Source organism: Scomber japonicus, chromosome 2 (genome assembly GCF_027409825.1).
Source record: "Scomber japonicus isolate fScoJap1 chromosome 2, fScoJap1.pri, whole genome shotgun sequence".
Lineage (NCBI taxonomy): Eukaryota > Metazoa > Chordata > Actinopteri > Scombriformes > Scombridae > Scomber > Scomber japonicus.
Genome location: NC_070579.1, coordinates 35,373,836 through 35,426,029, shown reverse-complemented (window position 1 = coordinate 35,426,029; position 52,194 = coordinate 35,373,836). Strand labels below are relative to the sequence as shown.

The window sequence follows — 52,194 nt, the reverse complement described above, 5'->3', positions numbered from 1 at the left end:
AATGTTTATGTGCTCATTTTAAGGACAATACAGAGATTGTGCAGAACAGAGTGCCTAAGTAAAGTAAAAGAAAAGAACAGTTGCATGACTTTTTAATGAGTCTCAGGAGGACATGATGCTTGGTCTCAGCCTCTCAGCATTTACAGAGTGTATTTCAATAAGACGTTTCATTTTGAAAAAGTTATAGATAAAAACAAACTATTAAATAATAGCAGAAAAAACAGGTTTAAAAAAGGATGAGCAAAGATGTGAGCTTGTGTGTTTAGTTTGCATATAGATAAATATCAAAGCTGTAGATCAATACGATAGCAATCTCATACGTTGGGTTAAATATGGAGTTGGTCTAGTTTAGCATTAAACCTGACTTAAAAGTTCAAAAATAGACCTAATAACACCTGTGAAGGTAATTATATAACATTTCATGGTGACGACAAAACTCACTCTCAGAAGGAGAACAAATAAGCATTTTGCCCAAAATGAGGAACTATTCCTTTAATTGGTGCCACTTTCTATCAAGACAGCCTTTTTAACAGGTTTATGAGTTGAAACTAATGGTTAATAAAACATTTACTGAGGCTGGATCAGTTATAAGCCATTAACGAGCAATAATTAAATAATTATTCCAAGTATTATTTTTTTACATTAACATCAAACATAAGAATGTTATAATAATGAATAGAGATGAGGTGCCACTAAAACCGCTCACTCCTGTGTTTATAAATGTGCATCCTCCACACCCACAGGACACTGAAGCCATTCATCAGCACTTGCTCACATCCAGCATGACACCCACTGAGAGAAAATGAGGGTTCTACAAATGAAAACAAAAAATACCACACAGCCTTAATGAAGTCCTGCTGTGTATGTGTGTGTGTGTGTGTGTGTGTGTGTGTGTGTGTGTGTGTGTGTGTGTGTGTGTGTTTTTTAATTTATTGTCATGCAAAACACAATGGAGTCTGTGTATGTGTGTGTGTGTGTGGGGGGGGGGGGGGGTCACTTCCTCTCACTGTCTGTTTCTCTTTATGCAATGGAGAGTTTAATAATGTTTGATTGCACGTTTAACTGTGTCTGTATATATCTTTTATATGGTTGTTTATGTCATGGTAATTTATCAATATACACATGTGTGTGTGTTTACCTCAGTAACTGTGTGTCTCTGTGCAGCAGTGCCAAGGGGGCTTGTCTGTGGTTCTACGAGGGGGGGGCGGGGCGGCACTCAGATGTGTCTTTGTTTACTTGCAGCTGAGACTATTACACACACACATATAAATACACACAAACACACACACACACACACAGCAGTCTATGTGTATGTTACATTAGGGTACATTTTGATGTTTTGGTAGAGTTCATGACATTCCCACAGATGGTTTTGCCAAGTCAAGCTGTAAATAGGAGTTGCTCTGGTGGTAGGTCCTCTCCTTTCCTACAATACCCAGCATGCTCTCTGATACATCTGAAGCTTGGAGATGTAAGCATGTGGAAACTTTATTTATCTTACTGTACGAGTTTTCATTGGCACCCTCTCTGATATCTTTCACAGAGAATCATCACTAACTGCATTGCAGGAAATTCCTTCAGAGGGATTTACTTCATAAAGATCATTGTTTCTTTTTCTCCTAACGCTCACTGACCCGCTGTGTTTTGTTTCTCCCACTCTCTTCTCTTTGTGGAAATGAAACCATTGTGTCCAGACCATCAGTTCTACTTTGAGACAGTCAGGAAACGAGTACAGTCTCCAGATATATGTTTATGTTGCTGAGCCAGCTGAACTGACGTTGCAGTTTGTTAGGGCTGTGATGGCTGAGTCATCCTTCATCATTTTTTCAATTGAATGATTGGTTAGAAATGTTGGAAAACAAAAATCCCCTATTCTCCTTGTTTTATAATTGCTTTTTTGTCGGGCCAGCAGTGCAAAACTACCATATTCAAATTATAATGATATAAAACAGATAAAAAGCCTTTCTTCAGATATGATAAGTTGGAACCAGAGAATGTTTGGGATGAATGCCTATTAAGAAATGATTTGAACATAAGTTTATTATTTAGAGGCTGCAACAGAGAGCCTAGAAAACAGTTATAAACAAAGTCTCCTTCTACTCAAAAATTCCTTCTTGTTCCTTCAGTTGGATGTTTGAGCTTCACTGTGCAGAATGATCAGAATGATGTATGTGCAGAGTTTGTTTTCACATTCAACTGCTGAAGGTAGAAAATGTCTCGGAGCTCATTGAAACTCTCATTTTAAAGGTCAGATCTACAAACAGGGTTTGTGACATCACAAATAGTTTGGAAGCTAATCCTGGTCCAATATTCAATTTGTTCAATTTGTTGAAGTGTCCACTGCACAAACGCTGAGAATGGACATTTTGTGTCCAGCAACTTCTGAAATGAAAAAAATATTTGCATTTGAATTATAGGAATTCATTTTAAAATCTTTTAAATTGATTTTAAGAATTTAACATGGCAATTTTTACTTTTTTTCTGGAATATCATATCAGGCACATATTAATGTTCCAAGCATTGTTGTATGTCTTAATACATGTCTGAGTCTTTAAACATCGAGCAGACAGAAATTAGCATTGATTTGGAGTCACATTTCTGTCCACCTAACATATGAAAGTATTATATCATTCTCCTTTTAGCTCTGTTTTGGTCTCCGCCAACTCTTGAGGTGAACATCTGGCTTTTTAACAGTTAAACGTCCCACTGCCTGTGTGTTGTTTGGTGCTAGGTAGATAGTGTACAGTGTGTTTTTAGAGCTCCCTTGCTGCCTGCTAATGATTAGAATGATTGATGAGTGAACAGTAAGGATGACTCAAAACAGTAAAGATTGAAGAGCCAATAATATCGTTTATCACGATAATTTCTGAGACAATATATCGTCCAACAAAAGTAGTTATTGTGACAGGCATACTAGACACTTGACTTGCGATCTTTTTGTTGTCTCAGGAGACAAAAATGGCAGGTAATGGGTTCCAGTTCACAGCTGATGTTATATGTCTCAATAGTACAACTTTTACGCAATGTCAACAGCGACAGTGCAGCCATAGCAGACATGACTCAGTTCTGTCCTTGCTGTGCCTTGTTAAACAGACCACGCTGAGCAGTTGGGAGTTTTACTGATGTTTCCATTTTGCTGAATGTTGGCAAACCAGATCATCTCTTACCCTGAGAGAGGGTCAGTTTCACATTCGATTATCTGAAAGTTTGCTACCCTGACCTTTTGTGAGCATTCTATTTCTAAGATGGTGGGGGATGATGGCTTCTTTCCCCCTGCGAGATGAAAGTGTGTGTGTGGACGAGCGGACAGAGCATCTCCCCCGATTCACGGGGACTGTGAACCTCTGCCAGGAAGGGAAGGGCTGGCCTAATAGTTTCAGCCTGGCTGGAGAGAAAGAGGGAAGAGAATGAGGCAAAGAGAAGGGGGAAGGGAGGAAGATAAAGCATACGCAGATAGATAAACAGAAAGGGAGATAAAGATCGTAGAAAAGAAGCAGATGGGGGAAATAAACAATAATGAAATGGACAAGATTAGAAGAAAAAAATGTCAGATTGTTTTAGTCAATTATACCACCAGAGTTTTACTAAATGAAGAGATGGTGATGAAGGGTCGATTTAGAAGTTTCTTTACCAAGGCTTAACACTGATGGGTGGGAAAGAAAGGCAGCTGTGCTGGAAACAAGGCTCTTCAAAATGGAAAATTAATTATGTATGAGGACATGGGAACAAAATATAGGAAAGAAGGAAAGTGAAAATGTGAGACAGGGAGAAAAACAGGAGAGTCAGGTAATGAAAGGACAGAGGAGAAGGGAAAAAAAAGCTGAGGATTGGAACGAGATGAAAAGGGATTGAGGCAATTATCTAAGATGAAGGGGGCGAGGGAAAGGGGAAACGAAGACAGAGGAAGCAGGAAAGTGACACCAGAGAGAAGGAGAGAGAAAGAGAGGTGAATGATCAGAGGGAGAGAGGGAGACACTGAAAGAAAGAGAGAGACAGACATTCAAAATGAAAGCATTCCAGCAGACCAGCACCTCCATAATACTGGCTGTGGCCAAAGCAGGAATTTCCTCTGGTTGCACCACAGCTGAAGTGTCTGGACTGATGTGTGTGTGTGTGTGTGTGTGTGTGTGGGTGTGTGTGTGTGTGTGTGTGTGTGTGTGTGTGTGTTTTTGACTCACAGAGCTCTGGCCTATGCATACGTCTTCCCAGACATAGACACACACCCAGACGTAAGAGGGATCCAGTCCTGTCAACAGGAAGACGACATGGCCTCCAGCAGGCCACCAGGGAATCCCCCGATTGGCCCCATGGACAGGAGTGGTAGCTTCTTCAAGGTAAGGACTGATGGATGGCTGAATGGATGGATGGATGAGTAACTGACTTTCCAGAGAACATTTAGAAATCAGAAAACACTTCACAAGCAATAACAGCAACTCAACAGATGACTCAACTCTTGCTGTTTAGAGCAGGAAATAAACAAAAATGTAGTTTGAGTCACTGCACTGTCCTACAAAAGCAAAACCAAGTAACCAAACTGCTGAGTTAAGACCAGAATGTGACTTTCTCACATACATGTCACCATATCTAAAGTTATTAGGCAATAGAAATGTAAATTCTGTAAAAACATATCTTGGCCAAAGCACATCATTATCCTTTCATAGTTGCTTTCTAGAAAGTAAGAAATTGAGATTTGAATTAAGCAGTATATGGCTGATTTAGTTTGTCATCCCTTATAAAAGAGGCAATAGCCAGATCCAGTCATCATGGGGGAAAATAAGCCCTGATAAACAAACCCTGCTAACAGCTAACTAGCATAGTTTAGCAGACTAGCAGTAACTGTATCTCATTTTATAACTCAGCTGGTATGGTGTTAAAATAGCTGAATCACATACCTGTATGTAAGTGGATTCAATTGTAGATCCTTATGTCATTATTAATATGAGTTACTATAAAGTAAACAACTATTTATTTTATTAGTTTGAGTCGTTACCTTGATCCCCCCCACTATTCTTTTTCTGGTTATTATCATATAAAATGCTTTGTGTTATTTTTAAACAGAAAATTATGATACATATTAGAAGATAAGGCAGCTAACTAAGGCTATCTTTAGTAGCTAACATAAGCAGGTCAAACTCACTAGTTGTATGGCATTATGGTAACGTTAGAGACTTGACCTTAAAATGATATTCTCATGTATGATTTCATTTTGTATTATTAATCATTCCTTTATTTTGAATTGACATTGACAGCTGTATATTGTTTACTGAGTTATTATTGGCTATAATCCTTGGCTATGGTAGAAGGAAATTTACCCAGTCATCGCTGAAGACAGTCAGTGTGTAACAACAGATTACATAACTGTATCGCAGTCCAGCTTGAAAATCTCTTTTTCTCTCCCTTCAGTGTTTATGTAGCTGCTCTGCCTTTGCCAAACTTTGGTTTTTATCAGTTTGTCACTAACAAAACAAATACTTATTCACATAGAAAGATATTTCTGATTTATATAGTGCCTTTAAATGACTAGGGATGCATTCTTATTAAAGGTACAGTATAGCCAATATAGTTTGTTGGCTCAATATTGAACTGATACTGGCTTTGTTGCTCTAAGTGTGTCGACAGATGTGACCAATTCTTCTTACCTTGAGAGGCAGCTGGATTTGCAAGATCACAATATTACGCAAGAATCCTGTAAATCTTTTCAGATTTCAAGTTATGTTATTGTGGTCTGGTTCAGACCAATCAGCATCCTATAAGGATTCTTGCATTATCTTGTGATTTTGTGAATCCAGCTGCCTTGCAAGGGCCAGTGATAAACGGTGATGGATAGATAGTTCATCCAATCACCTGCCAAGATCTATTGTGTAGGACTAGATGTTATTATCCCATAGTTGCAGACTTGAGGCATGCTGGACTTTGTGGGATGGTCAAGTGAGTGATGGCATCCTCTGGGTAGTCAAGTGGGCGCCCTCCTTCCTCTGTGTTTCACTGATAGACAGTGAATCCTGCCGTCGTGGGCTCACTCCTTAGATGTCATCTACTCACTTGACAGCCCAAGTGGAGTCCTTTCTCTTAATCTACTTCATCCCCATTTCAGTGGTCACAAGTGGTCTGCCAGTGGACCTTCCCTCGCACTTCCATCTCTGTGATGGACAGATGGTTCATCCAATCAGTTGCCAAGTATTTTTTTGAAAGTTTATTCCCTTTTCCAAACAGTCTCCAAGGATGATTTTGCAGATGGTTCTTTGTAACAAAGGCACCTCAAGTTATCTTTATCTATGTTGTTATAAAAAGTGTTTCTGCTGTCAGTCACTCAGTCACAGTATACCAAAAACTCATTTTTTAGCATCACAGCAACCCCTGGCTCAATGTCAACTTACATAAAAATGATCCTGATGAGTTGCATGCAGTATGCTATGAAGATTTCAAATTTGGGGAAGACATCACTAGTACTGGATCAGTACAGTATTTGCTCTGTGTCCCTCATGAACATTTTCTCATGCATTTAAACAATAATTTATGAGTTTTTGGCCTCAGGAAGTATTTTATTCTTTGGAGTTTAAATACTGGCCTCAAATTCTCATATTGTTAGTTCTGACTGAGCATTTTTCTTCATATTTTCAGGAAATGTAATAGAGTATTGATTGATGAAACATAAAAGTGGAGCTGTCTCATGACAGTTTTCCTTCTCTGTTTGCCATATAGTGAAGGAGGGCTGGAAGAGAAGAATGCCAGCTGCACTTGATGGCAGCCTGACAAACACACTCGCAGCAGTAATAAAACTCACTCTCTTTCTCTGCCTCTCACTTTGTCGTCATGTCTCTCTGACACCCCTCCACACCCTTTTCATCTGTCTCTTTTTGTCTTTCCTCTTTTTTCTTTGTCTTCCACCATCGCTTGCAATTCATATACACCCCTATTGCTCAACATCCCTCCCTCAGAAATAAAAATAACACCAGCATTTTTTTTCACACATTCTTAGATGTCATATTCTTGTTTTATTAAAGCACTCTAAATTTCAGGTGCTGAATCTGTTTCTTCTCCGCTGTTGCTGCCTCAATCACATTCTCTTCATCATTCATCTACTACCAGTCAAATAAGCACACATACCATACATAACTGTGAGAGTGCGATTAGGTCGACTGCTCTTCACCGGTGCAACCCAGTTTCAGGCCTCTCTGTTGGGTCCACGGCTGAAGTATTATTGAGAAACTTCATGCAAGCTTCTTGGAAACGTCTCCGTAGCTGACCCTTGAACTTTGACTTCCCTGTGAAAAGCATGAGAATATCAACTGGTCAAGACTGTGTTCCTTTTTTAAAGTTTTGGTTTCATTTCTTCTATTTTGAGGCTCTAGTAGATTAACAGAAACCACAGCAGGTTGTAAAAACAATGCCATTAGTGTGACATAAGATAATGATTTTTCTATAATTGCCATAAATGTTCATTAAAAGGCTAAACCAATCAAAGTCTTTGCCATAGGTGAGGTAGAAGCAACTATAGATGTTCTATAGTTTGTTCTTCCTGTTGAATGGCATGTGTTTTAACAAATGTTCTTAACATCACTGTAATTCCATGAATAGTTGCATTTACTGCATTTGACTGCACACCAAGAAAACTGACTAAATATAGTTCAGTCAAGACAGTTTTAGGTCTTGCTCCACAAATCAATTTTAAGGAACAGATGCAACAGGAAATTTTCGAAAGCTGCTGTTTAACCTCCCTTTTTCTTGCACAACTCATGTTGTTTTCACACCTTTAAAATCCTTAGTTCAAAGTTCAAATCTTCTCCTCCTCATATGTCCTTAATAGGTATAATGTATTTGTTATATTCCGAGGTGCTGTGCATATAAATAACAGGACATAGACAAAGAATCTACAGCCGTGTTCATTGGACATGGTTTTTTGTTTGACAGTGTAAGGTTCTTGCTGTTCTGTAAAATGGGACCTAAAACTCACGATGCACTACGTGCCTCAATAAAAGGTTACAACTTTCACCTGGCAGCATCTGGCTGTTTGACAAACTCATTATTTGGCACAGATGAATACATTAAAACCACTTTATAGCTGAAAAGGCAGATGTAGAGATGGGCTATGAAACAAATACTAAATGTTGTCTGGCTTTTAATTTCCATTGCAGCTTTTTCCGTCCTCGCTTACTCTGTGAAAGCGCTCTGTGTATGTGTCTGTGTCAAAACCAAACACATAGTTTCCCATTGACTCCATCCATGGCTATAACAGCAGCCCATGCAGAGAATCACTTACCTCTACACAGCAGAACCTTTACAGGAGCTGAATAAATAAACCCTCTTGTGTGTATGTCTGTGCATGAGATGTCCCTCTGCTTCAGTCTCTGTAACTCTGCATTCATGTTTTGTTAAGGGTGACTGAAATCAATCAAGGGTGGAAACAGTGGAGGTTCATAAAAGTCAGAATGTGGAACACAGAAGAAGACAGGAGAACTTTTGTTGTTGGATATTAGTTGTTTTTCCTACAAAAGCCATAAGAGTGAAATAAGGCCTGTATGGGCGCCATCACCGAGCTCCATGAGGCATTCTGCCCAGATCCACTCACTCAGCACCTCTCGTGTTCACTGCCCTTCATTTTCTAGCTCAGGAATTTCCCATGTCTCCTCCTCTGGCACTACTCCATTGTTTTTATTCAGATTATTCAATGCCTGCCTCGTTACAGTATGTTATGACTATCTTTCTTCTTCTTCTATCCATGGTCACAGACCACAGGGCACAAATTCCCCCCTGTCTGTGTGCATTTTGTATAATGGAATACTACCTAGCTAGCTGTGTGCTGCATGCTAATTTGATTGCTTACAAGGTTTAAGGAAGTCACTGTGCCAAGCTAAGAACCAACCAAACACATAATCACCAGTAAAACCAGGATTTGTCACTTTTAGAGTTCAGATTTTTCACAAGCAAGACATAATGTGTTAATCAGCAATCTTTTGCTGCTTTCCATTTTCCTCAAAAGTTGAAAGTCAAAGCTAGGAATGATGTCACACCAGAGTTTGAATGGTTCCAGCTTAGAAGTCAGAAAACCGGTTCTTGCCAGGTTAGCAATACCAGTTGATTAAAATGCATTTCACTGTATTTTGCGCATACAAACAGCAAAGCAGCAAATCCGCAGATAGAAACTGGACAGTGCTGTGTATACAAATAAACACAATTAAGACATAACTGCTAATAAACAGGATATTAATACAACTTTGACACTGCTGATGCTGGGGGTACCATCTTGGATTTTGAAGTTGGGGCTGGTGAGGTTCTTCTAACCTTCTGAGTCGGAAATATGACTTAAGGGGGAATTCCAGTTGAAATATCCGACTGGGAACTCGGAATTTCCTACTTCGGAGTACAAATGGTACCATTTATGCTAAGATAACCGGCTGCTCGTTGTAGTTTCATATTTATTTGTACAGCCATGACGTGGTTTTGATCTTCTTATCAAACGTTGGACAAGAAAATGAGTAGATTAATTATAAAGTCAGTTAATTGTATGTGTTAGTGGTTATTTCTTAACAAATCAATTTGCCACAAATAAGCTGACCAAGTGAAGTGGCAGCCCAGTTGGGAATGACTTGCTTCAGATTCTGTGGTGTCATATATCTGCTTGAGCTGAATTTCATCTTCATTCACATGAACACTTCTTCACATAATCAATTCATCTGCACTTAGATTATTTTCTCCATGAACTGTTTTGTCACCTAGAAATGACTCTCTTGAGGACTATACGTGATTTCAGAGGTCTGAAAGAAAAGAAATAGTGGTTTTCCAAATGTTTCCCTCCTTAGGGTGTAACCATAGTACCAAGAGTACTAATTCAAGGGTCACGCGGTTTAAAGTGCCTCTTTTTGTAGCTGAGGTTCTCACAGCTCTCACAGAAATTAAAAAATGCCGTTTCCCCAGTTCTGCTCAGTTGTAACTTAATAGTTATTTCTCTCTTCACTTGGGTTCAAATTGGGCATCCCCAGTCTGTGTTTGAGTTTTCCGTGCTCTGGCAATTCTGGAGCTATCTCGTCCACTCGTGTTGTATAATACAAGTTTTGACCTGACAGAAAGCTTGGGAGTCTGAGGCTTTAGAGAGCTGGCTCCACTTAGTCCTAGGGGGGGGGGGGGGGGGGGGGGTTATATGGGCCTGTGTTGACTGTGGTTTGGCCTAGAGCCCAGATATTGGAGGAAAGATTGGGAAAAGGCTGCCTCCTACTGGCTGATATGTGTAATGGAAGTGTTGGTTCAGGTACAGAAAGCCTTCATTAAAAAAGAAAACTGGATTCAAGAGTTTGTTTGAAAATGGTATTTCATGGGTGGAGTTGAAGAGATTTTCCAGGTATGGTTCATATTCACATACTTTCCTTTATTTGCCTAGATTTTCTGGTCTTCATAATATCGTGCTCTGTGGCCAAATACAACAATAAGAAATCTAAATTGGCCTTAAGAATCTGTCTTGTTTGCGTCAGTGTAACGCATCCAAATTTTAACATCTGCTCAGATATGTTTGAGTATCCCAGCGAGCACTCTAAAATGTGGAATGAGGAAATGTGGAAAACACAGAAAAAAACAAGGAAGCATGAAAACAATTAGTTGCCATCTTTATGCAACTGAGCTGTTTTTTTAAAGAGGAGTAGCTGCTTATACTGTACACGCCCTTTCTCCTTTTATTCTAAATACAGAAACAACATGCCAAATCAGTTGGGCAGCCAACCATAAAAGATTTATTTTTGTATTTGTGAGTTTGGTGTTTTGGATTATAAAAGACATTCCACTTCCACATTAGTGTCATCACTATTTCCAAAGATAGTTGTGGGCTTTAACTAAATACAGTACAAATGCATTATCAGATGTACTGTTATTACCACCCTTCACTCTCTTGACAAATTAGGCCTAGAAATAGACTTAAATGATAGTGGAGACAACTTTTATCTCTCTGAGCTTGAAAAATAGTCCTGCATGACAGAGTTCTTCCTGTCCTGAATTATCCAGATGTTTACATGTCCTGTCAGGCAGCTGTGCCATTTATTGTAGAAACTGACTTTTCGACACACTTTGGATGATGATGGGGGTCCTTTTGTGACAATGTTTTGTTTCCACGTTTCCTGCCTATAGGAAATGAGATACACACACACAGGAAAAATGACTAACTGTTTCCGTGCCCTTTGTTCCAGAAGTGACCAGCGCAATCTGTCCATCCCCCTTTAGTCTCCTTTCCTTGATTTCTAATATGTTTGAGCAATGCCATCAGTTTCGTTTACTGCTGCTCTCTCGCCTCTTCTCTTTTTTATATTCCCTCATCAGTCAAAGCCTCTCATTCGGTTTTCTTGCAGCTGATTGACACATTTGCTTCGGAGATCGGGGAGTTGAAGAAAGAGATGGTCCAGACTTCTCCAGCAGTGAACAAGGAGCCCATGGATATACAAGGGTGAGGTTGATTTCCACACGTCTTTCCATCTTCTAGTCAACACCTGTATCAACCTATTTATTCCTCATAATATGTGGGAATATTACCATAGTGAGTCAGGAGATTTATTGTCGTCAGCCAGCTTGTTCTGCCATGTTGATATTGCTTTATATTCAGTAAAATCTGATTTCCTACAACAATATTTTAAAAAGTGACTTGGTTACGTTGATGCTTGTGTTTCACCAGTAGATGGGGAAAGTGTTTCACTCTTTCTCCCTGTCTCTACCAGGCTGGAAAGTGAGGTGTGTGGCGTTTACCTACAGTCCCCCCTCTGTGGTGGGGTGGGGGGTGAAAGGGACTCCGGGTATGACTCCTTGCGGAGGAGGATGAGTGTGTTGGACAGACTGACTCAAACCCACCCGGTGTGGCTGCTGCTGTCAGTCAGTGAAGAAGAGGCCGGACGCATTCTTCTCAAACAGCCACCAGGGGTGAGGAAACATGTACCCTCATGACTCATATGGATAGAAATGTTAATGTTAATCCTTTAAATAGTATCTTAACATAGCATTCATGACTTTTGATTCTATGACTTTGTGGTGCAGGTGTTCCTGGTCAGGAAGTCAGTCGCTCTTCAGAGAAAGGTCCTCTCTGTGCGTCTGAAAGAGGATCAGTCTGAAACTCCTATCAGCCACTTCCCTGTCAGAGAGAGCCAGTACAGTAAGAATAATGCTTGTTTTATTCTGCTTCACCTGGAATACTGGAAGCATATAATCCTTTAGACACCTTCCATCACTGAGAACTATTTCAGATTGACCCTCAGAAGTTGGTCTTAACGACAAATTATACCAGACAATCTGATACTCCATGAGAAAAAGGAAGCATGAAAAAGTTATTTGTAATGTTTGACATATATGTATAACACACTCATCAAACAGACGGGTCACAATGTACAGTATTGTCACGGGTTCGTTTTCAGCAAGGTGGTAAGGATGGCTCAGACGACGAGACTTCAGTGCAAGGATTGTTTTTTTATTCACACCAAGTCCCACAACCGGCAGTGATGAGGGGTGAACAATATTTACAATGGCAGCAAACAAAACAAAAAAAAAGAAGAAAATACAAAAATAAAGTAACGAAACTATTTACACAGAGATCTCCAACAACGGGCAGCTCAGCTGGTCTCCTTCCATACAGCTCAATGCTTCAACAGCCAACCACAACCCCGCAAACAGCTCACTCCTATATACCCCCCTAGCCCCGCCCCTGGGCATACCAATTAACAAATTATTAATATATATAAAAGTGGCACTACTTTCTCTCCATAGAGATGACCATACAAAACAACAGGGCATAAATATCTATATATTAATGGTTGAGTCCATGATCACATGATCTTCTGAAGCGCCAATCATTACTATTAATGAGGTGACCTGGAAGTTCCTCGGTTTGGCCCGGTTCTGCAGTAATCTGAGGCGGCAGCAGCAGGTGGTAAATGTGTTTTGTGTGTATGTGTGTTGCTGATGTTGTTGATTCAATAGGTTTAGTAGCTTCCATTTATCGTGAAGCTCAATTTATGGCCTTTCAGTTTCTTTTTGGTCCTCTGATTACGTCTTCTTCCACAACCTCCTCTGCAGTCACACCGTACTCGAGGTCACAGACTCAAAGATTAAATATTGGTTCCTGTTCGCCTCCACATGCTGAGTACAAAGATAAAGTCATACTTAAATGAGAAATGAGAGTGTGACTGGAAGTACATTAGTTTGGCCTGTGATTGCGTGAGCCATGTTGAAACACAGTGGGCTCGAAAGCATGTTGACTCCTTAAAGAAGAGAGATTAGCATCTCTGTAAATGCAACCGTCTCATTAAGTCACTGGTTTAATGTGATAAAGTGAAATAATGATCTGCTGCAAAAGATTGAGAATGCACATACCTTCAGTAAGTGACTATAGTTGACCGTGACTTACAGCATTTGTTCAGGGTCACATGTTTCTTTGCGTTGCCATTAGCGTGACATTGACTATGTATGTTGACACTCACATAAGGTGCAGTAAAACAACTTTATTGTGCCGATAAGAACTGATCTGATGATAGAAACACAATTTAATTCATAAACATGTTTATAATCTTACAATAATTCATGCTACATTGAAGTGCTGCACTTCAGTATTTGGAAACAGTCATGGAGCTGTGAGGGTGCCAAAGTGTGATGACATACCAGCTGTGGATTTTCCCGGCTGAAATGACAGCTCACATGGGAGGGGGAGGAGTGCCCTTGGCCGGGTATGACCTTTAGATGTGGGTCAGCTGTTCCCCAGTTGGCCTCTCATGCTGCACAGACTGCTGAATCAAGTTGGACTTGTGCATGAATAGTTTGAATTGAACTTTTTCAGGGTTTTTTTGTTTGTCACCAGTTCTTTTAAAGTTACAGTGCTCATTATCATGCACTTTCTTTCTCAAAACTATGTTTAACCATTGAATTAAGAGGGATAAATGCTGTATTTGAATGTGGCTGTATGTAGAAACTTAAAGTTGATGTTGCAAAGGAAGGGCAGGCTTTCTGAAACAAGAAGCATGCTGGGTGAAGAGGGGTTTCTACACTGCAAATAATGTCTGCAGTGAATCTTATATTTGTTCCTACCATAAACCAAAAAGTCAGACTGCTTGTGGCATTAGATAAAAAGTCATGGGATTAATGTAGTCATCAGAATGTACAAGTATCTTCAAGGAACTCTGAGTATTTGTACCACATATGTACCACAATAGTCATCAATGCATTTTACACAAACCCAAAAATGTCAACCTTGTGGTGGCACTAAAGGTATAGTCAGGAGAACATCAAAGTCATTAGGATTTATCTCATAGGGATCATGAACTTCTGTACAGATTGTTATGGCTCCAGTATTTATGGAGATATTTTTAGTCTGGACCAAAGAAAACTATCATTGCTATTCTTAGAGCTACTGTCATGGCTAAAAATCATGACATCATCCACTCTTGTATTCTCATAGACATACAGTAAAATACACTAAATTAAAATTAAAAATAAAGAAATAATTAATAATTGGATATCACAAAAAGCACTGTATTAAAACACCATTAATTGGAACACTGGTTGGTCTTGGCGCAGCAGCTGTGTATAGTGTAGAGGAGCTGAAGGATTGGGGTTTGAAGCACATCTTGCTGCTAATGCTAGTCAAGGTAGCAAAGTTAGGTAGTAAAAAAGGTTAGGTTTGGCAAGAAGTGCAGTAAGCCGGTGCAGTGATACAGTCTTACTCACCCAGATGATGGTGATCCTGCTCCTCTGTGATTGTAACAACCACAAATCAGTGCAATATTAAAGCTCCAGTCCTGCCCCCAGTGGTGATAGGTGGTACATCTCTAACAGTGCTACCCTAGTGGCTGTTCCAACCAAATCTATTTTTTGGCAGCAGGTCCCAGCCTAAATGGGATGTGAGCTTGCCCTATGTTGTGGTAGTGACTGTAGCAGGTCACAGCTCTGATGTGATATGGCCCCATCTAGCTGTCAGTGTTAGACCCCCTGTAGTGCTACTTGCTACCCTGTTTGTCGTGTAATGGGGCCAATTGCTGTCCTAGCCACACCACCACAATAATAATCCGACAAAATAAATATTAGATAACTAGAGGGAATCAGCTTTACTATGCCCTGTCACTGTATCTAGCTAGCTGTGCTTGAATGGCTAGGGTTAGGTTTAGGTTTAGGTTTAGGGTTGGGTTTAGAAAAAAGTAGTATATGGTGTACAAAGGGTTAGAAAGTTACTGATAGCAGCTCTAAATATTGACTCATTGTATTCAACAAGTGTTTTTATTATTTTAATTTTGTATTGTAATCAAGTTGAATTGTATATATATGTATGGGAACCATGAATGTCTGCACCATGTTTCATGACAAAGCATTGGATATTTACAACAGTAAACAGGACTAAAAACACTACTGTAAAATGCTGATGAGGAGAGCCATTATTGAGGAAACAAAGGTTGCAATGCAAATGCAGTGCAAGCTTTATCTGAGCCCCTGTGTTTGAGTTATAATTCAATCTGTCAATCTTTCATTTGTTTGTAGCCTTTTCTCTTGATGGTTCTGGGATCAGCTTTGCAGATCTGTTTCGCCTGGTGGCTTTCTACTGTATTAGCAGGTAAATAACCAACATTTCTCTCTTTCTCCATCTCTCTGTCCATCTTTCACATCACCTATACAGTAACTTCTCCCTGGGTGTTTTTCCCCTCAAACTGCTGTTTCTCTGTGACAAGTTGGTGATTCAGGGATGGAAACGGCATGGTTGAAAATAATGTTTGTTGAGTAAGCAGTCAGCTTTTAGTGCCTGAGGGCTCTCACTTCTTGTTTTAGCTTGTGGAAGCTCAGGAGACACAGACAGACACAGTAATTTAACAACAGACACAGGAAATGGAAGGAGCTGATGCCACTAGTGATATCCACCACAAACAATGCATTCGAATAAAGACCCAGACCTCAAAGCAAACAGACCCTCTAAATTTCTCATATGCACATTTCTTCAGCAGCATGTTAATTTTACATTGACAACACCAACACATATGTGTGGTACATCTCAAGAGCTTTGATGGAAGCAAAAGGTGTGTCAGCATGTTTATATGTACGGTTTATGAAATTATTTTCACTTCTCTATATGCCAGTGTTCAGGTTTTGTTTTGCCAACCAAATTAATAGCATCATCACTTTTGTAAAGGGTTATTACTGTCAAATGAGGACAATGAGCATGATAACCTTGACTGTAAAATGCTGCACAGTGAACAGCATTGATGAGACACAATTACTGCTTTGTTATTGTCAGATGTACACAGATATATCAGCATTTTAAGGTCAAGTTTTATAACCCTCTACACGTGCAGTTCTATTTGATTGCTACTTCAGCTTCATTTCTCATATTGTATTTCTCACATTCTGTTATACAGTATTATTCTGTTACACTGATTGCCTGTTCATCTTTCATTTAGGGATGTCCTGCCTTTCACACTCAAACTCCCAGAGGCCATTGCATCTGCCAAAACTCAGAAAGACCTGGAGGAGGTGGCTCAGCTTGGAGCAGGTAGTCTAATATATAACTCTACATGATAACACATCTAAAAGGACCATACAAGTGGTTTTGCAAGTTTTAACTACAAATCATCTAAATGTAAAGGGGCCCTGTGGCGTTTTCTTGTAAACAAACAAAACTCATGATTACATTCAGTGTTACTCACAAAAATACTTTGTGTATATCGTTGAGGTTAAACAAATGTGTTGAATGGATTTTCTTCTTAAAACATCTGTAAATATTTTGGAACCTGCATAGTTTACATTCATGTTTATATCAGTTATCAGTGTTCTTCGCTGCCTTTGTTAGTGAATTGCTAAGGTTTAGTGTGAAACCATTGGTTGGTAGGTTCAATTAGCAATGTGCAAACATGTATGTACAACAAATCAGGGCTCCACTCATAAAAACCTTGCTCTATAGCACTACTAGTGGTCAAAAACTCAACGGGGTTCCCTTAATACTTACTTTACACCATTTTTTCAAAGTACTACTACAGTATACAGTAAGTCCTTACAATTATTGCATTTAGGTGGCCATTAGTTTACATTCATTTCACACTGGTGGAAATAATTTGCAGATTTTCATGTGTCATGTCACCTGACCAGTGTTAATGCCTATAGCACACATTCAACGTGTTGTACCAACTGAAGAAAAAGTTATGGTGTGCCGATCATGTGAGCGAATGTAATAAAACTGAAGCTTTTCTGAAGCGTTGATGCATGTCGGTGCTGGAAAAAAATAGGATTATGGTGCATCCTGACAAGTTGACGCACCAACCTGTGATGATGCAAATCAAGACGCTATCAGTGTACCGGCTTACTTTGAAAACAAACACATTAAATGCTACCAGGGTGTGTTTGGGTTAGGGTTATGGTTATCTTGAGACAGGTAATTCGTCACAGTGAACTTTTAGTCTGTGTTCTTTTCTTATTAATCCTCTGGGTTTGATTTCCCAACAATATAATGTAGGTCAACAACGATTAAGATGATTAAGCCAACAAACCCCAAACTCTCTAGTGTCAGTGCCACGAAGGAAAAATAGTCTAGTTACCATAAACTGTATCTAATGACGTTACTACACAACCATGAAAGAACTTACATATGTAGTCAAAGCATAATGCTCACTGTGTTGAGAATGTGTAGAATGTATACATGCGATATGAGTACACAAGATTGGAGCTCTTCAAGTAAAACCACTTGTTTTGGCCTTTGATATACCCTATTATCTTCAACACAGTGTGCTAGGATGTCTACCTGTGTGTGCTACACCTACCATAACATGCAAACAGTCAGCCAACTAAGCAAGCAAAGACACACAGGTTTTTATTTATTTTTCTGTGTCAATTCATGCTGACTATTCGGGTCTGCCTTCACAACAGATTTAGTCACTTCATCGCTGTCACGTTATTCTAGGCATAGCTACTGTGAAACTGCAGTGAGTCAGCTTCCTACAGTGGAAGCCTACCGCATAGCTCATTGCTTAGTGTGTGGGAGAAAGGAGTGGCAAGTGGAAAGCTGCAGTAGGCCGTGCGCTGTCTTAACACACACACACATACATACCATCACACCAAATTCAGACATGTATTAAAACAATAAACACTTCACAAGTATGAGCACTTATGTAAAAAGCTCAGTAACCTGTGTCATAGCTTAAAAACTCGAAGAGCTGTTATTGTATTTGCATGTCTGCATTCCTGTGAATGGAGGAGGGTGTTAGCCTGCAAGGGACTGACTTATGCATTGCTGCTCTTAGGGGGAAGAGACTGAAAATTCCTCACAGACTCATATAGGGGAACTCCCCTTCTCCACTGGACAGCTTCTATTTAAAAAAAAACAACAAAAAACAAATTGCCTCAATCTTTGTTGTGGTATTCGGTCACACGCATGTGAAGCATAAACACATGGTACAGGCATCTTCTGTGATATTTGAATATTGTAATTAAATGAGCACTTATTTGGCTTCCAGCAGAGCATGGAGAATACTGTCGTGCTAGAAAAGCAAGTTTTGCTTCAATTCAACTTATTAAAACAGCTGTTTTTGATGGAAGAGATGACATCATGAAGATTTTGTGAGTTGTGTATATCTCTCATGAGGATAGTATTCATCTTGTATTTTTATTTTCACTGGCAACATGATTGTCTCGGTCAGAATTTTTTCAGTGTACATCCAAGAGCCTGCAAATTCCTCAAATTCAGAAAGAAACTTTATATATTAATTCCAATTTGCTGTTGCTTAAATGCAAAGTCAAATCTTAATGTATATCAGGTGCTTTGATGAATTCAGTAATTTACATCTATATAACTAACTCCATCAGTACAACAACATAACAATTTCAAGCTCACCAGTCAGTGAAACTGAGTATTTCCTGAACAGATGCTCCAGATTAAAAGCTTTCCAGTGTTTCAAAGGGCATAACCTACCCCCTGACCTCTGCACCACTCCTGGTAGACTTTTCATTTTGAAACATTTGCAGGAAGTGAATAGATTTATAGTCAATAACTGAACCACGCTAAAAACACAAAACAAATCGTAATGATTGCAATTACTTAGTAAACAAAGTATTTTCGTTGAAAAGATCAACTCAAGTGTTGGGTGTGACGTGACTAATACATGACATGTTGTACAGATGACACTACGACTACCAGATGTTCAAACTGACGCCTATTCAAAATGTGTTCTTGTTAAAAATACGAAGTGAACAATTTTCACAGACCAATACCTCATTCTACTCTCAAACACTAAATTCAGGCTGTCTTATAAGTGTGCTGCTGGTCATTTCGGAAATTGCTCTGTTAATAAGATTTGAAGAAGTAGCGTTGATGTCAGCCATGTTTGAGTGTCGGCACTGCCTGTGAGTTCCTGCTCGCCCCATCATAGACTTAACATTGGAATGTCAATACAGTTTTTTTCATAAAAAAAACCCTTTTCTAGGTGTGAGGAAAGTTTTCAAATATAAAACATTCATACATTCATTCATTGATAAAAAATAAAATTCACAATACAAAAACTAATATGTATTTTGTATCTCTGGTTGTCCTGTCAACAGTTTAACAGATGTCTCTTTTATAATGGTGGTCTATAGAAAAAATACTTTTTTGGTTTGTAAGCCCCCCCCCACCACCTCCACCACTGCAATACTGTAACACTGTGACTGGCCACTAGGAAAAATTGGCAGTAAGGCTGAGCAATCAGTTTTCTTAATACATCCATGGTTTACACCTCAGTCCTCCTCAGTGTTTTACCCAGCCTTTAGAAACAACCAGCTTTATTATTTATTCATGCTGACCAATAGGAGATTACATTTTCAATCATATATCACAACTACAATAAACATAAATCAAAGACAACAGCACTCATATTTGTACCCTATAGTGGGTCGCCTGCCTCAGCCTTGCTCCACAGTCATTGCCACAGTGTCAGGTGCTCATTGGTCACATGCACCAGTAAGAATACCAAAGGCAGATTTCAGTCTCCAGACACTGAGGTGTTATAAGACATATGAAACCAGCTGGACCTGGCTTCTTTATTGCCCCAGGAATGCAATAGTTAACATTTCCATTTTTAGTCTGCAACACCAGTCATCACTGGGCTTATGTAGGTAATCACTGTGCATGAGCATGATTTATGACCTGTTTTTTTCATTTCGGTTTAAAAAATGTGTTGTATCTCAGTATTTAAGTTGCAATACAGTAGAATCTTTCTTTTCAAGGGGTCATTAAAGCTGTGCATGTTAGCATGAGGCCTGTCTTGCCAAATAGCTGAAAACAATGGAATGATTCAGTGGAAATGCAGACAAAAGCATCAAAACAGGAGCAAATGTCCTACACTGTTATGGGACATTGTACAGTCAGTATAAATGGTCATTCAGCAACAGAAAAAAGACTCAGAAAATTCAGTCATTTGATTGAAGAGCTACAGGGAAATACATCTCAGGGTAAAAGTATGAGAGAGGAAAATAAAGCAGGAAGAAGGACTGGGGGAACTGGAACTGTGTGCTGTATGGTGTGTTTAGTGCCCTCCCACTCTGTGATTAGCATGGGCTACTCCCTCTCCATGACTCCGGGTGTGTGTTGACACTCTGTGAATCAGAGCCAAGAGACACAGGGCTGAACTCGGCTCACTTCTGCCACCAGAGCAAGAAGAAAGACCGACAAGAAAACTTTTAGGAAACATCTTAATTGTTGGTGAGAAATTGTTGAGAATAGTGTCTGTGTTCTTTTACATTCTTTCAGTGTTGTGTCAGTGATTTGTGTAGATTCCTGTGTGTTTGCCGTTGGAGTGGTTGCTGACAACTTAGGATTGTTCTAGAGGAAGTATGTGTCGGTCTTAAAGTTGGTTAATGTTTACCTCTGAGTATTTCTGTGTCTATATGTTGTAGGCTTCTGGGACTCTGCGCTGTGCAGTCAACGTCGCACCTCCCCCCGTCCCTGTCGCCCTCTGAGCCGTACCCTCAGCCCCCAGCGTACTAACAGGAACAGGGAGGACGAGGGGTCAAAGCAGAGTCACACCGGGGCTCACTGCGACAGTGCGCCTCCTACGCTACGTTCTCACGCTCATCCACCTTCCTTCTGTCTTGAGAGAAGACACTCCAGTGGTCCTCTCTGCTTTGTCAATCCCCTGTTTCTCCAGACTCATCACCACCACCACTGTGGGGAAAATTCACCTTCACATGCTGTCAAACCTGATGACAACCCAGAAGATGCAGAGAAAGCACCCATGAAGTTGACAGGCAACAGCCAAGAGAGCGACAAGCACACGGACAAGACCAAAGTGGACAGAAAATCGTGCTCCCCTCCTCCTCGTCCTCCTCCTCCCCGTTCAATGCCACACCGGCGCCCTGCCCCACCTCCACCTGGACCTCCAGCTCCTAGCACCAGACCCAAGAGCATGCCAGAGACCGTTGCTGTGGCTACAAGGAAACAACAGTCCAGCAAGCGTCCAGCACCTGCTCGACCGCCCATGGGTGCCAAGCAAAGCAGCCCATCCAAGACTGCCAGCTCACCAATCCCTGTGCCTTCAAACCCACCACCTCCAAGGCCTAAGAAGCCTGATCTGGAATCCCACCGCTGCCACATTGCCCTGGATGATGAGACTATCGCCCAAGCCTTGTCTCGTGCCAAGCTCCCACCCTGCCAGCCTCCCCCTTCTGTTCCTGCTGATGGATTATTGGAAAATAATGCTGGGAGTCTGTCCATCCCAAATGAGAGGGGACGCCAGCGGCTCAGTGACATGAGCATGTCTACTTCTTCCTCTGACTCACTGGAATATTCACAGTCTCCTGGATTCTCCCTGGGTTTGGCCCCCAGCCCGCCCCGGCATCTTAATCATCAAGACACAGTGGAGGACAGCAGTGAGGATGATGAAGATGGAGAGGAAGAAGAGGAGGAGGACTATGGGGTCGGCCTGGAGACGGACTTAGAAATGCGCCTCCGTACATCCTTCAAAGCAAGGAGGCGAAAGGTTGGCGTGAGTCTGAGTGGAGGATCCTTTATTCTCCCCAGGGCCTTGAAAGGACGCTTCCGCAAGGTGAGCGGTATGCTCAGCTCCCTCATGACCCCTGAGAGACGGGCGGTGAAAAGGATCGCTGAGCTATCTAGGGACAAAAGCTCATATTTTGGCTCCTTGGTCCAGGACTACATCAGCTTTGTTCAGGAGAACCGGGGCTGTCACACATCAGGGATGGATTTTCTGCAGACTCTCAGGCAGTTTATGACACAGATGAAGGCTTACCTGCGCCAGAGCTCTGAGATGGACCCTCCTATAGAGTCACTTATACCTGAAGACCAGATTGGTAAGTCAAGCAGTCTTACAACTAGAAGTTTTAAGATTTGTTGGGTGTATAGTGGGTGAGTAATGTGTAGGTTAAAATAATCTTCCTGAATGTGTGGGTGCATGCTTGTGAGCATTTTAGTCACATCCGTCTTCAGTTCCCTACATATTTTAATTCCAATTTAATTTAGGAAGTAAAACCTCTAGCATTTAGCTTCAGAAGAGAATTTCAAAATGACATAATTCATTGACAATGTTCGGTAGGTGCCCAGGCTTGCTGTTATGTTGGGAATCAGACAAGTTCAAGGTTTCCATATTAGTCTGCTTTTGAACTGGTGTTGAGTTACAGAAATGCCAGTGTGCTGTGCCCCAATAAGTTATTCTTGGCCCCTGTTAGTTGGCACAAGCTCACAGCGCAGTGCCAAAAGTTGAGGCTCATTTTGAAAGGCAGAAGTTTATTGAATTGTATTTTTTATTAGAGCTGGGAATCAAACTTAAGTTCTTTTTGGTACCACATTAAATGTGGCCTCATCAATTAAAAAATCTCAAGTTCTGAAAGTTGGCTTCAAAGTTAGTTTATTTACTCATTTTAGAACTTTTTTATACTCAGCTGTATATCTCATGCTAATGAATAGTATAAAACTTGTTGATATTTTCCACTGAGGTCATGATGATTATAAAAATAAAGTTTGCAGACGAGAGCAGCTCCATCAAAGGGACATTTCATTCCAACCAGATTATTATGGACAAGAGTATTTGCATGAATATGTAAGTATTTCTTTGCCCTCATCTTACACCCCTTGTTCATTGTAAACAATAACAGCAAACCCTTGTTCAGAGACAGAAGTGCTCCGTTCTGGTTATGCTAACAGACCACAGACATGCACATAAAGTGTTTCATGCTCGCAAATGTTGCCTTCCATGAGGGGGAACTGTGAAGAAATGCAAAGCAGGCTTGCAAGTAAAAGTTAAGCTGGAATTCTGTGTGAGAATAACAATACTTTCATGTTTGAAGTCTTCTACACTCTATCATAAGAGAAATCTGCATGATCTGATGAAATAGTTGAATCACAATAAGAAATGTATAGCCTACAAAACCTGCTACATTTATTTTATCCTGTAAAAACAAGACAAAGCAGAGTACTCTCAAGCAGCAAGCAGACAGTCTGGCTGACGTCATGCTACAATCCCACAGAATATGTTTAAAGGAAAGGAGAAGTGGAACTTGGCTCATTACTGAACTCTCATCTAAAATATTTATAGAAGGATTAAGAAGAGTGCAGTTACGTTATTGTTGAAACAAATGTTACATGTTATGTCATAGAGTTTATTTCTTTATGGTAAAAGGGGAAACGTGGTAGTGTCTGTAGAGTGTATAAAACTTCAGATATTTAGTTTGTGAGGTCAGGAGATTCAATCATTGAATTATCAACGGTTAGGTGTTTTATTTAAAGAGAGTGTGGAAGACTGTCAACATGAGATAAGAACTAGTGGGAGGATGTGAATGAAGAGGAAGGGCTCTTCTCTGCACAAATTTAAACTTTGCTTTGAGCATTTTTTGAATCTTGGGCGTGTGTGTGTGTGTATGTGTACATTGTATATGACTTTACAGACTCTCCGATAATTAGTTTCAGTTGAGGGAGACCTTTGAACAGGTTGTAGCTGAGATAGCACCTGATAACAAACATTGCTCAATATATAAAGGAAATGGGCCTTTTTGGAGGGAACTGGGAAGTCCGGTCCTGTGTGTGTGTGTGTGTGTGTGTGTGTGTGTGTGTGTGTGTGTGTGTGTGTGTGTGTGTGTGTGTGTGTGTGTGTGTGTGTGTGTGTGTGTGTGTGTGTGTGTGTGTGTGTGTGTGTGTGTGTGTGTGTGTGTGTGTGTGTGTGTTTTGTTACCTTGTGTGTTCCTGGTAAAAATATGAACTTTGTTAGGACCAGTAGTAGTTAGGGGGTCAAAGCTTGTTCTTAATAAGGCAAAACAAATTGTCTCTGTGTGTGTGTGTGTGTGTGTTTGTTGTAAGACCAAGAGTGTGTGTCCCTGTGCAGCCTCTGTTCCCCCTTCTGTGTACACACAATGTGTGAGCAGTCCAGCCTCTCTAAACACCTCCGGCCCTTCCTGGTTTACGATTTTAGATTTATTTTTCGTAACAGCATGCAATAGAGGACTTCCAAATCTTTACCTGAGGTGACCTAAAATGCTTGGCTCTTGTACAGAGAATGAACTGTTGTGTTTTACTGCAAATGGAGCCCATTCACACTGTACTCCTCCGCTATTCCTCCTACTCACAAAATAGACAAAACATTTCTACGAAAACAGGATTTTGCATGTGCATGTTTGCTTGTTTACACCGTTGAAAAACATGTATTCTGTGCTGTGGAGCTCATTGCATAAGTGTGCTGTTAACACTGGCTGGAGGCTGGGGATGCCTGTGTAGCATGAATAGTAGTGTCAGTGCTGCCAGGGAACAATAAGACACAATTGTGTAAATGTGCGATGCTGGACATAGCTGAGGTGGGAAGGAAGTTAGCCCTACCCTAAGTCTTTTTATGTAGATCTGAGGTACAGATGGAGCCATTGTAGAGGTCCATTCAGGTTGCCGTTTACCTAAATAGCAAATATGTAATCCATCTGGAAAAGCTTGACTTTTAGTGCTTTGAATGTCAATCTTTAGGTTATATTAGTTGGTTATTTATTAACTTGGTTGCTTGCAGTTGTTAACAACCAAGAAGTAGAAGGGATTCAGATTGGTTAAAATGCTTAGTTTTAAAAAATAAAATAAAATGCTGTTTTAAAACGTATTAATTAATATTGTTTGCATGTATAGTTAGTGGCTAGACATGCTCAGTTAGTGTTTCCAGGATAAAACCTATCCAGAGCAAAGCTACAATATTTATCAGTCCCATAAAGGTTTACTGTAATAAACTGTAAGTGCATAGCAGTGGTAAATAAAGGACATATATGGAAATATGTGTCCCAAGAGCAAAGCATAGAAAATTGCACTTATTATACCTTGAGCTCAGATAAATCCTACAGTGTGTATCACTGGCCAATGATATCTGGTTCTGTGAAGTCATAATCATTTTATGGTTTGGCTGGGCTACCATCTGTATTTGTATAAAATACTGAATGTAATTTATTGTGTAGTAAAGTGTCTGACCAAACAATGATTTCCAATGAAGGGTGTCACCTCCCAAATGGCCAGTAATTGTAGTGTTAGACAGTCAGTTTCAGTTTAATGTTCTGTCATTGTTCTTACGCAATACTCAATGACACCCTTTGGTTTGTAAAACATTACTCATTTGTTTGCTTCAAAAATAAATAGTGTGTTTAATTCGTCAGTGTGCTAGAACACTCAAAAATACCTGTTTCTCATTTTCCTGTGGCCTGTGTGTGTCTGTCATGTTCTACAGACCAGGTGCTAGAGAAGGCCATGCACAAGTGTGTTCTGAAGCCTCTGAAGAGCGTGATTGAGGTGGCTTTACATGACTTCCAGGTGAGATGATCAGAATGTTATTACGTTTAAAGGTCACAATGTAATGTGTTGGAGGTGTTTGACTGTGGAGAAAAAAAGGAAAGAATGAGAAGGGTGGTAAAACAGTTGGTCTCGATAATTTCCACACTATCATTCATAAAAAAGGAGATTTTCTTCCTGCTAGATAATGACTTTTTTCAAAACATGCAATTTGTTAGAGTTCGAAGACATTTTAAATATTGAGATGTTAAGGACTATATTTTTTGTATTATACAAGAGTCATTCTCTAGTTATTTCTTCATGTATCTATTATGACAAAGTCAGGAAGCATTTGCTATTGAAAGCATCTGCTATTTCTTGTATGTCTCAAGAATACTGTACGTCAAATTGCTGATTTGGATTTCTAGTTTCTGTGTGACCAAACCCAAAAAATCCTTCTTATTACTAAACTAACCACAGAACTTGATGACTGGGTAAATTAGCTTTCCCATAAACAACGTCTTGTATTGTCTTCAGGTGAACAGCGGAGCTTGGCAGCAGTTGAAGGAGAATCTGGCTCTGGCTAAAACCAAGGGGCCTCATGAGCTGGGGGTGGATGGAGCAGTGCCCCCTGACCCCATGGCTATTGAGAAGATCCGCCACAAGTTCCTAAACATGAGGAAGATGTACTCCCCTGAGAAAAAGGTGTCACTTCTGCTGCGTGTATGCAAACTCATCTACACCATCATGCAAGATAACTCAGGTATGGAGAGGTCTGGCCTTCTTTTTGCAATATAAAACATTGTGTGAAACACCTTCTCCACTCAGATTAAGTTTGTAGGCTGTCCCTCTCTCTGGCCTGCACGTACCTGACTCTCTGCTCTCTGTCTGCTTCCTTCCAGGGAGGATGTACGGTGCTGATGATTTCCTGCCCATGCTGACCTATGTAGTGGCTCAGTGTGACATGCCTCAGCTGGACACAGATATCCAGTACATGATGGAGCTGCTGGACCCATCTCTGCTTCAAGGAGAGGGTACATCTTGTTGATTTCATGATTCATATATTTCTTGGTATTTAACATTATAAAATTGCACCCTTTCATGTCTGTTAACATAGTGGAAAAAACAGCTTGGTCAACAGTTCAAAAGGTGTGTGAACATGTGTGAACTTGTGAACTTTGGATGCAAAAAGCACAAAGCACCCAGAAACTAGGTGTTTTTCAGGTTTTACAATTTTGAATGTTTACTTGACGAGGTCAGGCACATTACAATGTGGTGTGAGGTGAATGGGAATTCCGGTATTTTGTATATCCCAGTCAAAGGAATGTCTGTCCAGGGGGAAGCCGTTAACTGGGTGTCAACGGAAGCAGGACTCAATGTCAATGTAGAAATGTTTCCTATGGTTAGAGATGAAGCATAGGGGTCACGTATTCCACTCTTTCAGATAGTTGTGGTGATATAAGGTACATGGATTCATTATTCAGCCCTCATTTTGTTTCTTGAAGCTGCTCTAATTAATATTTCTATATTAACGTGTCAAATGACTACGCTTATGGAGAATAAGCACTCAATTCAGCAGTTCCCTTGTGTCCTTAACAAATTGTTATAGTGGTTTTTATGGCCTGCATCAATCAACATGGTTTCCAGCAGCAACAGGGAGCTAAACACTGTAAACAATGCACAAAGTTAGCAAGAGCTAAAAAAACAGATATTTTTCTTAGGGGGTTGATGGAAACTAAAAGAGAGCTGGGTGGACACAAACACAACTCCACAACTTTCCACTACTCAATTTCTTTTCGTGCAACATGTTAAAACATAACTCTTTTCTAATTGGGTAATTTGGAAAAATAAAATCACTTTCAACCCCTCATGCTATCATTGTTGCAACTATGTCTTAATCAGTCAAAAGTCTGCAAACTGTTGTGGTTTTGATACAGCATTTGAGCCCGTTTTAGCTATTTTGCACAGGTTATGTGTTAGTTGACACAATTTTAAAGCTACACAGTGTAACTTTTGTTCTGGCCACATGTGGCAGTTACAGGATAATGGTAAATGCTAAAACATAATATAAAAGTACAGCAAGTAGAAGCTGTAGTATAGCTTAATATCGACTTGAAACTAGCAAATGTTAGTTTCACTTTAACAAAAACTCTGGGTGTATTGAAACTGAACAAGCATAGGTTGTATTGCTCATAAGTTCAACTTTTCAAGAGGGAAAGAGGAAGACTGTATTTCTTATTCTAGTTATGTAGTCTCGCTTTGAGAATTTACTGAGCAGTTACAGACACAAACTGCTGTGACTAATATTACCAACCTTACATGAGTCAGTTTAAGGCCCGTAGGAATGTCCCTAATCCTTACTGCTAAGTCTAGATTGAAGACAAGATGCAATTTCTGCATGTCTTTTGCTCAAGGCTGTTCAAATATCCACAATGTCATGATGCTGAATTACAGTAGATGCAAAAGTTATTAGATAAGTACTGTTTTTTCCCGAAAGACTTTCTCTAATGAGAGATGATTATCTAATTTTTGTTTTGTTTATTTTAGTTATATAATTTTACTTTTTTTTTTTTAGCTCATTGTAACACTGGTCTTTCATCAGGACTGTGTTGAGTTCCAAGAAAGTTCCTTGTGAGAGCCTGAGAAACATAGGCATAGGAAGGGAGGTCCACACTGACTGTGGTCAGAGATTCCTGTCGTGTTTGATTTGAAAGGGCTGGAACAGTTTCAAAAGAAAGAAAGGCTCCCAGAGTGAAATATTTTCCAATCAACGTCAACCTGTCTGGCATATAAACTGATGTAGGAATTGCTTTAGTGTATGTAAGTGTCAATAAATTAGTTGAAAAATACCAATCGAAGCTGTGATATGATTACCCCCTGAAATTGTGAAATGACACATTTGCCATTAATGTGAGTATATATTTCTCTGAATCGAAACACGAGAATATGATTCATTTGTATTACCAATCAGGAAGTGTTGTGATATATTTTTACATCTGACTCTATGCAATGTCAGCTGGTTTCTTTTCTAGATCAACAGCCAAGATGTGATTGTCATCACAGGCACTTGGTGACTCTAGAGTCTATTTCTGACAACTAGTTTCACTGTCAGTTCTGTCCTCTGTCTTTTTCCCCATTCTCCATGCATCCCTCTGACATTTCTCTTTGCTTTGTGCCCTAGGTGGCTACTACCTGACAAGTGCTTATGGAGCCATGTCCCTCATTAAGAACTTCCAGGAGGAGCAGGCAGCCAGAGTACTGAGCTCCGAGGCCAGGAACACTCTGCATCAGTGGCACCGCCGGCGTACTACCCAGCGTTCAGTGCCGTCAGTGGACGACTTTCAGGTATCACGCCTGACCTGAACCCACCTTGAAAATCCAGGCAGTGAGTCTAAGTTGTACCAATTCTAGTTAAATCGAAACTTCACATTCGGCCTTGGGAGAGTGCATGGAAGATGCCGCTGTTTTGGCCCTCGTCATGGAAAAGGAATATATCTTCAGTATCTATTAACATCACAGCATGTGGATGGGAAGCACCCTCTGGTGGAACTTTTAACAACTGCATGCAATATCTTTCTGAGGCTATAACTGCATTAGATTTTTCTTGTTAACTCATCATTAACACTTCTTTTATTTATTGCGTCTGTTCTACCTAATCTTAACACAGGACTTTTTGTTTTGCTCTGTAGAACTATCTCCGTGTGGCCCTGCAAGAAGTGGACACAGGCTGTACGGCCAAAACACTGATCGTCTACTCTTACACCACCACAGAAGAAGTCTGCTCAGTCTGCGCTTTCAAATTCAAGATTCCCGACCCTGAGAACTACGCACTGTTTCTGGTCACTGAGGACACCAGCCAGCAGCTCGCACCAGACACACACCCTCAACGAATCAAAGCCGAGCTCCACAGCCGGCCCCGAGCACATATCTTCCACTTTGTCTACAGGAAGGTGCCTAACCTTAACCTCTGTATCCCTGCCGTCATCCACAACGGAAACTGCCTTCAACTCGAATAGTGAGGAAGAATGACGAAACTTGACACACTTGATCTTAAACAGTAGTTGTGCTTCACGGTATTCATATGGTGCTTGTAGATGTTTGTTATGTAGAAAGATTTGAATGGAAGCAGAAACGAGACCGTGACATATTTAGACAGATAATATCTCTGATCAACTGTAATGTTGTGTAAATAATAAGAACGTTTATTTTTTATGAGGAATTGCCAAGTTGTAGGATGGACTCTGGAAAGTGCTGTTTCGGTGAAGATATGGGTCATGAGTGTAACTGATGATGACGGTCATTCAGTTTGTTACAAGTTTTGTTCAAGTTTCAAAACTTCAATCATTTAGAATATATTTCTATGTCCCATATCTACTGTGGTTAGGCCGTATGGCGAGGGGAAAGGTTGGATTATGTACTATGTAGAGGTTGATTTGCAGGAGTTTTAGTATGTGAAGTCTTAAATGGCGGGCAAAAGTTCTTCAGATAGTTGGACATGTATACATCCTCAAAGCAGAGGTCATACAGTGTAATACTGCATTTTATGTAACTAATGTTTGCCTTAACTGCTGTTACCCCAGGTGCCTTCAAAAGGAATTCAACATACTGTATGCTACTGAAAGCTTTCAGCTGTCATCCAGTGATTAGTCAGCTTTGATCAAAATGACCCAGATAAAAAATATCATATGAAAACACAAATTTAATGAGTAAAATTAACTATTGTAAAAATGATGATTGTTTTTTTAATTATGTATTTTACTGCAATTGCTGGTCAATTGTAGCTTGTATTTCTGTGTAGAAATATTTTTATATTCAAATGTTTCTTTTTTTTCTCTAAAGTGACAAAGATGTGTATTCTGAATTAATATGTCTGTATTGGACTTAGATTTATGCCAGTTTTTTAATTCTCAAAAGTCATTTAATGACAACACTGTTTGTGTTTGTTATGGAAAGCTCAAAGCTGACAGTGGAAATATATAAATATCACCCCAAAACGAGGCTACTTGCTGACTCCAACAAAATGTTATCTTTCAGGAAATTGTGCTACTTTACTTTCAACAGAGGAATTTTATTATTGCACAATATTACTCCAACAGCAAAGAAACAATGGGAGACTTTACTGGATTCATAATGTGTCCTCATATGACAACCTATAAAATGCACTATTATCCACATAGTTGTGTACAATACAAATTAAACAGATTTGCAAATATATGAACTGATTTTTCAGAACCTGCTGCAGAGGTCTAAATTTAAGGTGGTATGGTAGGGAATATTTGTTGAGCTTGTTTGTTGCTTTGAAATACAAAATCCAATAAACTATTTCTGAAAGATCCTTGACTAAGAGTTGTGACAAATGGCGCTTTTCCACTACAAAGTTCCAGCTCTACTCGGCTCAACTCGACTCAACACGGTTCCAGGAACGACCTTTTCCATTACAAAAAGGTGAATTGATGTTTAACAGTAAAATGTGACTTCATTCAGGAATCGTCACAACACAGACCCTCCCATCCCTTTGATCACAGCCATTTGAAACTGACCATAATCACATATTCATCATGAGGTATTGTGCTTGTGTTCCAACTGACTGAATGGCTTCCTGGAACTGTTTGTGAGATATAAAGCATTGGACTAGCTTTTGTTTCTGATGACATAATAGCACACTTTGAAGTAACACACCCATGTCATATATCTATAGTCTCTGGCCTTTCAGAACAGAAATCTCATCTTGGCTTTGAGTTTGGGCCAAGTACCAGGAAAAATGTTTGTATTCATGGAGAAAGTTATGCCATTGTGGCTGCTTTACATGCATCCATTGTGGTTCACAACGTAGAATAAAGTGTCAACACAAAGTCAGGTTATGTCTAACCACACAGTGCCTTTTTCTGTGGTAGTTTTTGGTGACTTTAAAAATCTGAGATGGGATGGGATGGGATGACCTTATAATCGATATATTTGAGGGCAACCATGACTATGGATGCCTCCATAATGACCCGAGGGATGTCTTTGAAAAAGGCCTGGGTGACCCTTCATGGGAAGAAATTCACCTAAACATCAATATTTGCCTGCAGGGGGTTAACACTGTGGACTGTTATCACAATGGTGAGGTTAGGTGGTGTTAAAAGTTAAGGGAACATGACTTACAGGGTAAATTACAAAAGTATTAACAGGTTTCTGTAAAGTCTCTAATCTAATAAACCCTGACCTTATTCAGGTTAGCTGTAAATGTGGATTACACCACACGTTCACATTTATTTTAATGCTCAGATAATATGGTCTACTGTGTGTGTGTATGTGTGTGTGTGTGTGTGTGTGTGTGTGTGTGTGTGTGTGTGTGTGTGTGTGTGTAGCTAATTGTTCCATTGATTGGTTTTATGATATAGACTGATATGATTTATTATTTTTGTTGTGTTGGATCTGCATCTTCAATCTGTGTCATTTGCGGTTTATATGTGTGCGTGTATGTGTGTGTGCGTGTGTGTCCAGCTGACAGAGAGGAGAGCCAAGCAGACACTCACACACCACCACAGCTGATGCTTTTCTTACTGTGCATGGTTTGTGTGTTCGCCACATAATATATATGCGTTGTAGTGCGCATGACTAACCAGAAGAGGGCAGCACAGAGACTAATGTGGAAGTCAGACACACCCACCATCTCCCCCTTTTTATCAAACTCAACCTTCTGCTCACTTTACAGCTGCGTGTTTTAGGATGTCCTTCAAAACACCAAACAACTGCCATAGATGTTTCTGCGATGTCTTCAGACACATTGTACCTGATGCTCACTTGAACACTGGCCGCTGTGTTGTGTCTACGTTTCTTCTGCGGCGTTACAGGAAGAGCAGTGTAAAGTCTGTCTTGGTAAGTGTTAATGATGTTTACACACATAGACTGACTCTTAACACTTATGTAGCTGAACAGTTTGAACATTAAATACAAACTACTTCGCTGCTGGTTAGCAGAGTGTTGCTAGCTTTAAGTAAGTGCGTAGTGCTTTCTCTAAGTTTCGTTTTCTAACCTAACTGCTTATCTCTTAACTTGAAGTTAAATGACATTTCAGTACAGGAGTGTCTCTAGATGGGTTTAAATTAGTTCAATAGTTTCCCTCAACAGAGTTTTAGTTTAAAAAAAACAACAACCCTATATCAAATAGCGTAATATAGCACACAGGACGTTTACCAGAGCATCACAAATATTGTAGCCTATATGTGTTTATGACTGAATAATCAAATCATATGACAATTATAAAATTATTACTCATAACTCATCAGTCATTAAAAGTCAGTCTGCATTGGTCAAATCCTTCACACTATTTATTGATTATTGTAGCTAGAATCTAACATTACAATAAATCCTTCATTCATACATGATACAATGATGGTTGTGATTGTACAGTAATGTGGGTATTGTGTATCCGCTACAACATTTTAATTCAAGATATATAAACCTTTTGATATTCACATCACTGGTAGTAATGCAGTTAGCTACAGCAATGTTGTTTAGCATTCACACACTACTGACACTCACAACCCCCCCCCCCCCCCCCCCCCCCCACACACACACACACAGAGAATAGTTGGCAATTAGTTTTTTTGTGCTGATGCTGATTAGTATAATAGCCAAATTGAAGATGACTTGCGGTCTGCATGTGTTTCCAGCACCAAGTAAAGATACAACAAAAGGTTGAGTTTATCATTTTGATATAGCCTATGATTGTGCATGTTTGGCCTGGTAACTGTGCTGTCTTGTGGAATGTGCTCTTTGATATTGTTAAGAAGTAAAACTGTAGTGTTCAAAATTTGAAGAAAGCGATGAAGGCAATGTTTGAGAGTTCCAAGATCAAAGCGTTTATTTGGCAAAGCAAAGAATTATACACAGCTGTGGACTTAGTCTACTTCGCTCAGAAGTTCTATAGAAGAAGCTCTGAATATGCATTTTTAATTCCTTATATACCTTGCAGTTTGAGTGATGCTATGTGCTACAACCCCATTGGCCCACTCTGGATGCTTTTGTTCTTTTTGGGGTTTTTCCAAATCAAGTTTATTGCTGTTTCAGGTGTAGGACCTGTCAAAATAGATAATGTATCTGGCACCACTTCCTCCAAATGGGCCCACAGCTGCCCTCAATCCTCCAGCTTAGGTGCATAAATTGTCCTGCTCTTGTCTCGTATTGTTTTGCTTTCTTCCTCCTTAGGATGAGCTGTCTTGGCCTTCTCTGCTTACAGAGAAGGGAAGATATACTCTCACTTCTGTCTCTTAGAGTTGAATTAAAGATCTTAGCCTTCTAGTGAACCTGAGTCTGCATCACACAGCATCACTTCCACCAAAATGACCACTCTGTCTGACTCTACATTATTTGATGAGATAAACAAAAACGTATTGGTGTTATATTATGTCTGATTAAAATTGATTAAGAAAATGATACAAAACCTCACATAACCCTTACTTTACTGGTTTGTTGTATGTCAGGATGAGATAGAAGTTCTGAGTTTTGGGATGTATGACCACTGCTTTGACCCTATAGGTCTGTGTATCCTGAGGAATGCTCTACATTAAGGGGTTTGATGGTTACAGGGTTCCTGACATATGACCAGAGAATGTTTAAATGACAGTTGATCATTTATGGCTGAATGTCCCACTTGCTTGTGTCTGGGGGATGTGTGACCCTTGTAAGACATGACTTTTGGGTAATAAATAATATATTTCTTCATGGTTGTCATTGGTTGTAGTCATATAGGTTGAAACTCAGTTGTGAAAATTGAAACTCAGTTGTGGAAATGGAGCCAAAGCCATTTTAAAATATAATACTTTGCATGTAACAAAGCAAATCTACAGTATGTCTTTTTTGGCTGTGACTGTGCAGGAATTCATCCCAGTTAAAGTTGATCCCTCGCTCTAGTGTTTAGGCTCATGGGTAATGTGGTAGCATACAGTTGAAATGCCTGTGAGGGAAAAGTCACTGTAAGGTTAGGAATTGACCCTGGGAACTATGTATGCATGTTGACCTTGTTTATGGTCGTGTTTGTACCTCTCTACTTATCTACTTGTTCACCTTTGAGAAAGGAGCCATATTTGTCAGAGTTGAAAGAGCCAAGAGATTTATGCCTGATATTGGATGCTCTTTTGACGAAGATGATAAAAGGATAAAGAAAAGAGCCTTGAGAGTGGACAGGTTAAAGGTGACTTTCCAGATGTTGGTCAGATGTTGGCATGTGTATCCAGTAAGAAACAGCTTCTGTATGCTTTTCTCTTCAGCTGAAAAACAAACCACCCTCATTGAAGATGAGTTAGAGAAAGATCTCGAGACTGAAGATGTTTTAAGAAGAATTTAATTTAGGCTCAGTATTGAGGAGACTCCAGAGTGTAATCACGTTACAGATGACATCCTAAAATCTGAGGCTGTCCCAGAAGAAGGGTGTATTTAACCCAAATCAGACCTTCACATGCTCTGATCAGCAAATTATACCCAGTTAGGTTATTTCTACTTCTCTGCAACATAAATGGAAGGAAATGATTGGTCAAATTTATTCTAAACATGTACTCCTCTCCTCTCACTTAGCTCACACACCCTGAAAGATTTAAACTTGCCTATGCCTATGACTCTGAGACAACAGCTGGCTGATTATGTAACTTATGTTCCTCAGATAGTTTGGTTGCCATGGAGTCCAGTGTCAGGAGTACATGCAGCTGCCAGCATCGAGGTCATTGATAAAATATGAAGCTGCTGTTAACCTGTAATGACCTAAAATAAATCATGGTGTATCTGTTGTGACTTGTACACTGACCCCAGAATGCACACACTCAGGGGAGTAAGTAATAACATCCCTAAATCAGTGTGTAACTTTAAGGAGGACAAGTGTGATACCATCAAAAGTAGAATCTGAGAATCAAGAATGTTGCCAGGGAGCGTAGGGAGGACAGGTTTGAGGAGGTGCTTGACTCAGAAAGCAACGTCGACTGGAACTGAGTGGTACATAGTCATAGTGGAAACAATATTAGAGTTACTCTACATTGAATTAGCCTTAGTTGGACTACAGAATTTCGTAGGGTGTTAGTGAGTTTAGTGTGAAATGTCTCCTTGTCCTGTACTAATTATCTTAGCAGAGAAAATAAGGCGGAACCAATGATGTGGCAAAGTAGGTGCTACATCAAGAGAACTGAGAGTATATTTTTTTTATGTAAGTGTTACAGCACACATATGAAGCTGACAAGAAGTGACTCAGCAAACCACAGAGCCCATCCGTTCCCTCTGTACCCTTCCTTTCTGTCAATTTCATTCTCTGAAGTTGTCCATCTGTGACGATGTAGTTTAAGGGCCTTTTCACACCTATAGTTGGATTGTTTGGTCCGCAGCAGGCAATAAATTCTTCCAATGTAGCGCACTGACTTTGGTACAGTTCAGTTTCACACACGCATTTTTCTAAACGAACCAAAATAAGTAATGACTGCTCCTCATAGGTCACTTTGGTGTTTATCTCCTTTTGTTAACAACCTGCACAGGAACAATTCATATTCCTGCACTGTCTGCACACATTGCTGGACTTTCTTTGTCAGAGGATTTTGATATGACCAGTCAGCCAGGGAGGTACGGAGCGGCGCACACACCAAAAGAAAAGAAAAGAAAATATATATATCTAAAATAACTGAGGTTGAAACAAGTAACAAGCCAGTTTTGACAATGACAATAAATGTAGGGAGGAAAAGTAAGCAGTCGTCAGAAAATTAAATACTCAAGTAAAGTACAGATACCTGGAAAATCTACTTAGTACAGTAACAAAGTACATACACACTGTGACTTCAGGAACAAATATAAAATATATGGAATGAAATGTATAATTTTATCCACAATTCAGTGCCTCCATACCCATAATTCATCATTTTTACCTATTTGTTTCAAGTTGCTCTCTCACCACTGGAACTGCTCCAGAGTTCAGCAGATAGTTCGGATCGAGGTGGTCTCGGACCGGTTAAGTTGGTGTGGACCTGAGTGCGATTGTTGCATTCTGACCAACGCAAACAAACCGAAACAAGGGGTCAAACGAACTACGGTTCGATTGAAGCACACTAAATGCTGTTGGTGTGAAAATGCCCTAAGTTACCAGGCTGCAAAGCCTAATTTACATGTGTTACAGAGCAAATAATTACAAGTTCAACAAAGGGCATCAATGTCAAGCATTTGCAGCATTGGTTGGAAACTGTCTTTAATTCTAACTATTACATTTTAATTGAATTTTTGTAATTTATAGTTTTAATCTTATATGATAATCCTGTTCTTGTATTACCTGCATGATCTACTTATAAAGATGTTGCATTGATTGAATCAGCTTCATTGACTGTTATGCTACTGATTAAGATTGTGATGCTATGTGAGTTGTTATATTATAATTCATTTCATCTTGCTAAATCTCTGATGTTCATTGGTTGGTTTTGCTTACTCCTGACATTGTTTGGGCAATTGATAGCAGACATGATGAGACTCTAAATGAATACATGAACAAAACATCTGGTTAATCTGCTTTACTGATGACTTTTATCTTGTGTTTTTCAGGAAACATTGCTCCTGAGATGGATCTCCAAACCCTTCTCAAAACCACACTAAAGGACAAATATCAGAAAGTCAGCGTAGCATATTCTGAAAACTTGCTACTTCCATCAAGACTTGGCGATCGGGGGTCAAAGGACTTCACATCACCTAATTTGCATCAGCATGAGTTAAGACAAGTCGATAAATCCGATCTTCACACTTGGGTTGTGTTTAAAACCATCCCGCTGGCAGATATCTTCTCATGCAAATGCAAACATAACAGTAGCAAGAGAACAGTCATCTCTTTAGGAGTGAGTGGAGTCGGAAAAACCACAACAGTGCAGAAGTGTGCTCTTGACTGGGCTGAGGGAAAAGCACACCATGGCATCCACCTCCTGTTCCCTCTTACTTTCTGGGAGTTAAGTTTGCTAAAACGCAAATTGAGCCTAATTGAACTACTTCAGACGTTTTACCCGGAGTTGAAAGAGCTCGATGTTTCCAGCCTGAACGAAAAAAATGTTTGGATTGTCCTTGACGGATTGGATGAGTATAGTCTAGCACTAAACTTCTGCTGTCCGACAGTGGATGATGTTTCTAAAGTGTCCACGGTGGATAATCTAGTGATCAATCTGATCAAGGGGAATTTACTCCCCAACGCTCATATATGGATAACGACCCGGTATGCAGCGGCAGCAAAAATCCCTGATTCCTACTTGCTTAGAGAGACTGAGGTAAAAGGGTTCAGTGATGAGCAGAAGGAGCAGCACTTCAAGACACTTCTCAGTAGTGATGCCCTCACCTACAAAGCCATTGATCATGTGAAAATATCAAGGAGTCTTGACTACTTTTGTCAGATACCTCCAATCTGCACCATCATGGCGACTGTTTTGAAGGATCATCTAAAAGCAGATGACGGGTATAAAATCAACCCCTTGAATCTAACCCAGATCTACACAAACCTGATCAAAGTGTCCAACTCAGATGTTTTCACTAAGCTGAAAAAGCTGGCACTGCGCCGGTTGGAAGAGGGAAATGTACTGTATGAGAACACCCTTTTAGAGAATGGCATAAGTGTCAGGGAAGCGTCAGAGTTCTCCAAAGAGTGTCCACTTGTGTTGAGAGAAGAGAAAGGCCTGCATAACACCACAGTGTTTCGCTTTGGTCACACAAGCATTCAGGAGTTCTTGGCTGCATCGTCTAAACTGGACAACATTGAAGCAGGTTTTCATCAGTCCCTTTCTTGTCAGCACCTGGTGGATCAGGCGCTGCAGAGCTCTGACGGAAAATTCGATATCTTCCTTCGCTTCATCTTTGGTCTCATTAAGGAGCGTGGTACACTGGAGCCCACTGACCAGCTGTTCGACTACACCCAGAAGAAGATCCTGGAAAACATTTTGTCTCCAAGCGCTGTGGGTCTGTTCCACTGTCTGAGGGAGTTCAATGCACAGGCGTTACTGGATGAGGTCAAGTATTACCTGAAGACAGACATCTCACCAATCAGAGGTTTCACATCAATGCACTGGGCCTTCATGACCCAAAGAACCACAAACTTTGAGGGGATGCGAGATGTTTTTGAGATGCAGGTGCCTTTGAGATGTGATGAACGATTCCTCAGGCATCTACCAATTGTTTTGAAATCAAGGAAAGCTATGTAAGTTCACACTCACTCGATTTAGATTTGATCATTTATACACACTGCATTTGGAAGAATAAAAAAAAAGAAATATAATCTCATTTGCCTTTTGTAGTATTGATAGTTTCACTATCACCATGGCTACTACTAATAAAATAGTTCTTATGTACATTTGGGACAAGTCATCAATAAAAGGTGAAAATGTATTTGATTGATGCTGTAATTGATGTATTTGGTAACTCCCTTTTCCTTGCAGGTTGCGATTCTCTAACCTGACAGACAAGTGTTGTCCAGCCTTAGCAGCTGTCCTGAGCACCAAAGAGTCCTACCTGAGAGAGCTGGACCTGGGATACAACAGCATCAGCAACGATGGGGTCAAGAAACTTGTGGAGGGGATGACCGATCGGAGTTGCCGACTAAAAATGCTGAGGTTGCAAGGCTGCGGAGTGTCCTCACAAGCCTGTGAATACCTGGCCCCAGCCCTGAGACAGGCTGAGAAACTGCGAGAGCTTGATCTCAGCGGGAACGAAATAGGAGATGACGGACTGAAACATCTTTCAAATGGTCTGAGGGCCCCTGAATGCCACTTAGAAACACTGAAGTAAGGATTGGTGTTGGGACAGAAACGTATCTGTCTTTTGATATCCAAAATTGAACACAAAAATCACACAATTAGGCAACAAACAGATTTACAGGCAGCTTTTAAAAAACATAGTGTACACGTGTAACACTTTTGTGTTGTTGTCATATCATTTTTTTCATCATAGACTATCACAGTGCAACATTGAGCACAAGGGCTGCCATTATCTGGCCTCAGCTTTGCAGAAGAACTCCGGCCACCTGAAAGTGTTGGATCTGAGCAGCAACGTGATCGGAGACAAGGGGGCCAATGAGATCTTCAGAAAAGTTGATGTAACGAAGCTGACAAAGCTGGAGTGAGTATTTCTTATTATAAAATGCATTATTTCCTGCTTGTTAGCAAAGAATGGATGTGTTTCGATTATCTATTGAAATTCTGCATGTCTTCATCACTCTTTGGCAGGTTGTACAACTGCTGCCTCACTTGGTTAAGCTGTGAAAGTATTGGGGAAACTCTGAAGCATGAAACCAGCAATCTGGTAGAGCTGAATTTAAGCAGCAACAATTTGAAAGATGCAGGGTTTGCGCAAATCTGCGAAGGCATGTACGCATGGTGTCGTCTGGAAAAACTCAAGTAAGGACCCATTTCTCCTTTGATTATTTCCCCACTGAAACAAAGAGGTTTAATTTGAGAATGTTATATTTCACTGTTTATACTGTCTCCAGTGTTAGAAGTAAATTCTGCAGCATTCAGGTAAAATGATCATGTACTGGTAACTGAATATGTCTAAAATTAACTTTTCTCTTTCAGTGTTTCGAGATGTGGGATCACTGTTGTGGGCTGCTTTTATTTGGCAAAGGTCCTGTGTTCAATCTCGCAGCTCTACAGCGGGTTGTTGCAGAAGACAGACTGGCAGGCAGTGGAGCTGAAAGAGCTCGATCTCAGCATGAACTGCCTCACAGACAGCGGCATCAAAGAAATAGCACCCGGCCTGACGAATCCCTACAGCCACCTCAAAACTCTCAAGTGAGTCATTTTGAGAACTCTTCAGTATGCAGTATGTCGTTATTTTAGAAGCACAGCACGCTATAACATACATTTCCGTTCCATTACAGCCTGAGTCACTGCAGCCTGACTGATCAGTGTTGTACTGAGCTTGCATCAGGATTTGCATCAAACCAAAGCATCATCATTGAGCTGGACCTGTCTGACAATGACATTCAAGATAAAGGTGTAAAGAAACTCTGTGTGGGACTCCGGAGCACTGAGTGTAAACTTGAGAAATTATCGTGAGTTTTTAAAAATTACTTCTTGAATATGAATTAACTCATTTATTGATGCCAGTTAAAACATTGGACCCACCCACGACTAGTTCTTTCATACTTCAAAAAAGGGGCAAAAAATATTCATTACGAGTCCAGGCGGCTTGTGCAACATACTGTAGTCTGCAGGATTGGTGGACTGAGATATTTATCCTTTGCTTTGGCTGGCATGAGGCTTAATAAAACATTACTACATTTTAGTTTTTAGTCCTTTGAAGGTACTGTAGATAATGTGTATTGTTACTGAATTTATTGTTTTTCTGTGCTGATGTCTTCCTCTGTGACAGTATTTATGATAAATATATTTCACAAGTTCACAGTCCATCATATGCTATGAGGCATTTGTATACGATACATATAAATATTTAGAATTTTCAAAACATGTTGTGTGTGGACGTAGGGGTGGGTGAAATGACCAATTACATGTCATACATTTGTTTATTTTCAAGAGTTTTCACCATATGATCTCTTTTAATAGTTGTGGTTGTGTTGTGCCAATGTAGGAAATGCTGTAAGACAATGAGCAAGACTGCTTAATGGCAGTATTAGATTTTTACGATATTTGCATCAATGTGAAGAAGTGGATGACAGTCAGATTCACCAAATCACAACATCACAAGATCACATGAGAATCCATCTATTCAGGCTCCAAGTTTTGAGCTTGTGTCCAACTACCAGTGGTTCAGACTAGGGATGGACATTTGAATACATTTTCTTGATTGATCATCGGGAAAATTAACAATCATTATCGATTAATCATTATTTTTTATCTTAAAAAATGCCATGATGATGAATTGAGCCTCTTTTAGAAACACTTTCAAAAAAACAATCAACTCTAATAACTTAATCAAAAACCAGAATATTACTCCGGACTGACAGTTTTTGCCAAAGTATAATGTTAAAGGACTCCAAAATGCACCCAGCCGAGCCGAGAGAGAAAGAGGGAGAGTGAGTGACAGACATGGTGTTACTTCACAATTCTGCTTATTTAACTAGAGCCTCATAAAACAACCAGAGTGACTCACCTAAAGGCTACAGTGGTGACTGTCCACTGCTAACAAAGTAAAGTAACTCCAGCCTACTGATTCTTGTTGATTAGCATGTTAGCATTTTAGCATGCTCAGAGATCAGTGAGCTCAGCCTGGTGACAGTGGAGCAGCTGAAACGCTCTGACGGGACAGAAGTAGCTGGGATGTAGAGGCATTGTGGTGCTATCCTGGGGTAGCCTGGCCAAGGTGCAGGTTTACAATGAACTCTGTCATTTTTATTTTGAAAAGGTCCCACGCCAAACTTCATGTTTACGTTTGATATCTACGGCAGCTAGTAGGTAGCTGAGCCGTTTTCTCTGTCAGATATCGCCCCCCGTTGGTAAGATGTCTCATTGCTGCCACATAGTGAAATTAATTTCATTGCTTCAAGACTCACACTACGCAACACAACTTCTATTTGAAACCAGCGTTTGATCGATAAAACTTTCATGTGATCGACAACATTCTTAACGATCAATTATCGATCATCGATTAATCATGCCCATCCCTAGTTCGGACCAATCAGTGTCCTATGAGGATTCTCACGTGGTGTCATGATAGTGTGATTTTGTGAATCAAGCGGCCTTGCAAGGTAAGATGGTGATAAACAGATGGTTCATCTAATCACCTGCCAAGTATTTTTTTGAAGTGCCTGCCCTTTTCCAAACAGTTTCCAAGGACGATTTCTCAGATGGTTCTGTGTAACAAACCATCTGGCATGTCAGGTTAATATCTGCTATGAATTTGAATGGACCTCCATCTTGAAATTAGCTACTCATGCAAATTAGTCCTAAAATCTAACTGTACAAGGGCTTTGCTATGAATGAAATACATACAGTCTAAAATTGGATATATATATATATAACAACACTGCATATCTGATCAGACATTTGATGCTTGCTCAGTACTTGCTGTACTGATGCTTTTTGATACACTTATACAATAACCAAATTATTTATTGACTCCAGTTTATTCTTCAAATAAGTTTGTACTCCTGCGGATATAACTGTGAGAATCACTCCCAGTATTAAATACAGACATTATTTTACAGTAGATGTTTGTCCGGTCCGAATTCCACATATAGTTCACATTTATTTGCAGCGCGATATATAATTGCTGCAGTCAGTGACATGATCAAACATGAAGTTCTCAATGAAACGGAAGGAAACGAAACTTTTGCACAACTTTTTTGTTGTTGTTGTTGTTGTCAAGGCAACATATCTTATAGGTTATATCACATAATATTATATGATAATATTATGTATTAATAGTATTTATTTATTCGACGTTTTTCCTGCCGGACATTTTGGCCGTTGATATTTCAATCTAACAGCCAATTACACGTTATACCAGCCAAAAGCCGGCATATACCAGCTAACGTAAATCCTGATCCACACATTGATCTCATCAAGGTAAGGCTACTTAGATGTTGGGATAATAATGCTCAGGGGTCAGTGAGCCTTATTATAAGCCTTACTCAGATGTAGGGGCTGTAGTAAGACTATAGCCTTACTTAGATGGAGACTAATCAGTTGTTGTGATTTTATGAGTCATCCACACATTGATCTCGTCAAGGTAAGGCTATAGCCTTATTCAATTCAATCTTTATTTCAGACCAGTTCAGTCCATAAAAGCACACATACATCAAAAAACAACACACATACATCAAGACACAAACAAACAAAACAAAACAAAACAAAATGTCTAAAAGACATACAGACACCCTCTCCCCAGTGCCTCCTGTGCCTTACTTAGAAGTAGGGGCTGTAGTAAGGCTATAACCTTACTTACATGTACAGTAGACTAATCAGTTGTTGTGATTTTATGAGTCATCCACACATTGATCTCACCGAGGTAAGGTTGGTGTCGCACCATCCCCATCAGTTTTACCACCAGTGCAGCGTCATGTGTGTTACGGTCGTGTGTTCATTAGCCTACATAATTATTCTCAATTTTTTTTGTTCATTAATGCACCCCTGCTCATAGCCTCCTCAGTGTTGTGTACAGTATATTGTAGGAGTACAGTGAGCTGGTATGGGGTAACATCTTAAATACCTGTTTCTGTTTCTTTCCAGATTGAGAACCTGTGGCTTGACCTCAAAAAGCATTATGTTCCTGACCTCTGCCCTGAAGTCAAACCCTCTACATCTGGCAGAGCTGCACCTGATGGGGAACCGTCTGGAAGAGTCAGGAATCCAATTTCTCATGGAATTAACAAAGAACCCAAAATACTCACTGCATACAATCGAGTAAGTACAGATTTAAATGATTTTTATAAATGCATATAAACAATAGATCACAGCACATATTCATGTCTGTTCTGTGCCTTCTGTCCTTCAAAGATATATCTTTACAGTGTAAAACGACTAGCACATCAATTCTAACTTGCTGTCAGAGTTGCTCCCAGAAGAATTCATGCGGCCTGTTTTTATTTTCTTATTTTTCAGCATCTCAGCAGATTGAGGAGACAGGCAGAAAGCAGAGAACCCAGGCTGCTCAAACTGGCTCCGGTTTCCCGCTCCATGTAGTCATACACCATAAGCTTGATAGTGGGAAGGTCCTATTATTATTATTATTATTATTACATATTCTAACTGCAGTATATGATCCATCCACTTTTGTTTCATTTGTTTGGTTTTACCTGCTCCGTTTTAAGATTACTTTCAGAAGCTACGTGAACAAAATCAAAGTGTTAAATAATTTCAAGATGTATATTTTCTTTTTTATTATTACCACTTTATGTAATGTATGTTTTTTTTATGCCTTAGTATTAAACCGCACAATTCATGTGTACAGCAAATTATTTGAATGTAAAAGAAATCAGAGCCAAATGTAAAGCAAATTAATGAAGTATTGCTTTATCTTCTCATATTGAAACGTATGCCTCTGTTCCTACAGCGTTTTTGATAGGTATTATACATACTGATGGATCTGAAGCAGGACAGTATGTTATGTCTGTAACCACTAAATAAATACAGATCTTGTTTTTGTTACAAAAATATGCAGAGCTGGTTCACTTCTTTCACATAGCAGCCCTCCATCTAGTGGTCAAACCTGGTCAGTTCAGTAAATGACGCGTTTGACGCCAGCTGACACAGCAGTACTTATGCTGCTTCTCTGTCAGTACACCACAGCAGGCAGCATCTCCTGTGTCATCGCAGCGAGTCAGTGAACGCACTTCTGAAACAAAGGTAGGTCATAGGAGATTTAACTATGGGAGACAATAACAAACAGCATGCGTTGTTGTTTGCATCCTGGAATAGACGTATTATAAAGGGTTAGTGAATCAGGCACATCTGTAATAGTGATTGTATCATTGCATTACAGTAAGACTTTAAAGTGATGCTTGAATACTGTGTGTGGTATTGATGTCATGGTAATTTGATCAAAGCAAGCGCTGCCAAAAGAAGTGCAGAAGAGTGTGGGAGGCACCAGAGCTGGCTAGGCCGGTGTGGCGCAGTTTCAGCGGAGATAGATCCCTGTAGACGGTCATGCGGGGACTTCTCTCTGTTGATCATCATCATGCTGCCACAATCACATCAAGTGCTGTGTTGCTGTGCGTGTAGATGGATGCTCAGACATGCAGACAGTTACGACGCCATCAGCTCTGCGGAGCAATGCCTGCAATCATTGCGGCACTGTCTCACATTAATGTCCTCTGCTGACAGTAGACCTGCAAGCTGACTCATTTTTATTAGGATATATAGATAGACTGGAATTGAGATTTAAAGTTATTTGTTGTGCGTTATATCAAAGCCACAAATGAGCCGCAGTCATAATAAAATGATGCAGGTGTGCTGTAAAAATGATTGTCTTTGAAATGACAAACAAATCCAGAAATTTTGAGAAAGAAGCTTCTTTTATTGTCTTGTGATGTGAATAGAGCAGTATGAAGTCGGTCATTTGACTTGGTCCCCTCTGAAAGCCTCAGCATGCAGTATAATAACAGGCGGTGTTGTGATAAAGTTAGTCAGCGCAGGTTGAAATTCAGCCGAGCATGTGCGCGCACCTTAATGCGCGTACCACAGCGGCAGAGTGACGACGCAATAGCCAACTAGCATTTGCTAGCTTCATTTATTAGGTAATTCACTAATTATATCATTTAAACGAAGCAGACAGTAAATGTAAGGGGGGATATTGATTCAGTGTTATTTTGTGGGGCTCCTCTGTATTTAGAATGATATTTTTGGAATACTTTCGTTAAATATCAAAGTGAAGGAGGCCACTGCGTCATTTTTGTATGTGTAAAATTAGCTCCGAGGGGTTTAGCTTTGTTCGAGATAACACAGTAAAGTTAAAGCTAAAGTTAATGTATATGTAGCTTGAATGTTGCGTCACTTCTCATTTATTGATAGTTAGCTTGTTGTGCCTGTTTTCTTGATTAACTAAGTTAACACGAAATGGCGCAATATAGCTCAATTAAGGCTAACATTAGTAAAGATTCACAAACTTGTCATTGAGTTAAGTTGGTATAACAATTTTCACATTATAAATGATACTAAAGTTAGAGCAGTCCTGGAATACAGTAAGTTAGTTAGCTGTTATGCTGTAGTTATTAGGCTAATCATGTAAGTTATCATTTGGAACTTTTAATTGATTGTAACATTACACAATAAAGGTACAGACTTTTATAACACACTTTAATTGTATGTATACTAATAACAATAAGTATATAGATAATTTATAATAATAAATAATTATTGAATAATTATTTGTAATAGCCAGTGCTAGCCTTTTCCATTGGTTTACCTTTAGTAATTCTCTTGGTTGACGCATATTGCTTACCATTGTTTGTGCTTGAATGTCTCTCTAACACAGAAGTTTGGCTAATTCATGTTTGCCCCAGACTAGTATCTCTGTAGATCTATCAATCAATCTTTATTTATATAGCGCCAAATCACAACAAAAGTCATCTCAAGGCACGTTACACATAGAGCAGGTCTAGACTGTACTCTTTAATTTAAAGAGACCCAACATTTCCACATGAGCAAGCACTTGGCGACAGTGGCAAGAAAAAACTCCCTTTCAACAGGAAGAAACCTCAGGCAGAACCAAGCTCAAAGTGAGCGTCCATTTGCCTCCACCGGTTGGGGTAGAGAGGAGAGATAGGACGAATATGAGAGAGAAGTATTATATAATCTAGTATATCACACCATAAAGGAAGTGATTCCACTTTGATTTGATCACACTCAACTTTGTTCAGTTACAGACTTGTAGACTCAATTACTTAAAGGTGCAGGTCGTCATCATTTCTCCTTATACTGCTGGTTAAGATCACTCATGATACCTATTAAACCTAGCACAGGTCAAACAAGCTTAACTATGTAGGAGGTAAGGTGTTTGATTTCTGGTTTATGACTGTACCATTATACTCTATGCACTCTGGCAACAATAGCATTATCATTACTGTTTATGTTATATGGGCACAAAATTGTGAGTTTAAGTGCACAGTGAGAAGTGTGTAAGTGTGTGTGTGTGTGTGTGTGTGTGTGTGTGTGTGTGTGTGCGCGTGCGTGCAAAGCAGGTCTTAACAGCTATGGGTTATTTGTCTCATTTACTGTGCCACTGGCATCTGTCAGTGTTTTCCAGAGTGAGCTGCCATGGGGAAGGAGAAGCTCCACATAAACATTGTGGTAATAGGACATGTCGACTCAGGCAAGTCCACCACCACCGGCCACCTCATCTACAAGTGTGGAGGCATTGACAAGAGAACAATTGAGAAGTTTGAGAAAGAAGCAGCAGAGGTATGACATATTGTTCTCCAATGATGATTTTAAATGATTTTCGACTATAAAGTTGTACCATACTGTACCTGTTTTAGTACTAAAGTATATTTTTTATTTAACTAGTGGTCAATTGTCATGTCTATACCCCCATCTTGTCCTGTATAATCTGTGCCCTGCTGCGCTGTTAGGTGGTGGTTAAGCCATAACTTTGTAAGCATTTGGCACAAAAAAGTCACCATTGTTACAACAGTAGCAGCTCGGACACAAGCAGTCTAGATAGCCTGCAGCTACTTTCTCTAAATTACAAGCAGTGTGACAAAGCAATGCACCAGTTGTCAGTGTGACTTTCAGTGACGTAAGCTTTTCATAGCCCCTCGATAAGATCAAATCTAGCGTAACTGACCTGGAATAAATAGTGTCATTGTGAGGCTTACAGTTTAGGCTATTAAAGAGGATAACTTTCATAAGTTTTTAGGCCATAGTTTGCTTCTTTTTTTTTTATTGCCACCAAACTGAGAGCACACGAGAAAGTTGCAAAGTCAAAATGGAAAGCTTGAATCTTATTAGTACAATGAATCAGTAATAAGTAATAGATCAAGTTATCATTCATACTTTCATTGATTGAGTATTTTATTACTTTATAAAATGTTCAATTGCGTATAATTTATAACCTTTTTCAACAACAGTTCTAAGGATGGAAGTTACTGTACTGACGTTTAACTTTTCTACAAAGTAAGTTCATCATATGTTATGTAAATTATAATGCAAGTCACAGTATCATCATTACGGTACTAACGTCTATGACTTTCTATTATAGCATCATTTATTCTTAAATATGGAGGATTAATAAATAGAATTGTTCTGTTAAGACATAATGAAAATGCTAGCATGCACTTACATTTACATGTATTTAGAGTTTGTTTGCTTCTGGGAGCATGCATGGTAAATTTGGTAAAAGGCTTTGGACAAAAAATGAGCAAAGGAACAGTGATAATAAATATATATTACCTTCGTCTCCACATTACCCAGATGGGAAAGGGATCCTTCAAATACGCCTGGGTTCTGGACAAGCTGAAGGCAGAGCGTGAGCGCGGCATCACCATTGACATCTCTCTTTGGAAGTTTGAGACCAGCAAGTACTACGTCACCATCATTGATGCTCCAGGACACAGGGACTTCATCAAAAACATGATCACTGGGACTTCTCAGGTAGAGGGAGAGTCAGGGTGCTTGATGGAGACAGAAAAGCATGATAGGAATACTTATTAATAGAGAAGGGAGAGCAAAGCATTTCTGAAAGACCAGATAAAAAACTTTTGAGGAGCATAAATGTGACGGTAAAGTAGTGCATGGATTGTGTTTGGTCATCTGAAAAAAGTACATTTAGAACAACACACAGTTCATCTTAGCTTAGTTGAAAGGTTTCTTCATTTCTCCGCCTCCCTCGCCTCTTTTAGGCGGACTGCGCCGTGCTGATTGTGGCTGCAGGTGTGGGCGAGTTTGAAGCCGGCATCTCAAAGAACGGGCAGACTCGTGAACACGCCCTCCTTGCCTACACCCTGGGAGTGAAGCAGCTCATCGTGGGCATCAACAAAATGGATTCCACCGAGCCCAACTACAGCCAGAAGCGATACGAAGAGATTGTTAAGGAAGTCAGCACTTACATCAAGAAGATCGGCTACAACCCTGACACTGTGGCCTTTGTGCCCATCTCTGGCTGGAATGGAGACAACATGCTGGAGCCCAGCCCTAATGTGAGTGTGCTGGATGACAGGTTGACAGTATAAACACATTCATATGGAATAAGGACAGTATGATCAAAAGAACCCATCTGTTTAGAGGTACAGTATGTGTTAGTGAGCAAAGCTTCTGTTCCTCCACAGATGAACTGGTTCAAGGGCTGGAAGATCAATCGTAAAGACGGCAACGCCTCAGGCACCACACTGCTGGAGGCTCTGGATGCCATCCAGCCTCCTACACGCCCCACTGACAAGCCCCTGCGCCTGCCTCTGCAGGACGTCTACAAGATTGGAGGTGAGGTGTTTGTGAATGTGATAGTTGTGTAGTTAGTTGTTAAGACGACAGACTTGGAGGATGTAAGTGTTCCAATTGTCAAGTTATTCTGAAATGTCAGTGGCACCAGATTATATGTTGAAAGTATTTTGGGAATGAGAGCACCTTGTGACAAGAAGATTGGAACTGAATTAGGTCTAGAAAGAATTCCCACTGGCTCATCATTTCCTAAAGTGAGTCTGTCCTTTTTTCACATGCCACAGTCTCATAGAAACTTTCATTTTTACAGGCAGCTGAGTACACATTGTTGTACACATTGTACACACAAGTTGTAACCTTTCTGTCTGTCAGGCATTGGGACGGTACCGGTGGGCCGAGTAGAAACAGGAGTCCTGAAGCCTGGCATGGTGGTGACCTTTGCCCCCGTCAACGTGACCACTGAGGTGAAGTCTGTGGAGATGCACCACGAGGCTCTGACCGAGGCGCTGCCTGGGGACAACGTGGGTTTTAATGTGAAGAACGTGTCCGTCAAGGATATTCGCCGTGGCAACGTGGCCGGAGACAGCAGGAGTGACCCACCACAGGAAGCAGCTGGCTTCACCTCTCAGGTCTGCAAAGATGACAACTTATAGAGGATTCTGACTTTAATGTGTGAATGTTGTGCAACTGCTTTACCTGTGTGCTTCTCTGTGCTGATGTCCAGGTGATTATCCTGAACCACCCTGGTCAGATCAGTGCCGGATACGCTCCCGTGCTGGACTGCCACACCGCGCACATCGCCTGTAAGTTTGCAGAGCTCAAGGAAAAGATCGACCGTCGCTCCGGTAAGAAGCTTGAGGACAACCCCAAGTTCCTGAAGTCTGGGGACGCTGCCATTGTGGACATGATCCCCGGCAAGCCCATGTGTGTGGAGAGCTTCTCTGAGTACCCTCCTCTGGGTAAGTTACCAATCCTGCAGCATGATTCCTTCTTGTGGGTGAAGCTGCAGCTCGGGAATATAATAAACCCTCACTCTAATCTCACTGATTATGTGAACTTCAATCCTAGATAAATATTTTTCTACGATCTCCTCCTCAGGGCGGTTTGCAGTCCGTGACATGCGTCAGACAGTGGCGGTGGGAGTGATCAAAGGTGTGGAAAAGAAAGCACCCACCAGCGGTAAAATCACTAAGTCTGCACAGAAGGCACAGAAGGTCAAATGAACATTGTGCTGGGCTGCTGCCCCAAACGCTCGCCGTGGCCGAAGGCACACAAGCACCCCGCCCCTCCTGCACACCATAGTCAGCGTCTGGTCTATTATCACAATGCATCGCAAAAGCAGACGAAGGAAAAACAACTAGCACCACACTATTAGTGATTAACATGTTAACACACTGTTCTATGTAGATTATATGGTCACTGGGATTGTGACAGAACAACACAACAGATTTACATTACTGCTCTCTGGTTGTGTGCCATTGTAGTTCAAATGAAGCCACTCGTTAATCTAGCCAACAAATGTAGCTGCTTAACACCAGTAATAAGGCAGAAATGTTCCTCTGCCTGGTCTTTGTTGAAGTAATACTGTGTTCTAGCTTTAAAAGAGATATGCTTACTAGCCAAAGGTAGACACTTACTGCTTGCATGCTCACTGTTGCATCTTAAAGAAACAAGCTTCAGATGATCTTTGTCCAATTCCTGATCTCTTCACAACTTGCACTTTGCCCTTCTTAGGCTCTCTCGCAGTAGCGCTGTTAAATGTTGCTGTTTAAATCATGCACCTTAATCAATGTTATTTGTGAGCACATGTTCATAAAAGTAAAGACGTTTAAAAAATGTTCCCGGTTTCATTGTCAAGTCTGCTTTACCTCCACGCTCACGAACCACCACAAGAATTACACACTCTGATACACTCTTCATAGAATTTCCTTTATTGATGAATGAGAATAAAAGTTCACTTGCATTTTTCATTACATTAGAGGCTTCATTAATCTAACTGAGATTATTACTAGCGTGTAAATATGTGCACATAATTTAAATAAATTAAAAGAAACGAGACAGAATGTTAAAATATCAAAGGCCTGTTTGACGCCCAGTAGCAAAATGATCTCGGAATAAAAAACTGCAAAATGTGTCAGGTCAGAACATTTACAGAGAGGGAAAATGAAGACGTGCAACTGTTTCTGTTCAGAGGAAGCTAATGCACTTGTCAGGAAATTGCAGATATGGAGATGAATATGTACCACAAAAGCAAGGCACCAATATACTGTATGTACTGAACATTTTGTAGACTTAATGTCAGCGCTTTTTTTTTGTATTTTGTATTTTTTTTAAACTTCCGGTGCAATCATTTTAAACCTTAAATAGTGATTTGTCTTAATGATTCATTCTCAGTTATAAACAGGTTTGGATATGATAACCTTTTCATGCAAAATATATTTAAATATCTTAAAGAAAGTAAAATTCAGTTCCACATTTGAAAGCATACTGACCCCAAGCCTCCTTCACATATTCCGGTCTTTGATATGGGTCTTCAGATTATATTGAGGTACTGTTAGCTAACGCTGATTCATCACGACTGAGGTTTTCAATGCTTGATGATTAGTATCTACCTGTGTAATAGTTTCCCTACAACCTGGAGAGGACCACTTGACATTCCCTGATGCACCTGATTCTGTACCATGCAAGAGG

The 52,194-nt window shown here is 40.1% G+C and overlaps 3 protein-coding genes across 3 annotated transcripts; all 3 read left to right on the top strand.

Annotated features, from left to right (window-relative positions):
• The first annotated feature begins 4,190 nt into the window (after positions 1 to 4,190).
• LOC128372518 (ras and Rab interactor 2-like) lies at positions 4,191 to 31,028 on the top strand. Its single transcript, XM_053332616.1, has 12 exons — positions 4,191 to 4,334; positions 11,331 to 11,425; positions 11,694 to 11,892; positions 12,007 to 12,121; positions 15,487 to 15,559; positions 16,398 to 16,489; positions 20,857 to 22,269; positions 25,659 to 25,741; positions 26,237 to 26,462; positions 26,602 to 26,733; positions 28,881 to 29,044; positions 29,389 to 31,028. The coding sequence occupies exons 1-12, from the start codon at positions 4,266 to 4,268 to the stop codon at positions 29,713 to 29,715; spliced, it is 2,988 nt and encodes a 995-aa protein (XP_053188591.1). The 5' UTR covers positions 4,191 to 4,265; the 3' UTR covers positions 29,716 to 31,028.
• Positions 31,029 to 32,419: 1,391 nt separating this feature from the next.
• Positions 32,420 to 44,603, top strand: LOC128372827 (NACHT, LRR and PYD domains-containing protein 14-like). The gene is made up of 9 exons (XM_053333002.1): positions 32,420 to 32,560; positions 37,247 to 38,873; positions 39,112 to 39,456; positions 39,623 to 39,790; positions 39,898 to 40,068; positions 40,246 to 40,461; positions 40,551 to 40,724; positions 43,861 to 44,034; positions 44,233 to 44,603. Exons 2-9 carry the CDS (start codon positions 37,264 to 37,266, stop codon positions 44,246 to 44,248), a joined length of 2,874 nt encoding a protein of 957 aa, XP_053188977.1. The 5' UTR covers positions 32,420 to 32,560; positions 37,247 to 37,263; the 3' UTR covers positions 44,249 to 44,603.
• Positions 44,604 to 46,227: 1,624 nt separating this feature from the next.
• LOC128368743 (elongation factor 1-alpha 1) lies at positions 46,228 to 51,294 on the top strand. Its single transcript, XM_053329610.1, has 8 exons — positions 46,228 to 46,237; positions 47,381 to 47,529; positions 48,541 to 48,720; positions 48,969 to 49,265; positions 49,395 to 49,545; positions 49,876 to 50,132; positions 50,228 to 50,462; positions 50,602 to 51,294. The coding sequence occupies exons 2-8, from the start codon at positions 47,386 to 47,388 to the stop codon at positions 50,724 to 50,726; spliced, it is 1,389 nt and encodes a 462-aa protein (XP_053185585.1). The 5' UTR covers positions 46,228 to 46,237; positions 47,381 to 47,385; the 3' UTR covers positions 50,727 to 51,294.
• The last annotated feature ends 900 nt before the right edge of the window (positions 51,295 to 52,194 follow it).

Coding starts and splice junctions, on each gene's coding strand:
- LOC128372827 (XM_053333002.1), top strand. CDS start 37,264: ATGGATCTCCAAACCCTTCTCAAAACCACACTAAAGGACAAATATCAG. Junction 38,874..39,111: donor TTGAAATCAAGGAAAGCTAT/GTAAGTTCACAC, acceptor TTTTCCTTGCAG/GTTGCGATTCTCTAACCTGA. Junction 40,069..40,245: donor TGTCGTCTGGAAAAACTCAA/GTAAGGACCCAT, acceptor TTTCTCTTTCAG/TGTTTCGAGATGTGGGATCA.
- LOC128372518 (XM_053332616.1), top strand. CDS start 4,266: ATGGCCTCCAGCAGGCCACCAGGGAATCCCCCGATTGGCCCCATGGAC. Junction 11,426..11,693: donor GAGCCCATGGATATACAAGG/GTGAGGTTGATT, acceptor TGTCTCTACCAG/GCTGGAAAGTGAGGTGTGTG. Junction 11,893..12,006: donor TTCTCAAACAGCCACCAGGG/GTGAGGAAACAT, acceptor TTTGTGGTGCAG/GTGTTCCTGGTCAGGAAGTC.
- LOC128368743 (XM_053329610.1), top strand. CDS start 47,386: ATGGGGAAGGAGAAGCTCCACATAAACATTGTGGTAATAGGACATGTC. Junction 49,546..49,875: donor GGACGTCTACAAGATTGGAG/GTGAGGTGTTTG, acceptor TCTGTCTGTCAG/GCATTGGGACGGTACCGGTG. Junction 50,133..50,227: donor CAGCTGGCTTCACCTCTCAG/GTCTGCAAAGAT, acceptor GCTGATGTCCAG/GTGATTATCCTGAACCACCC.